Raw genomic sequence first — 72,089 nt, 5'->3', positions numbered from 1 at the left:
GAAGGGCTAGGGGAACAGGTGGAGGTGTTGGCAAGCTGGTGATTGCAAGCATGTGCACAGAGGTATTTTCATAAGTGGAATACACACAAATAAATCTGATTTACACACTTATAAATCTGATTTAGGTGTTTAAAAATTGTAAATGAGGTGTTTATTTTCTAGCTAATTAGGGGTTCGTTGTGGGTAACAAGAATCGCTGTTTATTGATGTTTTTGCATTGCAGGTATTATTAGGTTCCTTTGCCGATTGAATCAAATACATGCATTTGTACAGCTGAGAAATTGTTAGCATGGAAAAAGCACAAAAACATAGTAGAGGATCCAGGGTAGGCAAAGGGGAGGTGAGAGAGTACTAGGGGAAGTGGTGTTTTTCCGGTGTTTAACAAACACCCATTTTATTTGTTTGCATTGGGGGTGTTTTATCAGGATTTATCAGTTAAAATCTCAAATCAGAAGCCCTAGTTATAAAACATAACTCAGGGCTTTTATGCAATTATTTCGTACATAAAATATATATACATACTTTTATAAAATGGGCAGAGAACGTATACATTTCCCTGCATTTACATACATTCATACATTTGGGGCATAAATGTGTGGTAATTTATGATGAAAGTGAAAATCCTGCTGCAGCTTTAGATACAGTGACATACGTGCATATGTGCATGCAGACTATTGAAATTGCACTCAGCACATAGTCACATACTTCTAGCCGATTGAAGATGATGCATTCCCAGGGGGAAAGTAAAACAGGCCACATGTATTTGGTTTTGAAATGTGTGTGTGCTATTTTGCTCCCCCATAGCCACCTGCAGGTGCAGAGTAAGTGGATGCTTTTAACACAAAGGGAAGGAGCGTGAGTGTTTTCCGTTGCCTGCACCTATGGACTTTAGAAAGAAGGTGGGCAAATTCTCCCTGTGTGATCTGAAAAGTGAAAGGGGCATGGCGTCAGATAAAATGGGTTTCTGCACTCTCAATGTCTCTAAAACATTAATGAATTGAAATGAACAATAACCCACTCCTCTAATCACACTGAACAAAAAAAACCCAGTTTCCACAGCAGAAACCGCAGGAGGGCCAGAAATAGTCACTGCTAATTAAGATGTTCAGGATTTCCTCCTGATATTAGAGAATTACTAGACCACACCGTACAGTTTAGAAGATTTACAGAAGGCCTCTGGGATTCATGTCCTCATATTTGGTCTCATTCCTCTGCAAAAGCATGTTAATTTAGTTTCAGTAAAAGGCTCTGATTCCTTCACAAAGGCACATGTTTTTATCTGAGGATGTAAAGGGGGAATTGTAAAACAAGATAGATGGTTAGCATGAGGGAAAGTATTGAAGCAGTCAGCAGAAGGGAGAGCCAGAAAGAGGTGCTTCAGAAAGTTACACCTGAAGTCATGTGTAATAATAAACATTCTTCCCTTTGTTTCACAGAACAATCCCAGTCATAACAGCCACAGTAAGCCTAATAATTCAGGAACGTCCTTGAATTGCTCCATTACAAGGTTCTGGACTTGGTGGACTGCCAGTGAACTTGGCAGCTCTCCTTTCTCCAGGGCTACCTGTAGTTCGTGCCAGCGCTAAGCCTCATCAGTAGCAGGATGAATGAGTTAATATGATGCCGCAGACCTTTTGCCATATATCAGTGATATTGTTTCATCAATGTTCATCCTCACATAAGAACGTGGACAAAGGGTGCGATCTGGATTTTACACAAATATTTAAACAAAATGTTGCAGCTTCTCATCTATATGAGGTAGGATTTTGAAAGAGCTGCTGAGCGGCGAAGTTGAACGGCTAATTTTTACCAGTTAAAATTGTCTGGATATTCAGCCAAAGTTCACTGACTAAAGTTGCAGCTCTTGTTAAATTCTGCTTTGCATATTTTCATTGAATAGATGTGTTATAAAAATGAATAAATCAATCAACCTAACCTGACAAAACTTGTGCATTATATTTATGAAGCCATTTAGCTTTCAGATTTAACCAGTTAACCTTAAGTATTGTGCTAACCAGCTAAATTTGAGAGGTCTGCCCCGCTCTGGGCATGCTCTGACCCAGCCCCTTTTTTAACCAGGAGTGAGAGGGGGATGGCTTTTTAACAGGTTAGATTTGTGTGCGTCAAAGTTTATTTTAATTGCATAACATCTTTTGAATATCTCCCCCTTAGTAACTTAGTAGCTGATGGCAGAAAAAGAGTGACTGCCCCATCTAGTCTTCCCAGTTATTCCTGTTCATGCTACCATAAATGGCTGGTATAAGGGCTTGGAAAGATTGAGTTCCCAAAAACAATTGTCCTGATGTGGCCCACAAGCTCCAACCTGTGGTGTTGGGATTGGAGTTGGAGTGGGTGCCATTCCACCGTGACTAAGAGTTACTGCTGCTGGGAGAGTGGCTAGTGGAGCCCATCTCACTAGTTTCCAAGGAGAAGGAGAGGCAGGTAGGATGGCCAATGAAGCCTGTCTTGCAATGTCCTCCAATGAAGAGAAGCGGAAGAGAGCCAGAGCAGCCTTGGCGGAGCCCATCCCTCTAGCCACTGAGGAGAAGAAAAGTTGAGGGCTGGGTGCTGGTGAAGCTCGCCCCACAATGTGGGCTATCAAAGTGTCTGAACAGGCCAACACTGAGTGAGTATCTTTAAAACTCACAAGCTGGCTATTTTAATTTTGTGGCCCATGAATCTCATGTGTTGTGAAAACCAACATTGCCAGGCCCCTGGGTTTTAAAGATATTCGCTTAGGGCCAGCCTGCTCAGACAATCTTCAGCAACCTTTATCGGCCTTTCCTTCAGCAGCTGCACTAGGTGAGACTGACATATTGATGTGGCTCTTGATTGCTGGCTTTATCGGCCTTGTGTATAATTTAATATCTCCTAAAAGGTACATAAAGATATATGTTTGGTATTAGACATTATTAATGTCATTACATACAAGTACTTTATATGCTAATCCTTTATAAACAGCTCAGCTTGGTGACCTTCAGAATGAGAGGTGTCAGCTCTTCCACATCTCTCAAAGTTGCTTCCAACATGGTGCTGAGGACCATCTGTTCTGCTGCAGAGAAGATAATCTGGCTGCAGGCCCCCTCTACCTTAAACCAGGTATGCTTGTGCTTCACCTGGTGTTGAAAATTATGCTACTTGTGACTCAGGTTTTTCACATTCAAATTATTGTGGAAGATTGCATTGAGCCAGTGATGGATCTTATGTCAGGTCTGCTGTTTCCTGTATAAGTCCATTCTCCTGGACTCCTCATGATTATTCTGGACCTTTATCACTTCCTTCATCTGAAGGTTCGCTTTCCTTGGCTGGAAGTTAGACTTCCTAAACAGAGTTTCCCCTCTGTCTAGGCAATTAGGAAAACAGGCACTGGGAGCGAGCCTTTTATACCCATATGAGTGCATAAAATTCACTTATTTGTGAATATAAAGGGGCATTTTTTAATGTACATATAATTTACACAAAAAAAGATAGCAAATATTCGTGTGCAAGTTATATTTACTTATATTGGTTAAATATACACACATTCTATTATTAAAATGTGGTATATGTGTATATTTTCTCTATAAGTGTGTGTAGAGTTGGTCCATATTTTTTATGCATGATATGCTTCTTATTTTCCTCCCTCTTTTCAGTACACACACACATTTATTTCTTGCATGATGACTTACATCTTCTTTTGATCACTTGTTTCCTAGTAACACACATCAAAATCTGTGTTACTAGGAAACAAGAGCACAAAGACAGCTGAGAGTCCCATTGGCATAAAACAAATATTATTATGGCATTGTTTTCAAGAGGGAATCAGTCTATGGAATAAAAAAATATCTAGATTTCCTTTACTTATTTATTCAACATTTTCTCTTTCTATGATCTTGCATATGAGCCAGATAACTCGGGGAAACTATAGTTCTCCAGAATTAAAAAGAGAATTATAGACAAAGCCCCAGTTTCCTGCAGCTTTTCATCTACATTCACCTCTTAGCTCCTCAAAGTGCCTGAGATAAAAGTGCAACCAAGCCACAAGCATAGGTATATTGTATAGAGGGAATCATCTCGTATGCTTCCCCTAATACTAAAAGCACCGCACAGGGAGACAAAGAGTCCTTTCAATTATAGTATAACTTCCAGCAGAGAAGAAGTGTCATATAGATGTGCAGTTAGCAGCTGCACCTTTATGTCTCAAAAGCTGCAGATGTAAATGAAATGAAAAAATCATCTTGCTCCTAACAGGAGTAATACAGGTGTCAAATGTTACTATTGCACCAAGCTTAACCTTCTCCCTGCTCACACTGGCTATCTCCCTGGTAGGGCCCAGCTTAGCTTATCTCCACAAGGGTATCAGCTTCCATCAGCAAATCCCTTCATTGGCATACCCATATTTACTGTACATCTCTGAAAGACACACATTTCCATGAAGATCTGCCTGCCATGACTGGTTAGCCCTGTGTTCCACAAAACATGTAGGATTATTTGAGGGCTCCCACATTAAAGCTCCCAGCTGAAAGTTATCAGGAACTCCTTGATGTTTCTATGACCTCATCCCTTCATTTACCTACACCACCTGTAATAAGAATGACCCTGAAACAAGCCTTCAGAGCTGGACTATCACCTGAAGCTGAATGAGAACTATAATTTCCCTCAACTAATTTCCATCCAGACATAAGAACATAAGAAATTGCCATGCTGGGTCAGACCAAGGGTCCATCAAGCCCAGCATCCTGTTTCCAACAGAGGCCAAACCAGGCCATAAGAACCTGGCAATTACCCAAACACCAAGAAGATCCCATGCTACTGATGCAATTAATATCATTTGCTTTTCCCTAAGTAAACTTGATTAATTGCAGTTAATAGACTTCTCGTCCAAGAACTTATCCAAACCTTTTTTGAACCCAGCTACACTAACTGCACTAACCACATCCTCTGGCAACAAATTCCAGAGCTTAATTGTGCGTTGAGTGAAAAAGAATTTTCTCCGATTAGTCTTAAATGTGCCACATGCTAACTTCATGGAATGCCCCCTAGTCCTTCTATTATCCGAAAGTGTAAATAACCGAGTCACATCTACTTGTTCAAGACCTCTCATGATCTTAAAGACCTCTATCATATCCCCCCTCAGCCATCTCGCCTCCAAGCTGAACAGCCCTAACCTCTTCAGTCTTTCCTTATAGGGGAGCTGTTCCATCCCATTTATCATTTTGGTTGCCCTTCTCTGTACCTGAATTACACTATACTGAGTTTGTAGGATAGATGTAGCTCCTAAGATCTAGTAGGAACTCTTTGCCTGAAGTATTCTTCATAAATGTAATAACATAAGCAATCCAAATAAACATGATGTCAATGCAACAAATCATACATATAAAATTATAGTGGTAACCCACTTTGTTATTTTATTCCCCAAATCCCAAACAATAATTTCTATTTCCTACTTCCAAAAAACACCCATGCATACAACCATTCAACCAAGCATCTCACAAAACCCATTCACACCCACTACAATAAATCTTTCATATGCTCCCGTAATAAAAAGTAGTTTTAGGGTCTCAAAATGAATTTATAACCTTGCATGTCTCTCTGTTTCAAACATTCCATCACAGCAAAGGTTCTCATTTCACTTTTCCAAAGATTTACAGAAGGTACATCATCTGAATTCCATCATGATACCACCACTTTTTTTGAAATTGTGAAAGCTATACTTAAAAGTTACCTTCACCCTGCCGGAAGTCGTATTCCCTCAAATACAAGTAAGTAAATCATCCTTTTATTCCACTGAATCCAATTATGAAACAGGGTATTTATGTTGGATTCGTGGACCCTTGGACCGATCGGAACCGGATGGCGAGCCGCTGAGTGAGGTGGCAGCGGAGGTCCCGAGCGGAAGGCGGCAAGGACCGAGTTCTGAGTGGCTGAAGTGGGATCCCGGAAAGCCCTATGCGACCAAGGGCTGTGGCAAGGAAGGACGAAACGGTGAAGCCGGTACGATGGTGAGAAGATCTTCGCCCTGGAAGCCGAACCTCCCCCAAGAGGAGCTTGTAGGAGTTCGGCCGCTGGGACTTAGGAGATTGAACCTGGAAGCCGGCGTCCCCCCAGGAGGAGCCCGTAGGGACCCGGCCGCTGGGACTTAGGAGAGCCCGCGGGGGCGGAGTCGGATGGAGTCCAAGGTAGTCGCTCACCAGTCCAGAGTCGTGTGCCAGGGAATCGTCGCTTGCCAGTCCGAGATCTGAAGCCAAAGGATCACTGTAAGCCACACCAGGGTCCGAGAGCCGGGAGTCGTCGTAAGCCAGTCCGAGGTCCAGAGCCAGAGGGAACACCGTAAGCCGCGCCGAGTCAGAAGCCAAGAGTCGTCATAATCCAGTCCAGAGTCAGAAGCCGAGAAACACCGTAAGCCAGTCCGAGATCAGAAGCACAGGAAATCAAGAGGATCAGGAAACGCAGCAACTGGAGACAGGGTAAACTTGGGAACCTCGTTGCAAGGCAATGTCTTGGCTGGACTGCAGGGTATAAATACCCTGCAGCGTCTGACGTCACCCGGAGACTTCCCCTGCCTATTCCCGCGCTGGCCCCTTTAAATTTAGCTTAGAGACGCGCGCGTGCGTCTAGGGGGCGGGGCCAGCCGCCGAGGAACGCCGACGGAGCAGCAGAGGCTGGGACGCGGTGCCAGAGGGCCCTGCAGGCCCGAGCGAGGTCGGGACGCGCCGGGGACGCAGCACCCGCGGTCCCTGCACCCCTGGGAGACCGGACCCCGAGACGCTACCGCCGCGGGGTGAGTGCCGATCCCGGGGGCGCCCCGGGATCGCAACAGTACCCCTCCTCCTACGCCCCCTCCCAGGAGGTCGCGGCTTGTCCGGATGCGCCACATGAAACTGGTGAAGAAGATCCTTATCGAGAATGTGCGAGGAGGGCTCCCACGAGTTCTCCTCAGGACCGTACCCCTCCCAGGAAAGGAGATACTCCCAGTGATGACGATGGAACCGGATATCCAAGACCTCCTTAACCGTGTATGTGGCTCCAGGATCAGAAGCAACAGGAGTGGGCTCCGGAGGCAGAGGTCGAAAGTGGGAGTGGACCACCGGTTTGAGAAGGGAGACATGGAAGACGTCATGTATGCGCAGGGTAGATGGAAGACGTAGGCGGTAGGAAACCGCGCCAACATGTTCGGCTACCCGGAAGGGTCCAATGTAGCGAGGAGCTAGTCTCATGGAGGGAAGCCTGAGTTGGATGTTCTTGGTAGAGAGCCAAACCATGGAACCGGGCAGAAACACTGGAGCGGGACGTCGAGACTTATCTGAGTACGCCTTGAACCGGGCGGCGGTGCGGTGGAGCTTCTCTTGCGTGGAGTGCCAGAGCTGCTGAATCTGGCTAGCCGTCAGTTGCGCCGCAGGCGAGGAGGTAGGTACTGGCAAGGGTAGTGGTGGTTTGGGAACCTTCCCATAAACCAGCTGGAAGGGCGATTGAGAGGTAGCGGAGTGTCGATGGCGGTTATAAGAGAACTCAGCCCAGGGGAGAAGAGAGACCCAGTTGTTCTGCTGCTCCCCTACAAAGGCGCGGAGATACGCTTTCAAGGTGCGGTTCGTGCGTTCCACTTGGCCATTGCCCTGGGGGTGGAACGCCGTGGTTAGGTCTAATTGAATCCCAAACTTCCTGCAGAGCGCCCGCCAGTACTTTGCCGTGAACTGGGGGCCACGGTCGGAGGTGATATGCTGAGGCAGGCCGTGCAGGCGGAAGACATGGTGGACGAAAAGTTCTGCCAACTCAGGGGCCGTGGGCAGCTTGGCTAGTGGCACAAAATGAGCCATCTTAGAAAAGCGGTCTACCGTGACCCATACCACCGTCTTCCCTTGTGACGGGGGCAGCTCAACGATGAAATCCGTGGAGATGTGGGTCCACGGTTCTGTGGGTACCGGGAGTGGCTGAAGGAGCCCCCAGGGGCGACCAGGCAGAGGTTTTTGCTGCGCACATGTAGGGCAGGACTGCACGTAGAGGCAGACATCCTCCTTCATCCTTGGCCACCAATAGAACTCCGTCAGTAATTGGAGAGTCCGGGAGACCCCGGGGTGTCCTGCCGTCAAAGAATCGTGTGCCCAGGCTAGGGCCCGTCTTTGAGCACGCACTGGAACTACTGCCCTCCCTGCTGGTGCTACATCGGTGGCTGCCAGTTGAATCTTAGCCGGATCCAAAATGTATTGAGGAGGATCGGAGCTGTCCTCAATCTCAGAAACGCGTGAGAGGGCGTCTGCCCTAGTATTCTTGACTGCTGGTCGATACCGAAGAATGAAATTAAACCTGCTGAAGAAGAGGGACCAGCGTGCTTGCCGAGGATTGAGCCGCTGGGCATGGGATAAGTATTCAAGGTTCTTGTGGTCCGTATAAACCACGATTGGGTGTTGGGCCCCCTCCAGCCACTGACGCCATGCTTCAAAGGCCAACTTAATGGCCAGTAGCTCCTTATCTCCGATGCCGTAGTTCCTCTCGGCAGGCGAAAACTTCCGGGAGAAGTAGGAGCACGGCCGGGTTTTCCCCTCCTTGGAGACCTGGGACAGGACGGCCCCCACGGCTATGTTGGAGGCATCCACCTCCACAATGAATGGACGTAGGGGATCCGGGTGTCGGAGGCAGGTGTCCTGGAGGAAGGCCTCTTTAAGATCCTGGAAGGCCTGTACGGCAGTAGAGGGCCAGTTTCGTGCATCTGCACCCTTGCGCGTGAGGGCTGTTAAGGGCGCCACCAAGGAGGAGTAATGCGGGATAAAGTGGCGGTAAAAGTTGGCAAAGCCTAAAAACCGTTGGATTGCCTTTACTCCCACCGGTTGTGGCCAGTTCCGGATGGCGGCAACCTTTTCAGGGTCCATGCGGAAACCAGTAGAGGAGATGATGTATCCCAGAAAGGGCAAAGACTCCTCCTCAAACTGACACTTTTCCAGTTTTGCGTATAGTCGGTTCTCCCTCAGTTTTAGCAAAACCTGTCGCACATGTTGCCGATGTTCCTCAAGATCCTTGGAAAAAATCAAGACATCGTCGAGGTAAACAATGACTGAAGTGTACAGGAGATCACGTAGCACCTCGTTCATTAAGTTTTGGAACACCGCTGGAGCGTTGCAGAGGCCGAAGGGCATGACGAGGTACTCGTAATGGCCGTCCCTGGTATTAAAGGCGGTCTTCCACTCGTCGCCTGGTCGGATTCGTACGAGGTTGTACGCCCCTCTAAGGTCCAGCTTGGTGAAAATATGAGCTCCTTGTAGGCGATCCAGGAGCTCTGGAATCAGAGGTAATGGATAGCGGTCTCGTCGGGTGATCTGGTTCAGGCCCCGGTAATCAATACAGGGCCGAAGAGACCCATCCTTTTTGGCCACGAAGAAGAAGCCGGCTCCAGCCGGAGAGTTGGACGGTCTGATGAACCCTCGGTCCAGGTTTTCTTTAATGTAGGCGGACATAGCCTTGGTCTCTGGTAAGGACAGAGGATATACTCTCCCACGAGGGGGCGTGGTGTCCGGGAGCAAGTCGATAGCACAATCGAACGGGCGATGCTCTGGGAGTAACTCTGCCTTCTCTTTAGAAAAGACATCCTGGAAAGCCTGGTACTGGGGTGGAACTGTCAGAGGAGTAGTCAGGAGCGGAAGCATCTGTAGCGGACGAGCAGGAAGGCAATGGCGGGCGCAGCCTGGACCCCATGATGTGATCTGGAGCGAGGACCAGTTGATCACTGGAGAATGTTTTCTTAGCCAGGGCAGTCCGAGGACGAGTGGGTGAATGGACCTCTCGAGGATGAGGAAAGAGATCTCCTCCTTATGAAGAAGACCAACCTGCAGCTGAAGCGGACTCGTACGAGTAGATATGGTCCCTGGGAGGGGGGTTCCCTGGATGGACGATACTCGCAAGGGGGGTTCCTGAGGCAACACTTTGAGCTGAAGCTGTTGTGCCAGGTCCCGGAGGATAAAATTCCCCCCGGACCCAGAGTCGAGGAGCGCCAGGGTATCGAAACCCCCTCCAGGAAGACAGAGTTTCACTGGAACAGTACATGGGGAGTCCGGAGAAATACTGCCTAGAGTCAACTCCCCCGTAGACCCTAGGTTCTGGCGTTTCCCGGGCGCTCTGTGCAGCGAGCTAAGAGATGCCCCTTACCACCGCAGTAGAAACATAGTCCCTGCGAGCGTCGACGCCTTCGTTCTTCGGCCGAGAGAGGACCCCGACCCAACTGCATGGGTTCTTCAGGCGGAGGAGCAGTGGTCGTAGAAGGTGAAGTTCGAACCCGGGGTGGCATGGTTCGACGAACGGACAATCCCTGGCCGGACCTTCGCTCACGAAAACGGCGCTGGATGCGCCGGTCCACGCGTCCAGCCAGTTCTATGAGTTCCTGTAGGTCATCTGGGAGATCCCGGGCCGCAAGTTCATCCTGGAGCCGAGGAGACAGACCTTCCAGGAATATCCCGTGTAAACTGTCCTCTCCCCAGGCTAGCTCAGTAGCCAGGGTCTGGAACTCCATCGCAAATTCCTCTAAGGGGCGATTGCCCTGTCTCAGCTGGAGGAGTTCGGAGGCAGCTGTGGAGGCCCGGGATGGTTCGTCAAAGATCCTCCGGAAGGCTTTGACGAATTGCACGAGGCTATTTAATTGGGAGTCTTGGCGCTCCGAGAGGGAGGAAGCCCAAGCCAAGGGTTTCCCGTCCAGGAGAGAGATAATGTAGGTTGTTTTGGACCGGTCCGTGGTGAACTGTGCCAGCAGAAGGTCGAAACGGATATAGCAGTGGTTGAGAAAACCCCGACACGCCTTCGGATCCCCAGAGTACCTAGGGGGTACTGGCATCTGTACCGGGACAGGGGAAGCCGGGATGACCTGAGACATGGATGCTGCGGGGCGAACGGCGGAAGTCCCTTCTACCCGATCTGCCAGGCGTTGAACGGTCGACATCAAGGTGTCGAGGCACGATTGCTGTTGCTGCAGCTTCTGGGCTATGCCTGGGATAGCCTTTAGACCGGCAAGGTCCGCCGGGTCCATGGCCTTGCAATCTGTTGGATTCGTGGACCCTTGGACCGATCGGAACCGGATGGCGAGCCGCTGAGTGAGGTGGCAGCGGAGGTCCCGAGCGGAAGGCGGCAAGGACCGAGTTCTGAGTGGCTGAAGTGGGATCCCGGAAAGCCCTATGCGACCAAGGGCTGTGGCAAGGAAGGACGAAACGGTGAAGCCGGTACGATGGTGAGAAGATCTTCGCCCTGGAAGCCGAACCTCCCCCAAGAGGAGCTTGTAGGAGTTCGGCCGCTGGGACTTAGGAGATTCACCCTGGAAGCCGGCGTCCCCCCAGGAGGAGCCCGTAGGGACCCGGCCGCTGGGACTTAGGAGAGCCCGCGGGGGCGGAGTCGGATGGAGTCCAAGGTAGTCGCTCACCAGTCCAGAGTCGTGTGCCAGGGAATCGTCGCTTGCCAGTCTGAGATCTGAAGCCAAAGGATCACTGTAAGCCACACCAGGGTCCGAGAGCCGGGAGTCGTCGTAAGCCAGTTCGAGGTCCAGAGCCAGAGGGAACACCGTAAGCCGCGCCGAGTCAGAAGCCAAGAGTCGTCGTAATCCAGTCCAGAGTCAGAAGCCGAGAAACACCGTAAGCCAGTCCGAGATCAGAAGCACAGGAAATCAAGAGGATCAGGAAACGCAGCAACTGGAGACAGGGTAAACCTGGGAACCTCGTTGCAAGGCAATGTCTTGGCTGGACTGCAGGGTATAAATACCCTGCAGCGTCTGACGTCACCCGGAGACTTCCCCTGCCTATTCCCGCGCTGGCCCCTTTAAATTTAGCTTAGAGACGCGCGCGTGCGTCTAGGGGGCGGGGCCAGCCGCCGAGGAACGCCGACGGAGCAGCAGAGGCTGGGACGCGGTGCCAGAGGGCCCTGCAGGCCCGAGCGAGGTCGGGACGCGCCGGGGATGCAGCACCCGCGGTCCCTGCACCCCTGGGAGACCGGAGCCCGAGACGCTACCGCCGCGGGGTGAGTGCCGATCCTGGGGGCGCCCTGGGATCGCAACAATTTAAAATCTTCCAGATGTGCTTTCATAAGACTGCAACCTTGAACATTCAGTGAGCATATGACATAAAGTTGCACTTTGAAATTTATATTTATTGCATACCCCAGAAGTCCACAAATGCATTTTTGTACCACTTTCTTTGGTTAAATAACTTTTATACAAAATTTTAAACTGAATTTCCTAAAATTCACGGGCTGCATGTATTGTAAATCACAACAAAAGCTGTTCTCATCTCACCCTCCTCCAGGGAGACATCTAAGTTCTGTCCCCAAGTTTTAGCCAAAGTGGTTAAATAAGCGATATCAACCTGCAATTTAATGTGATACATCCAAATAGTATTCTATTGAATTTTAGCACCATTTCCAGGAAAGTTTCATCTGTTTCTGACGGAGTAATGTTTTGTAAACCACCTGTATTTCTGCTTAAGCAATAGGGTCTAACCTGAAGAAAAGCAAAGAAGTCTTTATGTGTTATTGACCATTACTCCTGCAATTGCTGAAAGGAATGTAATTGGTTTAGCTCAAAATGCACAAATTGTCCCAAGTAATAGAAACTCTTTTGTTTCCAAATCAAAAAATTACTATTCACCAGTCCCCCTGTGAAATCAGGGTTTCTGACCAATAACAGAAACGGTGAAATTGTCCCACTTTACTGATGTAAATGTCTCCACCATCTCCAGGCATGCCTAAATGCAGAGAACCAGAAACCTCCTATTGCCATCAAAGGAAGCTGTTTCCTAGGAAAATGTATTGCAATGCCAACCAAATTCATGGGGTCATATTCAATTCTAAACTGCTCTTTGATGTTGTTAAACAATTAAAGACCCAACATCTTCCATATTTGGAAACAACAACTACACAAAAGCCTCCTGCTACGAATATACAACCACACTCTTAAACAAAATCAATAAACTGAAAACGCAATTCCCCAACAATACCTCAATTAAAGCACCTGAAGAATCAAGTGGCATAATTAAGTGGTCCGCATTTAACAGAGTATCAAAGCTGGAAATTAGTCAAAAATTAAACCTGCCACTCACCTGCATGTCCCAGTCCCAGCCATCTCCCTGAAACAAATACACGGGGTTATCACTCAGCAATCACAACATTAATTAACCTGTCTCTTTCAGAAAGGAACTGTTCCAAATGGACTAAAACAAGTGGTAATAAAGCCGATCATAAAACAAGTCTGGTAGAATGGACTATTGGGACAACTACTATCCAATATGCAACCTACCTTTTCTAGCAAAATTTCTTGAGAAAGCAGTGTTATCCCAATTGGATAATCATCTGGAAGACTAAAATATTCTATTCCCAAATCAATTCAGATTTAGGAAACATCACTCAACTGAGACATTGCTCCTCTCACTAATAGGCTTGTTTCTAAGAGGACTAGACGCTGACAAATCTTACTGCATTGTACTAATTGACTTGAAAGCAGCCTTTGATACAGTGCCCATAATCTACTTTGCCATTAGTTGATGTTGTGATTCCCCGGCCAGGGCAGACCTGTGGCCAGGTTCACTCACCCCTGTTGCTGAGCTTCCAGAGCAGGCCCAACTTCATTGGTGGTGGCAGTTTGCTGTCTCAGAGCCTACGCTCCTCCCACGCTCCCTGGGACTTCCTACTCTGTGGGGAGTTCCCCTGGGCCCAACCAGGCCTCCCCTTCTGCATGCAGTGAGATGCTGCCATCACCTCTCTTTCAGCCTGTCGGCCCTAGGCGCACATATGTCTCTCCTGGATTTAAAGGGGCCGTAGCGGGAAAGCCTCCCGTGGCCCCTGCTGATGACATCAACCAGCTCCACTATTTAAGGCAGGTTCCAACGTCCAGAGCTTGCCTTGGCAACAGATCTCCATGCTGCTCAGCTGTGTGCTTCGTTGCTTGTTCCACTTCCTGTTCCAGTACCTGTTCCAGCACCTGCTTGCTCCAGTTCCTGTTCCTGCTCCAGCCCTCCTTTCCTTTCAGACTTTGTTGGATTGCCGCCTGCCTCTATCCATCCGCTTGAACCTGACAATATACCTTGCTGACTGCCTCTGACCATCTGCTTGAACCTGACTACGAACCTTGCTGCCTGCCTCTGACCATCTGCTTGAAACTGACTACGAACCTTGCTGCCTGCCTCTGACCATCTGCTTGAAACTGACTATGAACCTTGCTGCCTGCCTCTGACCATCTGCTTGAAACTGACTATGAACCTTGCTGCCTGCCTCTGACCATCTGCTTGAAACTGACTACGAATCTTGCTGCCTGCCTTTGACCATCTGCTTGAACCTGACTTCGAACTTTGCTGCCTGCCTCTGACCATCTGCTTGAACCTGACTTCGAACCTTGCTGCCTGCCTCTGACCATCTGCTTGAACCTGACTACGAACCTTGCTGCCTACCTCTGACCATCTGCTTGAAACTGACTACGAACCTTGCTGCCTGCCTCTGACCATCTGCTTGAATCTGACTACGAATCTTGCTGCCTACCTCTGACCATCTGCTTGAAACTGACTACGAACCTTGCTGCCTGCCTCTGACCATCTGCTTGAAACTGACTACGAATCTTGCTGCCTACCTCTGACCATCTGCTTGAAACTGACTACGAACCTTGCTGACTGCCTCTGACCATCTGCTTGAACCTGACTACGAACCTTGCTGCCTGCCTCTGACCATCTGCTTGAACCTGACTTCGAACCTTGCTGCCTGCCTCTGACCATCTGCTTGAAACTGACTACGAACCTTGCTGCCTGCCTCTGACCATCTGCTTGAAACTGACTATGAACCTTGCTGCCTGCCTCTGACCATCTGCTTGAAACTGACTACGAATCTTGCTGCCTGCCTTTGACCATCTGCTTGAACCTGACTTCGAACCTTGCTGCCTGCCTCTGACCATCTGCTTGAACCTGACTTCGAACCTTGCTGCCTGCCTCTGACCATCTGCTTGAACCTGACTACGAACCTTGCTGCCTACCTCTGACCATCTGCTTGAAACTGACTACGAACCTTGCTGCCTGCCTCTGACCATCTGCTTGAATCTGACTACGAATCTTGCTGCCTACCTCTGACCATCTGCTTGAAACTGACTACGAACCTTGCTGCCTGCCTCTGACCATCTGCTTGAAACTGACTACGAATCTTGCTGCCTACCTCTGACCATCTGCTTGAAACTGACTACGAACCTTGCTGCCTGCCTCTGACCATCTGCTTGAACCTGACTACGAACCTTGCTGCCTGCCTCTGACCATCTGCTTGAACCTGACTTCGAACCTTGCTGCCTGCCTCTGACCATCTGCTTGAACCTGACTACGAACCTTGCTGCCTGCCTCTGACCATCTGCTTGAAACTGACTACGAACCTTGCTGCCTACCTCTGACCATCTGCTTGAACCTGACTACGAACTTTGCTGCCTACCTCTGACCATCTGCTTGAAACTGACTATGAACCTTGCTGCCTGCCTCTGACCATCTGCTTGAAACTGACTACGAACCTTGCTGCCTGCCTCTGACCATCTGCTTGAAACTGACTACGAACCTTGCTGCCTGCCTCTGACCATCTGCTTGAAACTGACTACGAATCTTGCTGCCTGCCTCTGACCATCTGCTTGAACCTGACTTCGAACCTTGCTGCCTGCCTCTGACCATCTGCTTGAACCTGACTTCGAACCTTGCTGCCTGCCTCTGACCATCTGCTTGAACCTGACTACGAACCTTGCTGCCTACCTCTGACCATCTGCTTGAAACTGACTACGAACCTTGCTGCCTGCCTCTGACCATCTGCTTGAACCTGACTACGAATCTTACTGCCTACCTCTGACCTATCTGCTTGAAACTGACTACGAACCTTGCTGCCTGCCTCTGACCATCTGCTTGAAACTGACTACGAATCTTGCTGCCTACCTCTGACCATCTGCTTGAAACTGACTACGAACCTTGCTGACTGCCTCTGACCATCTGCTTGAACCTGACTACGCACCTTGCTGCCTGCCTCTGACCATCTGCTTGAACCTGACTTTGAACCTTGCTGCCTGCCTCTGACCATCTGCTTGAAACTGACTACGAACCTTGCTGCCTGCCTCTGACCATCTGCTTGAAACTGACTATGAACCTTGCTGCCTGCCTCTGACCATCTGCTTGAAACTGACTACGAATCTTGCTGCCTGCCTTTGACCATCTGCTTGAACCTGACTTCGAACCTTGCTGCCTGCCTCTGACCATCTGCTTGAACCTGACTACGAACCTTGCTGCCTGCCTCTGACCATCTGCTTGAACCTGACTACGAACCTTGCTGCCTACCTCTGACCATCTGCTTGAAACTGACTACGAACCTTGCTGCCTGCCTCTGACCATCTGCTTGAATCTGACTACGAATCTTGCTGCCTACCTCTGACCATCTGCTTGAAACTGACTACGAACCTTGCTGCCTGCCTCTGACCATCTGCTTGAAACTGACTACGAATCTTGCTGCCTACCTCTGACCATCTGCTTGAAACTGACTACGAACCTTGCTGCCTGCCTCTGACCATCTGCTTGAACCTGACTACGAACCTTGCTGCCTGCCTCTGACCATCTGCTTGAACCTGACTTCGAACCTTGCTGCCTGCCTCTGACCATCTGCTTGAACCTGACTACGAACCTTGCTGCCTGCCTCTGACCATCTGCTTGAAACTGACTACGAACCTTGCTGCCTACCTCTGACCATCTGCTTGAACCTGACTACGAACTTTGCTGCCTACCTCTGACCATCTGCTTGAAACTGACTATGAACCTTGCTGCCTGCCTCTGACCATCTGCTTGAAACTGACTACGAACCTTGCTGCCTGCCTCTGACCATCTGCTTGAAACTGACTACGAACCTTGCTGCCTGCCTCTGACCATCTGCTTGAAACTGACTACGAACCTTGCTGCCTGCCTCTGACCATCTGCTTGAACCTGACTTCGAACCTTGCTGCCAGCCTCTGACCATCTGCTTGAACCTGACTTCGAACCTTGCTGCCTGCCTCTGACCATCTGCTTGAACCTGACTACGAACCTTGCTGCCTACCTCTGACCATCTGCTTGAAACTGACTACGAACCTTGCTGCCTGCCTCTGACCATCTGCTTGAACCTGACTACGAATCTTACTGCCTACCTCTGACCATCTGCTTGAAACTGACTACGAACCTTGCTGCCTGCCTCTGACCATCTGCTTGAAACTGACTACGAATCTTGCTGCCTACCTCTGACCATCTGCTTGAAACTGACTACGAACCTTGCTGCCTGCCTCTGACCATCTGCTTGAACCTGACTACGCACCTTGCTGCCTGCCTCTGACCATCTGCTTGAACCTGACTTTGAACCTTGCTGCCTGCCTCTGACCATCTGCTTGAACCTGACTTTGAACCTTGCTGCCTGCCTCTGACCATCTGCTTGAACCTGACTACGAACCTTGCTGCCTGCCTCTGACCATCTGCTTGAAACTGACTACGAACCTTGCTGCCTACCTCTGACCATCTGCTTGAAACTGACTACGAACCTTGCTGCCTACCTCTGACCATCTGCTTGAAACTGACTACGAACCTTGCTGCCTGCCTCTGACCATCTGCTTGAACCTGACTTCGAACCTTGCTGCCTGCCTCTGACCATCTGCTTGAACCTGACTTCGAACCTTGCTGCCTGCCTCTGACCATCTGCTTGAACCTGACTACGAACCTTGCTGCCTACCTCTGACCATCTGCTTGAAACTGACTACGAACCTTGCTGCCTGCCTCTGACCATCTGCTTGAATCTGACTACGAATCTTGCTGCCTACCTCTGACCATCTGTTTGAAACTGACTACGAACCTTGCTGCCTGCCTCTGACCATCTGCTTGAAACTGACTACGAATCTTGCTGCCTACCTCTGACCATCTGCTTGAAACTGACTACGAACCTTGCTGCCTGCCTCTGACCATCTGCTTGAACCTGACTACGAACCTTGCTGCCTGCCTCTGACCATCTGCTTGAACCTGACTTCGAACCTTGCTGCCTGCCTCTGACCATCTGCTTGAACCTGACTACGAACCTTGCTGCCTGCCTCTGACCATCTGCTTGAAACTGACTACGAACCTTGCTGCCTACCTCTGACCATCTGCTTGAACCTGACTACGAACTTTGCTGCCTACCTCTGACCATCTGCTTGAAACTGACTACGAACCTTGCTGCCTGCCTCTGACCATCTGCTTGAAACTGACTACGAACCTTGCTGCCTGCCTCTGACCATCTGCTTGAACCTGACTACGAACCTTGCTGCCTGCCTCTGACCATCTGCTTGAAACTGACTACGAATCTTGCTGCCTGCCTCTGACCATCTGCTTGAACCTGACTTCGAACCTTGCTGCCTGCCTCTGACCATCTGCTTGAACCTGACTTCGAACCTTGCTGCCTGCCTCTGACCATCTGCTTGAAACTGACTACGAACCTTGCTGCCTGCCTCTGACCATCTGCTTGAAACTGACTACGAACCTTGCTGCCTGCCTCTGACCATCTGCTTGAACCTGACTACGAATCTTACTGCCTACCTCTGACCATCTGCTTGAAACTGACTACGAACCTTGCTGCCTGCCTCTGACCATCTGCTTGAAACTGACTACGAATCTTGCTGCCTACCTCTGACCATCTGCTTGAAACTGACTACGAACCTTGCTGACTGCCTCTGACCATCTGCTTGAACCTGACTACGCACCTTGCTGCCTGCCTCTGACCATCTGCTTGAACCTGACTTTGAACCTTGCTGCCTGCCTCTGACCATCTGCTTGAACCTGACTTTGAACCTTGCTGCCTGCCTCTGACCATCTGCTTGAACCTGACTACGAACCTTGCTGCCTGCCTCTGACCATCTGCTTGAAACTGACTACGAACCTTGCTGCCTACCTCTGACCATCTGCTTGAAACTGACTACGAACCTTGCTGCCTACCTCTGACCATCTGCTTGAAACTGACTACGAACCTTGCTGCCTGCCTCTGACCATCTGCTTGAAACTGACTACGAACCTTGCTGCCTGCCTCTGACCATCTGCTTGAAACTGACTACGAACCTTGCTGCCTGCCTCTGACCATCTGCTTGAAACTGACTACGAACCTTGCTGCCTGCCTCTGACCATCTGCTTGAACCTGACTACGAACCTTGCTGCCTGCCTCTGACCATCTGCTTGAAACTGACTACGAACCTTGCTGCCTACCTCTGACCATCTGCTTGAAACTGACTACGAACCTTGCTGCCTACCTCTGACCATCTGCTTGAAACTGACTACGAACCTTGCTGCCTACCTCTGACCATCTGCTTGAAACTGACTACGAACCTTGCTGCCTGCCTCTGACCATCTGCTTGAAACTGACTACGAACCTTGCTGCCTACCTCTGACCATCTGCTTGAAACTGACTACGAACCTTGCTGCCTACCTCTGACCATCTGCTTGAAACTGACTACGAACCTTGCTGCCTACCTCTGACCATCTGCTTGAAACTGACTACGAACCTTGCTGCCTGCCTCTGACCATCTGCTTGAAACTGACTATGAACCTTGCTGCCTGCCTCTGACCATCTGCTTGAAACTGACTACGAATCTTGCTGCCTGCCTTTGACCATCTGCTTGAACCTGACTTCGAACCTTGCTGCCTGCCTCTGACCATCTGCTTGAACCTGACTTCGAACCTTGCTGCCTGCCTCTGACCATCTGCTTGAACCTGACTACGAACCTTGCTGCCTACCTCTGACCATCTGCTTGAAACTGACTACGAACCTTGCTGCCTGCCTCTGACCATCTGCTTGAATCTGACTACGAATCTTGCTGCCTACCTCTGACCATCTGCTTGAAACTGACTACGAACCTTGCTGCCTGCCTCTGACCATCTGCTTGAAACTGACTACGAATCTTGCTGCCTACCTCTGACCATCTGCTTGAAACTGACTACGAACCTTGCTGACTGCCTCTGACCATCTGCTTGAACCTGACTACGAACCTTGCTGCCTGCCTCTGACCATCTGCTTGAACCTGACTTCGAACCTTGCTGCCTGCTTCTGACCATCTGCTTGAACCTGACTACGAACCTTGCTGCCTGCCTCTGACCATCTGCTTGAAACTGACTACGAACCTTGCTGCCTACCTCTGACCATCTGCTTGAACCTGACTACGAACTTTGCTGCCTACCTCTGACCATCTGCTTGAAACTGACTATGAACCTTGCTGCCTGCCTCTGACCATCTGCTTGAAACTGACTACGAACCTTGCTGCCTGCCTCTGACCATCTGCTTGAAACTGACTACGAACCTTGCTGCCTGCCTCTGACCATCTGCTTGAAACTGACTACGAATCTTGCTGCCTGCCTCTGACCATCTGCTTGAACCTGACTTCGAACCTTGCTGCCTGCCTCTGACCATCTGCTTGAACCTGACTTCGAACCTTGCTGCCTGCCTCTGACCATCTGCTTGAACCTGACTACGAACCTTGCTGCCTACCTCTGACCATCTGCTTGAAACTGACTACGAACCTTGCTGCCTGCCTCTGACCATCTGCTTGAACCTGACTACGAATCTTACTGCCTACCTCTGACCATCTGCTTGAAACTGACTACGAACCTTGCTGCCTGCCTCTGACCATCTGCTTGAAACTGACTACGAATCTTGCTGCCTACCTCTGACCATCTGCTTGAAACTGACTACGAACCTTGCTGACTGCCTCTGACCATCTGCTTGAACCTGACTACGCACCTTGCTGCCTGCCTCTGACCATCTGCTTGAACCTGACTTTGAACCTTGCTGCCTGCCTCTGACCATCTGCTTGAACCTGACTTTGAACCTTGCTGCCTGCCTCTGACCATCTGCTTGAACCTGACTACGAACCTTGCTGCCTGCCTCTGACCATCTGCTTGAAACTGACTACGAACCTTGCTGCCTACCTCTGACCATCTGCTTGAAACTGACTACGAACCTTGCTGCCTACCTCTGACCATCTGCTTGAAACTGACTACGAACCTTGCTGCCTGCCTCTGACCATCTGCTTGAACCTGACTTCGAACCTTGCTGCCTGCCTCTGACCATCTGCTTGAACCTGACTTCGAACCTTGCTGCCTGCCTCTGACCATCTGCTTGAACCTGACTACGAACCTTGCTGCCTACCTCTGACCATCTGCTTGAAACTGACTACGAACCTTGCTGCCTGCCTCTGACCATCTGCTTGAATCTGACTACGAATCTTGCTGCCTACCTCTGACCATCTGTTTGAAACTGACTACGAACCTTGCTGCCTGCCTCTGACCATCTGCTTGAAACTGACTACGAATCTTGCTGCCTACCTCTGACCATCTGCTTGAAACTGACTACGAACCTTGCTGCCTGCCTCTGACCATCTGCTTGAACCTGACTACGAACCTTGCTGCCTGCCTCTGACCATCTGCTTGAACCTGACTTCGAACCTTGCTGCCTGCCTCTGACCATCTGCTTGAACCTGACTACGAACCTTGCTGCCTGCCTCTGACCATCTGCTTGAAACTGACTACGAACCTTGCTGCCTACCTCTGACCATCTGCTTGAACCTGACTACGAACCTTGCTGCCTACCTCTGACCATCTGCTTGAAACTGACTACGAACCTTGCTGCCTGCCTCTGACCATCTGCTTGAAACTGACTACGAACCTTGCTGCCTGCCTCTGACCATCTGCTTGAAACTGACTACGAACCTTGCTGCCTGCCTCTGACCATCTGCTTGAAACTGACTACGAATCTTGCTGCCTGCCTCTGACCATCTGCTTGAACCTGACTTCGAACCTTGCTGCCTGCCTCTGACCATCTGCTTGAACCTGACTTCGAACCTTGCTGCCTGCCTCTGACCATCTGCTTGAACCTGACTACGAACCTTGCTGCCTACCTCTGACCATCTGCTTGAAACTGACTACGAACCTTGCTGCCTGCCTCTGACCATCTGCTTGAACCTGACTACGAATCTTACTGCCTACCTCTGACCATCTGCTTGAAACTGACTACGAACCTTGCTGCCTGCCTCTGACCATCTGCTTGAAACTGACTACGAATCTTGCTGCCTACCTCTGACCATCTGCTTGAAACTGACTACGAACCTTGCTGACTGCCTCTGACCATCTGCTTGAACCTGACTACGCACCTTGCTGCCTGCCTCTGACCATCTGCTTGAACCTGACTTTGAACCTTGCTGCCTGCCTCTGACCATCTGCTTGAACCTGACTTTGAACCTTGCTGCCTGCCTCTGACCATCTGCTTGAACCTGACTACGAACCTTGCTGCCTGCCTCTGACCATCTGCTTGAAACTGACTACGAACCTTGCTGCCTACCTCTGACCATCTGCTTGAAACTGACTACGAACCTTGCTGCCTACCTCTGACCATCTGCTTGAAACTGACTACGAACCTTGCTGCCTGCCTCTGACCATCTGCTTGAAACTGACTACGAACCTTGCTGCCTGCCTCTGACCATCTGCTTGAAACTGACTACGAACCTTGCTGCCTGCCTCTGACCATCTGCTTGAAACTGACTACGAACCTTGCTGCCTGCCTCTGACCATCTGCTTGAACCTGACTACGAACCTTGCTGCCTGCCTCTGACCATCTGCTTGAAACTGACTACGAACCTTGCTGCCTACCTCTGACCATCTGCTTGAAACTGACTACGAACCTTGCTGCCTACCTCTGACCATCTGCTTGAAACTGACTACGAACCTTGCTGCCTACCTCTGACCATCTGCTTGAAACTGACTACGAACCTTGCTGCCTGCCTCTGACCATCTGCTTGAAACTGACTACGAACCTTGCTGCCTACCTCTGACCATCTGCTTGAAACTGACTACGAACCTTGCTGCCTACCTCTGACCATCTGCTTGAAACTGACTACGAACCTTGCTGCCTACCTCTGACCATCTGCTTGAAACTGACTACGAACCTTGCTGCCTGCCTCTGACCATCTGCTTGAAACTGACTACGAACCTTGCTGCCTGCCTCTGACCATCTGCTTGAAACTGACTACGAACCTTGCTGCCTGCCTCTGACCATCTGCTTGAAACTGACTACGAATCTTGCTGCCTGCCTCTGACCATCTGCTTGAACCTGACTTCGAACCTTGCTGCCTGCCTCTGACCATCTGCTTGAACCTGATTTCGAACCTTGCTGCCTGCCTCTGACCATCTGCTTGAACCTGACTACGAACCTTGCTGCCTACCTCTGACCATCTGCTTGAAACTGACTACGAACCTTGCTGCCTGCCTCTGACCATCTGCTTGAACCTGACTACGAATCTTGCTGCCTACCTCTGACCATCTGCTTGAAACTGACTACGAACCTTGCTGCCTGCCTCTGACCATCTGCTTGAAACTGACTACGAATCTTGCTGCCTACCTCTGACCATCTGCTTGAAACTGACTACGAACCTTGCTGACTGCCTCTGACCATCTGCTTGAACCTGACTACGCACCTTGCTGCCTGCCTCTGACCATCTGCTTGAACCTGACTTCGAACCTTGCTGCCTGCCTCTGACCATCTGCTTGAACCTGACTACGAACCTTGCTGCCTGCCTCTGACCATCTGCTTGAAACTGACTACGAACCTTGCTGCCTGCCTCTGACCATCTGCTTGAAACTGACTACGAACCTTGCTGCCTGCCTCTGACCATCTGCTTGAAACTGACTACGAACCTTGTTGCCTGCCTCTGACCATCTGCTTGAAACTGACTACGAACCTTGCTGCCTGCCTCTGACCATCTGCTTGAAACTGACTACGAACCTTGCTGACTGCCTCTGACCATCTGCTTGAAACTGACTACGAACCTTGCTGCCTGCCTCTGACCATCTGCTTGAACCTGACTACGAACCTTGCTGCCTGCCTCTGACCATCTGCTTGAAACTGACTACGAACCTTGCTGCCTGCCTCTGACCATCTGCTTGAAACTGACTACGAACCTTGCTGCCTACCTCTGACCATCTGCTTGAAACTGACTACGAACCTTGCTGCCTACCTCTGACCATCTGCTTGAAACTGACTACGAACCTTGCTGCCTGCCTCTGACCATCTGCTTGAAACTGACTACGAACCTTGCTGCCTACCTCTGACCATCTGCTTGAAACTGACTACGAACCTTGCTGCCTACCTCTGACCATCTGCTTGAAACTGACTACGAACCTTGCTGACTGCCTCTGACCATCTGCTTGAAACTGACTACGAACCTTGCTGCCTACCTCTGACCATCTGCTTGAAACTGACTACGAACCTTGCTGCCTACCTCTGACCATCTGCTTGAAACTGACTACGAACCTTGCTGCCTACCTCTGACCATCTGCTTGAAACTGACTACGAACCTTGCTGCCTGCCTCTGACCATCTGCTTGAAACTGACTACGAACCTTGCTGCCTGCCTCTGACCATCTGCTTGAACCTGACTATGAACCTGTTAGGATTCCCCAGCCATCTTGGGATAATCATCTTTCCTTACCACGGAGGAATAACCATGTTCCAAATCCCTATTTGGAGGGACATTTCCACAGAATTAGAGAGCATTCAAATCCTGTCTCATGTAAATCTGGGATCACTGGAAGTATCTAGATACTTTGGGGTCAATTTTTAAAAGACCACATGCGTCTCCATGCACATGCGTCTCCATGCACGCCCATGGATGTGCCGCATGTTATGAAATGCGCACGCATGTTATGAAATTTGATGTTCACGCGCACGTGTGCCGGATTTTAACATTTGCGCGTGCATGTGCGGGCGGACTGTGACTCGCATGCACGGGGGGGAATCTTCAAATTATGTGCGGTGACGCGATCGACCTTTTTTCCAGTTCCCTTCTCCCCTTCTCCCCTGCCTAACCTTCTTTCCCTTTCCCCTTTCCCCTCTCCACCCTCATCCCTAACCCCTACCTACCTACCACAAATTTTTTTTTCTCACTACTTACTGCTCTTTTGGAGCAGAAGTAGTTTCCATGCGCCGGCAGCCGGCCAGCGTGCACTTCTCTGGGAAAGCGGCTAATGACTGCTGTCCCGGCCGGCCTCTGTCCTGCCCATCCCGCCCAGACCACATTCCCGGCCCACCCCTTTTTCAGGGCCCAGCACTTGTGTGCATATTGGTGGTTACATATGTGGCTGGGCCTTTTAGAAAATACGCACGGCGCACAGGGCCCAGCCATGCACATAACTGCCGATATTTGCATGCGTGGGACTTTGAAAATTTGGCCTTTTATGTTTTGCATCTATTGATTCTTTTACAAGGAATTACAATAAACTTTAATTTGAACACTCATGCAGTGAGTCCTGCCTGGTTTTTAAGGGTGCCTTCCCCAAAGAGCTACAGTAACATGCGCACACACATACACACACATGGGAGAACACTACTGCCTGGGCCACGAAGGTTAGCTTTCACCCCCACAAAAAGGACAAACAACTTGGGGTTACAGAAAAGGGGAATGAGGAGTGCGAAGTCAGCCCCAGTTATAAATTCTTTTATCGCCCTTCAGGATATGTGCTATCATCCAAAAAAGGATTATAGATGTAAGGAATGCTAAGAATCCATCAAAAACTGCAAGAAGAACAGGATACATAAGTGAGGCCTTCTTAACATTCTTATTGATTGGAAAGTGGTGACTTCTATAAGAAAATCTAAACAAAACGTTTTACAACCAAGGTAATAAAACTGGGAAGTTCTTAGCTTGCAAGCTTAACTCATTAATGGTAAATAGATATGTTAAAGAGGTAGAACAGGAGGAGAATTGATTGGCAACTAATTAAGCTGTACTCTCAGGCGACAACAGGTAAGGACTAAAGAATGGAGGAAATTTTGGACAGGGTGATGTTGCTTACTTTGGGTGAAGTCAAAGCAAAAGCTTTGGATGATGAAATTACACATTTTGAAATAGAAAAGTGTGAGTGCTGGAAAATCCTTTACATAGGATGGATTTACTCTGAATTATTATAAAACTTTCATTCCCTCCCTTATTCCTAGATTAGCCAAAATGTATAATAGTATATGGCATGGTGATATTCTTCCTTCCCTTATGATGTCTCCTTTTATAACCGTAATACTCAAAGACGGGAAGAATCTGAAGTACTTCTCTATTGCGATATGAAGATTTTTGCAACAAAAAAAAAAAATTGTGTTGCACTATTCCTGCCTAAGAGGGCCATTCATCAAATCGCGATAGGGTAACGCACGTGATCATTACCACATCACAATTTGAATATTTAAATTTGAAATTAAAATAAAAAAGGGAGGAGTTTGGGTGAGGTTTTGAATAATGAGGGGCCGGTAGCGCTGCGGGAAATAATGTTTCGCACGTTATCACCAGCAGTAGCGCCGGAAATAAACTACACCTTTTCTACTGGCGCTACAGGGGTGAAAATGTTCAGCGCGGCTGCAACTGTGGCATGTGATACTGCACCACCACCGCGATGCAACTGACTGCATACTTTTGTTCCCCCGCCCCTTTTTTGGCCGTGGGCGATCATTCCACTATATAGTGGAATGATGAATCTAGGGCCAAGTTAGTACATAAAGACCAAACAGGTTTTGTGATTGGGTGTCAGGAGGCCAATTCTTTTCGATATGTCATAAACTTAAACTTAATATACAAAGCAGGCTCAAGGTACCCTGACTCCCTCTTGCTCTCCCTGGATGCGGAAAAAGCATTTGTTCAAGTTGAATGGCCCTTTTTATATTTGCAACTTTAAAGAGGATTAATTTTGTCTTTAGACGTCATTTAAGAAATGTAGTCTTTATACTTACCTCAAGTGTGCTCATCAGAGTTAATGGGGCTACCTCATGGCAAGCCAGTCTTGAAAGGGACTAGGTAAGGTTGCTCCCTTTCTTTCCTACTCTTTGTGCTGTGTTTAGAACCCCTGGCTTGCGCAATCAGAGAACACACAAGCATTGGGGCATGCAGGGAGAGGAGGGAACAGAGGATAAGATTACTTTGCTCTCCTTTTTATTAGAAACTCAATGAAGTCTCTGCTGATTTGATTTTGGAGTTTAGTGGGGTATCTGGCTATAAGGCTAATCATGTAAAAATGGAATTACTGGACTTGGGTATGTCTTCAGAGACGAGTGCTGAAATCCACACTAGATTCCCCTTCAAATGAGTCCAAGGATCATATCTAGAGATATGAAGAATTTAGACAGGCTGTATTTTGTTTTTGCTTTATTAAAAACTATTAAGGAAAGATATGAGGACATAGCTGCCTATTTCCAGGATTGGTAGATTATCTGACATTAAAATGAACATCTTACCCAGAGTTCTATTTCTTTTTGAGATTTTTCTAATTAAGCTTTCATCCATGTGGGGTGGGGACTTAAACTCTTGTCTCTCAGAATTCATTTGGAGGAAAAAAGGGTACATGTTGGAAGGAGGATCTTAATGGGACACAAGTAAAAGAGGTGGTTTGGGTCTTCCTAACTTTCAGGCCGATACAGTACAGTGCGCTCCGACGGAGGCGCTAGGGACGCTCCGACGGAGCGCACTGTTAGCCTGTCGTTGGATGTGCGTTTTCCCTTACCCCTTATTCAGTAAGAGGCGGAAAACGCGTGTCCAACCTGCCGAACCTAATAGTGCCCTCAACATGCAAATGCATGTTGAGGGCCCTATTAGGTATTCGCGCGCGATTCAGAAAGTAAAATGTGCAGCCAAGCCGCACATTTTACTTTCAGAAATTAGCGCCTACCCAAAGGTAGGTGCTAGTTTCTGCCGGCACCAGGAAAGTGCACAGAAAAGCAGTAAAAACTGCTTCTCTGTGCACCCTCTGACTTAATATCATGGCGATATTAAGTCGGAGGTCCCGAAGAGTAAAAAAGTTAAAAAAAAAAATTAAAAAAAATTGGAAGTCGGCTGGCGGCTGTTGGGTCGAAAACCGGACGCTCAATTTTGCCGGCGTCTGGCTTCCGAGCCTGTGGCTGTCAGCGGGCTCGAGAACCGACGCCAGCAAAATTGAGCGTCGGCTGTCAAACCCGCTGACAGCTGACGCTCCGGGCCAAAAGGAGGCGCTAGGGACGCGCTAGTGTCCCTAATGCCTCCTTTTGCCTGTTTCTACCGCACCACCTAATTTGAATACTGAATCGTACGCACCGGCGAGTGGCCGGTGTGCGCGCCAGAGTTCGCCCGCTCTCCCGCGTACTTTACTGTATCGGCCTGTTTGTTGTATACCAACAGACTATTCCCTTAAAAGGCATTCTTCTGCAGTGGCAAGCCCCTGAGGAGAAATATTGGATAGCATTGGAGAGAGCTGTTTTCCCTACTAATAATGTTTTGGTTTTATATGTTTTGCAAATAACCATGTATAACCCCTGATGAAGGAAGTAATTGTGCCGAAACGTTACATGTTGGGTTATTATAATGCAAGCATCTTTTGGACTGGACTTCAGTTGACATTGTAAAAGATACTTTTCTTCTTTTTTTTTTTTTTTTTAGATTTTTTACTTTTTGCTGATTTTCTAAATAAAGCATATTTAGCATTTTGTATATTATAAGTTTACAGTAAAGGAGAATGGTGAATGATTTGATAATGTGTGCTTTTGTCTAAGACTGTTTGAAGTTCATTGCTACAAAAGAAATTAGATTAAACATTTACTCCCTTAACTCTCTGATACCACTCTCCTTTTAGATTGGGGTTTATTAGTTATTGTTTTTTAAAAACATGTTTTAAAAAATTATTTTTACAGAATATTGTCATTCACCTCATGCGTTGTGTTTTTCCCTACTAATAATAAATCTTTCTGGTTCCTTTTATGGGTACCATATAAATGCCAGAGTAATATGGTTAAAGATCACCCTTTTCTCGATGGAATACTATACACATGGTATTGCTTAGCCTCTAGAGGGAAAGTTTCCTAATGTTTATTGTTATTAACTCCACTATGGAATAATCCATGCTTCCCTAAACATTTTAATAGAATTAATTTTTCATGGTTATATAATCATGGTATAAAGTACGGCGGGCAACTATTCTCTGATGGAAAATTTCTCTCCCTTCATCAACTGAGAGAGAAGCTGGGAGGAGACCCTGTGCCGGTATTCCAATATTTATAATTAAAGAGTTTCCTAAATTCAGGAAAGGGGGTGTCCTACTTCATCATCAGAACTATTCACTTTGAAAATGTATTCCTTGGGAAAATAGGTAATAAAGGATTGATATTGCATATTTATCAGATATTGCTGGATGAACTGGATGATGCAATTGCCAAGTATAATGCTTTTTGGGTAAATGACTTAAGGGAAGAGCTTTCGAAGATGAGGCCTGGGATAATATAATATGGAACCTCTCCCAGGAAACTCACTCTGCAGGACTACCAAGGAGAATGGTTATAAGATATTATTCCACTGGTACCATATCCCCAGCAGGTTGCACAAGATGAAGTTAAATGACTCAGACAGATGTTGGTGAGGGTGAGGGGAGGTGGGTTCCATGTTTTATATGTGCTGCACATATCCTCTAATTTGGTTATATTGGAATGAATTAATCTCCTGGATAAACAGAGTAATAGGCATTTGCCGTCCGCGTGATACTAATAGAATTTTGTTAGGCTCCCACTCCAAGGAATTATTTCTTCATGTAAGGATGGTATTTGTCAAGTGATTCATCTTCTAGCTGCAGAGAGATGTAATGTGGCCTAGTACTGGAAATTACATGACAAACCACCCTTAGAGTTCTGGATTCAAGCAATAGGGAAGGTATTTTCTTTTCCTTTTTTGTAATTAAAATTTTTATTCTGAAACAAACAGGTACATATTACCATCACATAACTCCAGACCACAAAGCCACAGCCTGTAATAATACATCAATTCATTTCCTTCCCTAGTAGTGCAGTTATCCAATAATGATTGTACAAAACAAACAGCCATGGAATTGCTTCTCTAAAAAGGGACAGTTTTGAGACTCCCCTTACATGTATCTATGATGCTTTATTTTACTTCTGGTAAATGAGAGAGAGCCTGTCCCATCAGATATCGTAAATGCCTTGATAAAAACAGATTTCTTATGGCATACAGCAATTTGCCAGTATAAGATTTCACTGCAATTTCAAAGTTATTCAGCAGAGTTAGCAGTGAAACACTGCACTCCAGTGATCACAGCTAGAATTGCAGCTATAGATCATAGTATTTAGTATTATGGTTGTTGTTTTCACTTCAATTCGTAGAGAAAAGGATCAACATACAAATTGTTTGCGTTCCATTTTAATGAACTAACATCTGCCACTAGCTTTTAAGAGCTATGTTTCCTTTATCAAGTCACTGAAGAGAAGCATTCTTGCACTGGGTATAAACAAAGCCAGCTAGGTGTGAGTTTTTCTGCATATGCCATTACAGCTCATCAAAGGGAGTGGAAAGGGCAGAAGGGGAAGGGGACATCTTCAGAGGTGATAGCACAGTAAAATATCCCCCCCCCCTGTGTTTATTGTTCTTCTTTTCTATTTCTCTTCCTGATCTCCCTGCCTTTGATCCTCTCTTTTACCATTCTGGATTCCACAGAAAGATTTCAAAATTAGTATATTTCCCATTAGCATAGCCTGGAGCTTTCCATGTTTTACCAGATAATTTATTCAAATTACTTGGGTTATGGAGACATAGCTGATGTCTCTGGATGCCCCAATTCTGTACCCGCTCCCGCTATTCCCTGAGCTCCTCAATAGGCTCCAGGGAACGAAGATTTTCACAAAATTGGACTTACGTAACGCTTCGCCGGTGTCCCGACACCGTATGAATCAGGTGTTAAAGGATCTTCGAACCTCCTGCGTAATTGGTTACCTCGACGAAGTGTTAGTCTACTCCCAGAACCTGCCTTTACACCGTCAACTTGTGCGTCAAGTGCTCCAGATACTCAGGGAGCAAGGTTTGTACGCGAAGCTGGAAAAATGTAGCTTTGAAAAGACGTCTCTGCCGTTCCTAAGCTACATAGTCTCTGCAGCTGGACTTCAAATGGATCCTGAGAAAGTGGCGGCTATTAAGAACTGGCCCCGCCCGAGAGGTCTTAAAGCGTTGCAATGCTTTCTTGGCTTTTCCAAGTTCTACCGCCCCTTTATTCCCAATTACTCTCGTATTGTGGCCCTGTTAACTGCCCTCACTCGAAAGGGGGCTAACGTGGTGGAGTGGCCTGCTACTGCCTGCCAAGCTTTTGAGACCCTTAAAGAAGCTTTTTCGCTAGACACCTGCCTTCGTCCTCTGGACCCCAGCTGGCCCTATGTGGCAGAAGTTGATGCCTCCAATGGGATCGTGGGGGCCGTGCTGAGCCAGTACTCAGATTCCGAACAATTGCTACCTTGTTCATATTTCTCAAAGGAACTCTCTCCGGCAGAGAGCAACTATTGCGTTGAAGATATAGGATTGCTAGCCATGAGACTTGCCCTGGGGGAATGGAGACAGTGGTTGGAAGGAGCTAACCGTCCGGTTACGATTTACACTGATCACAAGACCCTAGCACTTTTGAAGCAGGTCCAGCGCCTGAACCCAAGACAAGGCCGGTGGTCGCTGTTTTTTGACCGGTTCGACCTTATCTTATGCTCCCGACCCGGCTCTAAGAATGTTCCAGCCGACGCGCCTCAGGTTACCTTGGATCCTGTGAAGGTTAGCTTAGCAACAACCTGAGCATCCTCCCAAGGGAGGGCCGTCGTTCCACGCCGTTCCCGGTGAGCAGCTCTCACTCGGGCCCATGCCCCCCAGGCAGGGGCCCATGTTGGCTATAGAGAGACTTTAAACTTGTTGAACAAATTCTATAGGTGGCCGAAGGTGAGACGGGTCGTCCAGGCCTTTGTGAACTCGTGCTCGACCTGCGCCGTGCAAAAGTCACTCTTTGGGAAACAATGTTTAGTCTGCCAGCTCCTCTCCTTATGGACGTTTATTCCGGAAAAGATTCGTAAAGCCGTCCAGTCCGCCAAGAATTGGGTGGATAGACATCGTCAGCCAGCACCAATTTACCTCCCAGGAGACCGTGTCTGGTTTAGCACCAGAGATCTACAGCTACGTAGCCCATCTCGAAGACTAGCTCCGAAATTCTGTGGGCCTTTCCGAGTCGCCGAACGAGTGGGAGCAGTCTCATACCATCTACGCCTACCCTCCTCCATGTGCATACATGATGTGTTCCATCTGTCATTGCTGAAGCCTCTTGTGTTGTCCAGATACCACTCCCAGGCTCTTGAACCCTCGGACCTTTTGGTACCGGACGAGGTTACATTTCAAGTATGTGAAGTTTTGGATGTCTGGTTCCACCAACGCCGATGGGAATACTTGCTTGCCTGGGAGGGTTGTGGACCCGAGGATAATTCTTGGGAACCGGCCCGTAACATCCTTGACAAGGACTTATTACGGCAGTTCCATCTGGACCACCCAAGTAAACCCGGACCGGCTAAGAGGGGGCGTAAGAGGGGAGGTACTGTTGCGGTCCTGGCCGCGAGCACCGTGGCCAAGTCCTTACCTCCTTGTTCCCAGACCTGATCCTGCCTCCGGAGCCCTGGCTTGCGGCTTGTTTGGCGGCGTCCCCGCTGGGGTGCACCGCCGTGAGGGTGCCTGGGGTCGCCCTGCTCCTAGGTGTGCGCTCGTGCCACTTGGGCGCCTTTCTAGCCCAGTTCCCACCAGTGGTGACTCCGCCAGTTCCTGACGTCAGATGCCGCGGCCTTGATAAGCCGGCCACGGCCATCCAGTCTTCACCTTGCAATGGGTTAGCCTCCCGGTTTCCTGTTGCACTGTGCCCCGGAGTGACTTGCTTGGCTTCATCGCTCCGTTCCTGCTACAGTACCTGCTTGGTTCCTGCCTGCCTGCTACAGCACCTGCTTGGTTCCGGTTACCTGCTACAGTGCCAGCTTGGTTCCTGCTCGCCAGCCACAGAGCCTGCTTGGTCCCTGCTTGTCAGCTACAGTGCCAGCTTGGTTCCTGCTCGCCAGCCACAGAGCCTGCTTGGTCCCTGCTCGTCAGCTACAGTGCCAGCTTGGCTCCTGCTCACCAGCCACAGAGCCTGCTTGGTCCCTGCTCGTCAACTACAGTGCCAGCTTGGTTCCTGCTTGCCACCTACAGTTCCTGCCTGATTCCAGTACCCGAGTCTTGCTACAGTTCCTGCCTGATTCCAGTACCCGAGTCTTGCTACAGTTCCTGCCTGGTTCCATTATCCGAGTCCTGCTATAGTTCCTGCCTGGTTCCAGAACCCGAACCCAGTTACAGTATTGCTACTGTCCTAGTCTGGTTCCAGTTACCTGTCCTGATCCACAACCCACCTAAGTCCCAGCGGCCGGGCCCCTACGGGCTCCTCCCGGGGGGGAGGGCTTCGGCTTCCAAGGGTGAAGCCACCTAAGTCCCAGCGGTTGGTCTCCTACGGGCCCCTCCCGGGGGAGTACCAGCTTCCAGGGTGAAGAGCGTCTACGTCCTGCCTGAACATCTGCCTCGCGGCCTGCTATTCATTAGAGACATTGACCAACTTTTCCCAGTCTCCAGCAGGTCGACCCAAGGGTCCACTAAACTGAGACTCTCACAACAACAATGATTTCCGTTTATATTGTATTTCTGTTTATGTTGTACATTGCTTTGAAGCCTAATGGGGAAAGTGGTTAACAAATAAATAAATAACAGAAATAAAAGAACTGAGCCAAACAAGGATAAAAGATCCTTGAATTCAAGACAGCTCATCTTGTTGATGAGTGATTTCATTAGAAACTAGGGATGTGAATCGTTTTTTGACGATTTAAAATATCGTCCGATATATTTTAAATCGTCAAAAATCGTTAGGGCCACGATACAATACCAATTCCCCCGATTTATCGTCAAAAAATTGTAAATCGGGGGAAGGGGTAGGGCAGGAAAACCGGCACACTAAAGCCCCCTAAAACCCACCCCTGACCCTTTAAATTAAATCCCCCACCCTCCCGAACCCCCCCCAAATGCTTTAAATTACCTGGGGATCCAGCGGTGGTCCGGAACGGCGGCGGTCCGGAACGGCCCCCTCAATTGAATCGTGTTGTCTTCAGCCGGCGCCATTTTGCAAAATGGCCACCGCAAAATGGTGGCGGCCATAGACCAAAATGATTCGACGCAGGAGGTCCTTCCGGACCCCCGCTGGACTTTTGGCAAGTCTTGTGGGGGTCAGGAGGCCCCCCCAAGCTGGCCAAAAGTTCCTGGGGGTCCAGCGGGGTTCCGGGAGTGATTTCCTGCCGCGAATCGTTTTCCGTACGGAAAATGGCGCCGGCAGGAGATCGACTGCAGGAGGTCGTTCAGCGGCGGTCCGGAACCCCTGCTGAACGACCTCCTGCAGTCGATCTCCTGCCGGCGCCATTTTCCGTACGGAAAACGATTTGCGGCAGGAAATCGCTCCCGGAACCCCGCTGGACCCCCAGGAACTTTTGGCCAGCTTGGGGGGGCCTCCTGACCCCCACAAGACTTGCCAAAAGTCCAGCGGGGGTCCGGAAGGACCTCCTGCGTCGAATCGTTTTGGTCTATGGCCGCCGCAAAATGGTGGTGGCCATTTTGCAAAATGGCGCCGGCTGAAGACAACACGATTCAATTGAGGGGGCCGTTCCGGACCGCCGCCGTTCCGGACCATCGCTGGATCCCCAGGTAATTTAAAGCATTTGGGGGGGGGGTTCGGGAGGGTGGGGGATTTAATTTAAAGGGTCGGGGGTGGGTTTTAGGGGGTTTTAGTGTGCTGGCTCACGATTTTAACGATTTTCACGATAGTTTACACACCCAAACGGCAACAATACGATTCCCTCCCCCTCCCAGCCGAAATCGATCGTTAAGATGATCGAGGACACGATTCACATCTCTATTAGAAACCCCTATTAGGAATCAAAGATCTGAAGGGTACAGAAGAACTATGGGCAGCAATTAAAGGGAATATAGAAAAGGTAAGAAATCTCTAAATGAGGTTAACAAGGGGAAAATTACACCAATATGATTCTCTAAGGAAGTAGCACAAATAGTAAGAGCAAAGAAATTTCAATTCAGAAAAATAATACAGGAAACGCAACAAAATTATCAAGAAAATCAAAGGGAGGCTAGCAAGACAGATAGACAAGCAAGGATCAAAGAGGAAAAAATTGCTTCTTCAGTAAATGGAGGCATAAAATGTTCTTCAGATATATAGAGGAACAAAGAAATACCAAAGGTCCGCCTCCGTACTGAGAGGATAACTTTCAAAGAACTCCTCTTAGACCAATATATGTATATGTATAACTGCAAGGAGATCTATGAAATAAGTATATAATCTACTCATATCAGATCTGCACATATTATAAAATATATAAGGCTTGCCATACTAGGTCAGTCCAAGGGTCCATCAAACCCAATATCCTGTTTCTAACAGTGGCCAAACCAGGTCACAAGTATTTGGCAAGATTCCTTGGGGTAGATAGATTCCAATCTGCTTATCCCAAGAATAAGCAGTGGATTTCTTCAGCTCTCCCTTAATAATTGTTTATGGATTTTTCCTTCAGGAACTTGTCCAAACCTTTTTTAAATGCAGCTATACTAACAGCTTTCACCACATCCTCTGGTAATGAATTCCAGAGCTTAATTATGTGTTGAGTAAAAAATATATTTTCTCTTATTAGTTTTAAATGTTTTAGCCAGTAACTTCATTGTGTGTCCTCTCATCTTTGTACTTTTCAAAAGAATAAACAACTGGTTAACCTTTACTTGATCCATTCCACTCATTATTTTACAGACTTCTTGGCAGAATTGTGAGTGGTGCTGCTAACCAGCAGCAATACCTGCAAGAGAAGGTTTCAGAAATTCATGTGAAGAGTTTCCTGACTGAGCCAGTTCAGAGCATGGACTCAGATCCCCTGAGATATTGGGCAGAGAAAGCTTCAATGTGGCCTGATCTTGCCATAGTAGCACTGCACTTTCTTTTCTGCCCACCAACCAGTGTGCAAAGTGAAAGAGTATTTTCAATGACAGGGAACATTGTGAGTCCACACCATGCATGTTTGTCTCCAGACTTAGTAGAGCAACTGGTTTTCATCAAAATGAACTTTCCGCTGCTTGGTAATCTGAACATTCCCTGTGACTGCGAGGAGGAGTGAGCGTCTTGTCTAGGCCATGGATGCAAGGTCGGTTGGGGACGCAGCAGGACGGAGTTCATCATGTCTTGTATCTCTTGGACTGGCTTCTTCATGAAGCTCCATCCTGCTTCCCTGGCATCCTGCATCCCCGATACCACCCGTTGGGGCGCACTACAGCCTGCCAGCAAGTCAGCCATGCTCCTGCCTACTGTTCAGGCCCGAGATGCAAGGTCGAGAGCTGGAAGAGAGGCTTTGCTCTGTGCAGCTGTGCTCCCAGCACTAGAGATGTGAATCGTGTGATCGATCGTCTTAATGATCGATTTCGGCTGGGAGGGGGAGGGAATCGGATCGTCGCAGTTTGGGTTTTTTAAATATCGTGTAAATCGTGTAAATCGAAAACCGGCACACTAAAACATCCCTAAAACCCACCCCGACCCTTTAAAATAAATCCCCCACCCTCCCGAACCCCCCCAAAATGCCTTAAATTACCTGGGGTCCAGAGGAAGGGTCCCGGTGTGATCTTTTACTCTCGGACCTCCGTGCCATTAAATGGCGCCGGCCGTACGGCAACACGATTCGACTGCAGGAGGTCGTTCCGGACCCCCGCTGGACTTTTGGCAAGTCTTGTGGGGGTCAGGAGGCCCCCCCAAGCTGGCCAAAAGTACCTGGGGGTCCAGCAGGGGTCCGGAACGACCTCCTGCAGTCGAATCGTTTTTCCGTACGGAAAAACGATTCACGGTAGGAGATCGTTCCGGACCCCCGCTGGACTTTTGGCAAGTCTTGTGGGGGTCAGGAGGCCCCCCCAAGCTGGCCAAAAGTCCCTGGGGGTCCAGCGGGGGTCCGGGAGCGATCTCCTACGCTCCTGACATCGGGGGACAAAAAAACAAAATGGCGCCGGTGCCATTTCTACAATGCACGGAGGTCCGAGAGTAAAAGATCACACCGGGACCCTTCCTCTGGACCCCAGGTAATTTAAGGCATTTTGGGGGGATTCGGGAGGGTGGGGGATTTATTTTAAAGGGTCGGGGTGGGTTTTAGGGTTGTTTTAGTGTGCCGGTTTTCCCGCCCTCCCCCTTCCCCTTCCCCTCCCCCTTCCCCCGATTTACGATTTTTTGACGATAAATCGGGGGAATTGTTATTGTATCGCGGCTCTAACGATTTTTGACGATTTAAAATATATCGGACGATATTTTAAATCGTCAAAAAATGATTCACATCCCTACCCAGCACCACTCACTGGGGGACCTGGCAGTGCCGCTACCACCACACTGCCGCTGCTGCCTCTTGGGGCCCCCAGGAGAAGCCAGTCTGGGAGTCACAAGACATGAACACTCCATCCTGCTGCGTCTCAGCCGGGTTCCTTCCTCTGCCTCCCCCAGCATCCACTTCCTTTCCCCCAGAGACTCAGAGTCTTTTCCAAAACAAAGTGCAAGTCCAGCACCAACACACTGGCACATCAGTGAGTGAGACACTAGTTAGACTGATATTTTAGTATCAATCACCAGCTGCAGCTAATTCTGATTGATTAATATAAATAAAATCTACTAAAACACTACTGCTGCACTGCACAGAAAGCACTGACTGGTGCCTACCTAGGTTTGAATAATGCTGCAGTGCTAAATGATAGCAGTAGCTCACTGGCTAGTAGCAGCCAGTGACACTAGGCTAGTAGCCTAGCTAGCTAGGAGTAGCAGCTAGCTAACCCCCTCATTTATCAAAATGCGTTAAGGCATTTTCGCATGCGTTAAGGGCTTATCACATGTGAAAATGCCTTTAACACATGCGATTGCACCATATCATATGGTGCGATGCAAATCCGAAAAAGAGGAGAAGTGGACTGGGTTTACCATTTTGCAAAGCCCTATCGCCGATGTTAGCTACAACTTTTTCAGGAGCGTTAAGCCGTGTGATAGCTAATACCCATGGAGTTCATTTGATCAGTGTTGGAGATCATTTGATCCGTGTTGGAGCAACTGCTTTTCAAAGATAAATTCCCCCCGATGCGGGCTCTACAAAACGTCAGCTGATGTCCAGGTTTTTTGTTTGTCTGATTTGAATGTGTGTAAACAATTGATAATGCCTATTTCATGATTTTTAGTTTGTTTACATTTTCTGAAAAGGTTTTTATGTACAATTTGAAAAATTCTGTTGAAAAAATTGACATTGATTATATGGTTGAATGATTGAGAGGACCGGGAAACCTCTTAGGTGTTGCACTTCTGTCCCAGCTTGCTAGAACCCTTTTTGCATTGCCAGGGCACAATACTATGTTCATGGTTTGCCTATAATTTTTTTTGGCTTATTCCATCCTTTTGGTTGTTCATTGGTTTCTTGGACATTATACAGGTACTTGATTTGTTGAATCCAACTAACAGAGCACATATCATATTGGCATTGTATTATGGAAAGATCTTTGGTACATGATGAACATTTGCCTAGCTACAAATTATTCATCAACTTCTAGCTAAAAAAAAGGCCTAGGCCAAATCCAGCTTGGTAAAAATTCTCCCTACTTGGAATGTCTCAAATTGCTACTTGATCAATAGTACAGGATACGGATGTGCCTTTAGAGTGTGACCTTTTAATTATCACAGGTGCATATATCTTGATCTGATTTTTCAACTGAAACAATGGGTACATAATATCCTGCTTGATACTTTGTTCAATCAAGCATCTTGTTTCAGCCATTAAATGACTGGAATATTATGTACTTTCATCCTAATCAGTAGCAGCAGTGAACCTTGGTATCTGTTTATTATATTGAAACTCACAACATAGGATCCAGCAATGTTCACCTTCTGTTTCTATTAGCATCATTACAAGAATGGGTATAGGTTTGCTGTAAACTGTGAGCTTTGGGTGGACCCTTGGACACTGGCAGCTGACCACGCCCACTGGAGGAAGTCTCGTGAGGGGCCACAGGTCAGGCTTAGCTCAGGACACACAAACACAGAGTTTGATCTTTTATAAGACTGTGTAAGGAAGGTCTGCGATACTTTAGAAGATGAGGGGCGGGGGGCCAAAACGGGGGGTGGGCCTGCGCTAGCCAGCAGCGATCGCACCGCGACGGTTTCGCACCCAATAGCACCACCATAGGAGGTGAAGCTATTGGGAGTGAAATAGGCAGCGAAAAGGCACTTACCTTTTCGCTGTGCGCGCCGTCGTCGCAGAGTCGGCCCCGGTGACGCCCTGATTCCTCCTCTTCCGGGGCCGACTCTGCCCCCATTTTGGTATCGCACGCGAAAAGAGGCATTTCGTGTGCAAAACGTCCCTTACTGCATGCGATACGGTTGGAAAATAAGGCCCTTAGAGTACTTAGGAGCTGCTTTCACCTTCATCTCACAAGAAAAATACTATGTCTTTCCATCTCCCATGCTTACTTTCATAGACATGTATGACTGATTTTTCTTCTAGTTTTCAATTTTTCCTTCTTTTCACATGTAGATTGAAAGGACATATGCTACCATCATTGCAGAATAGTTATCCCATAGTCCAACTTGAGCAAAGAGAGAGAGCTGCAAGATAAACAAAGGCTTAGGGGCAGATTTTAAAAAGTTGCACGAGCGCGTACTTTTGTTCGCGCAGCAGGTGCGAACAAAAGTACGCCTGATTTTATAAGATACGCGCGTACGCCGCGTCAGTAGGCCCCGCCCCGACACGCCCCCTTACAAAAGCCCCTGGACTTACGCGCGTCCCGGGGCTTTACGCGTGCCGGCGGCCTATGCAAAATAGGCCGCCGGCACGCGAGGGCCCTGCGCGTGTAAATCCGGAAGAATTTACGCGCGCGGGCCTTTGAAAATCCGCCCCTTAATGTGGAGAGATTGATGCCTGCATAGAGACAACAGCTACAAGTCCTTATGCATGAGGACAGAGAGAGAATATAGTTGTGTGGATGAGCAGACTAAATGGTAGGGATATGCATTCATTTAAAACAAATGAGTAAAACACAACAAATGAGTCTATTTTTGTTTCATTCATTGACCCCCAAAACAAATGGAAGGGTCTCACAAATGAAACACATTTTTTTGACTCATTCATTTATATTTCTCATTCAAGTCTGTGGTACATTCAAGTCTATTGTTATTCGAAAGAAAAATAACCGATTCACATTTACCCATTCTAGACGTCTCATGATTATAAAGACCTCTAACATATCCCCCCTCAGCCATCTGTTCTCCAAGCTGAACAGCCCTAACCTCTTTAGTCTTTCTTCAGAGTGGAGCAGTTCCATTCCCTTTATCTATGGCTGTGTACTGCTGAGCTAAATAACAACTATTAACTATAGCAACCAACTCTTAACAGTGTGACATCACAGTCTTATCAGAGCCAAGACAGGACAAGTTAGCAAGAAGACTAGATAGAGGAAAAATCATGGTGCAGCATCTTTTTATTTATTTATTTATTTAAGAGTTTTTATATACTGCGGCATGTTTGGAACATCAACTCGGTTTACAATAAAACATAATGCAGCAACAGGCTTTACAAGAAACACGTGAAAGATAAAAAAAGTAGCAACAGGACCTGCATAATAACGGATATATGTACAAAAATGTGCAGAACAATGAAGAGTTAATGGAATTGCTTTAAAGGATAGGGTTACAGGATGAGCTATCAGGGGAGGGTTTATTTATCCTAAAACTGCTATCTGGATCAAGTGACACGAAGATGCTCTCACTGAAAGGACTGAGCATGTGCAAGAAGCACTGTATTTCCTCTAGCAGTTGTTAGGGAAAGACCTCTGCTGAGAAGCTATCTCAGAGTTAAAAAAAAGCTAGAAAAAGTTAGATTTGTCATTGGTAAAGGTTTTTTTCTGATCCTCACTGTTGCAGTAGTCTCATTCACTGTGCCAGAAAGAAAGAGACAGTGGCACTGCTGCTTTTTTTCAACACTGGGGGAAGATCAGGGTAGGAGTGAGGAGATTGCAGCAGTGTTAGGATTTTTTTTTGCCTCTGTCTCGTCTGAGTGTCTAAGACAGGACAGCAATGAGGATAGCACACTGACAGACTGAAGAGAAGAGTTTTTCCAGGCTGCCAGTCTTTTTGGTTCTGCTTAACTAACAGTTTATTTCTGTGCACTGAGTGCACACAGAACCTCACATATTCACTGTATATGTATGTGTGACAGACAGGTCTTCACACAGTAGAGTGGCACTGCGAGTGGGGGTATAGTATCAATAAATACATTTCTTTTTGATATCCAAATCCTCAGTAGGCTGTGCACTTCAAATTCCATCAGGTCATTAAGAGGGAAAAGGAAGAGGAGGGAATGGCAGCCTTGGTAGGGAGAGAGGATGTGCTGCAGAGCCCTCCCAACCTAGAAGCAGCAATAAAAAAAGGCAGCCCCACTCCTAAATTAAAAAAAGACTTTTTAGCTATAAAATGGCAGAAGAGGAAGGCAGCTTATGGCAGAAGCAATTGAAATTTACTGCCTGTACCTTTCTCTCTTGTTTTGGAGCAGAGGAAAACATGGGAGAGCTACCTAAGGCTGACATTAAAAGGGCTGGAACAACAGAAGTTCAATGCTCAAAACCAGCAGTGAACTCCTCTGTGGTTACTGCTTTTGAGGCAGTATTTTCATCATCTAATTTTGAGGAAGAATTGAGTCTGGGATTCTCTGAATCATAAGGTGACCATATAGCTCCATGTCAAGGGGGATAAGCCAATCCAGACCATATTAGCTTGGTGAGAAATCCTACCGGAAGTTCTCAGGCCATTAAACATATTGGTTAGCGGGACCACAAGTTGTGACCCAAAAAGCTTGTAAAATTTCCCCGTGTATCCATCCAGCCCAGGGGACTTCCCGGATTTCAGCTCTTTAATAACTTGTAATGTTTCTGGGGGCGTTACTGCGCTATCTAAGATCTCTTGTTCCTTGTCAGCTAGTAATGGGAGGGTGACCTCTCCCAGATATTGAGAAATCTCTGATTCAGTTATTGTCCTGTCAGAATCATATAACTCCTGATAGAATTGATTGAACCGTTCCCCTATTTTCCCCTGCGTGTGTAGATATTGCCCATCCAGATCTCTAATTTTAGTGATTTGTGATGTGGCCTCTTTCTCCTTTAATTTCCTTGCTAATTGTTTGCTCGCCCTGTTGCCAAATTCAAAATGTTGTTGTTTAAGTAAATCTAATTGATGGGCTATCCTGCCGATCTCCAAGTCCTGCAGCTCCCTACGTAGCACCTTTAGCTGTTGGAGTATGGAGGCATCTAATGATTGTTTGTGTTGGAGTTCCAGCCACTCGATGGATTCCAACAGTTGCAATCTCTTTTTAGCTTGCTCCCTTTTAATAAATGCTGCCCGTGAAATAAATAAGCCCCTCAGCACTACTTTCAGACTTTCCCAGAGTGTGCCCGGGGTGATCTCCCCATCATCATTAATGTAAAAAAATTCGTGTATCGCCTTTTTAATTTCCTCGACAAAGCCCTTATCCTCACGTAAGCGATCGTTGAGGCGCCAGAACCTTGTCCCCTGTTCTCCTCCCGTCTGGCTGAGCGTCAACCATATCGGAGAGTGATCTGACCAGGTTATGCTTCCTATATCGGTGTCAATAACCCTGCTCACCAGTGCTTTGTCTATCAAGAAGTAATCTAGTCGTGAGTAGGACTGATGCGGGTGCGAGAAAAAAGGTTTAATTGCGGGCGGATGGGTTTAAAAGCCGGCAAATGTCTGTAAGTCCTCTATCTTCGATCAAGTGCTTGAGCGCTGTCCTCCCTTGTTTCCCTCCCCCAATGCCTGTTCCGGTGTTATCTAAATAAGGATTCCTGGTCATGTTGAAATCCCCCCCAACTATTAAATGTCCTTCGGACCACTCCCCCAACACTTTGGAGAGCTTTTGAAGGAATATCCCTTGGTCGCTCGTAGGAGCATAGATGTTAGCTAACATATAAAGGGTGTTCTGAATCTTTACCTTAACTAGGACATACCGGCCTTCTATATCTCTGAGCAACGTGACAACTTCAGCTGTAATATGTTTTGAAAATAGTATACCCACCCCACAGTAATTCCCCCCTTTGGTGGCCGCTGCATGAAAGTATTGAGAATAATCATTAGAGGTCAGGAATTTCTCAAATCTTTTTGCCAGGTGGGTCTCCTGACAGAAAACAATGTCAGCTCCTTACAGTTTCATGTCTTGGAAAAAGGTTTTCCGTTTTCTCGGTGTGTTCAGCCCTTTAGTATTGATAGATATAATTTTTAGATTCACCATCTACCTAAAGGGGTGAATATAGCATCTCGCCAGTCCTGTCTCACGCTGCACCATTAAGGTGTCTGTAAGAGAATGTATGCTGCATGTGCCCTGTGCCACCCCAGTCTGCTCCTGATCCTGTACGCTGCATATACCCAATAATTTCCCAGACCCCCCCCCCTTGAACCCCTCCCTACCCCTGGTCACTTGTGACCAACTGACCAAGCTGTGAGTCATATCCTCGGAGAGTGATGATGTCATCAGGCAAGCCCTCCTCTTACCTCCCCGCCCCTGCCTGAAATCCAGACCAGCATTAAGTTCTAACATTCACTGAGACTAGTCTCAGTACTTCATATATAACTCTTAACCAAACCTCAAACTGCAACAAGGTGATAATCCACCTGCAAGTCCTCATTACAGGCCTGTGGTCCTCCAACTATTACTAAGGCCTCTGAATTGTCCCTTCACTTCAGCCCTTGTCGTTTGAAGCAACAGATTCCTCTGATTGTCTGTGTAGTCTCTTCCCGCCTTTGGGTACTCTCTGCCACTTAGGATGTTCACGGTGTCTGGCAAGTATCGGAGTTCCCTGCCGGGCAAGGTCCTTTCATAGCTGTTAATACACCTGCTGCTCTGAGAATGTCCTCGGCTTCCTGCACTTTCTGAACTCTAGAGGTGATTCCATTGATAGTGAAGCTTAATCCAAATGGAAATAGCCATCTGTAGCGAAAATTCTGTTCGTGTAGGGCTTGCACCACTGCTTTGAACTTGCGCCTATTTTGTATAGTAGAAAAGGCTAGGTCCTGAAATATTTCTATTTTATGGTCTTTCCAGTGCACCGACCCCTGTTTTCTGGCCGCTCTCATCACTTGCTCTTTAGTAGTGAAATTGTGGAAGCAAGCTATAATGTCTCTTGCATGGTTGCTCCTCTGGGCCCCCAATGTTCTGTGGGCTCTGTCTAGCAAAATGCTCGAAGGATCTGTCTGCATGGAGCCATCACCCAGTAACTGGGCGCATATTTCTTGCACCACCCGAGAGCTGTCAGTAAAATCCGCTTCCTCAGGGATGCCTTGGAATCTGAGGTTAGACCTCCGCAATCTGTTTTCCATGTCTTCCAGGTGTCGGGACATTTCTTCCTGCTGATCTTTAATTTTCTGCTGGTCATCGCTTAGTGCCTGAATTGAGGTGTGATGCTCTTCCAGACTATCATCCACGGATTCCATGCGGTGCTGGAGCTCAGTTACCTCGGTTTTTATACCTGCCATCAGATCCTCCATTTCCTGCCTGTACTTAGCCATGTCCTCATGTAGGGCTCCAAACCAGGCTTTGAATTCCGCCCTTGTGGGGATCGAACTGTCTCCCTGCCCCGGGACCTCAGGAGCTATCTCTGCTGTCCTTCCCGATTGAGGGCCGAGTCCGTCCGCCATTTTGTCTCCTTGCTCCGTGTCTAGTTCAGCTGCCGCCGCCGCAAAGGAGAAGCGCTTAAGGTCGGGTTTTTTTCGCACCACTGCCATGGCGTTGTCGCGGGCTCCAGATTGATATATTTACAGCAAAAAACCAAAGCCCGTGGCCGCCGATGTTGCTCGATTTAGGCGCGGGGAGTGAGCAGCCCGAAGCTCAAGCTGCCGGCGTGCGCGGTGACGTCATCCGCTCTCAATAAACATTATTTTTAATCTATTATCAAGTATAATATATTTTTATCTAATAGAAGAACATATGTGCTTTGCACATACACTGCACCTGGTAGTGAGGGATGCTTTGGGGCTAAGTGGCAAGGAAGTGCAAGGTGCTGGTACTAGCCAAGCCCTGAAGCGGTTGATTGAAAAGTGTCGCAAAATAGCTAGACATTTCAATCGCAGTGTGAAAAGTGGGAAGGAACTCAGAGAAAAACAAATAGCAGTTAGGGCACCATTGCATAACCTTGTTCAAGATGTGCCTACCAGTTGGAATTCCACTTATCTTATGTTGGAGAGGTTGTCTGAACAACAGACACCTCTGCATGATTTGGCAATGGAATCAGAAATTGGATTGGAAAATCCACTTGGATGTCAGGACTGGACAAACATTGCACAGATGGTGTATGTCCTCAAGCCTTTCAAAGAATATACTGATGAACTGAGTGTAGCTAAGGCCAGTTTAGGTGATATCATCCCTGTAATATATGATCTGGACCAGTTATTAGAGGAATTTCTGCATCAGACAGATTTGACAAAGGAAGTGTTGCAGCTTGTGAAATGCTTAAACGAGCAAGTACAGAAAAGGTTGAAACCTCTAATGGAAAGGGATAGCTATATGTTAGCTGCTATGTGTGACCCACGTGTGAAAGGCAATTTTGCTCTCAAGTGCAATACTCTTGAATACTGGAAACATAAGTTGATTAAAATGGTTGAAAAGATTTCAACTCCTCCCACTCCATCCAGCTCAACTGCTTCCAGTTCCACCAGCTGCTCCCCTCTCATGATGACACCCCATTCTCCTCCCAAATTTCATCAAATTGGTGCTATTTCAAAAGCAAGAGCAAGACTTGGCAGAATTGTGACTGGTGGTGCTGCTAACCAGCAGCAATACCTGCAAGAGAAGGTTTCAGAAATTCATGTGAAGAATTTTCTCTCTGAGCCAGTTCAGAGCATGGAGTCAGATCCCCTGAGATATTGGGCAGAAAAAGCTTCAATGTGGCCTAATCTTACCATAGTAGCACAACACTTTCTTTCCTGCCCACCCACCAGTGTGCAAAGTGAAAGAGTATTTTCATTGACAGGGAACATTGTGAGTCCAAACCGTGCATGTTTGAATCCAGACTTAGTAGAGGAATTGGTTTTCATCAAAATGAACCTTCCGCTGCTTGAGAATACGAAAATTCGCTGTGACTGGGAGGAGGAGTGAGTCTCTTGTCTAGGATGGGGATGCAAGGTCATTTGGGGACGCAGCAGGATGGAGCATTCAGCAGCAGTACTGCCTCATGATAGAACTGCCCCTGCCTCTTCACCTCAGGTGTCTGCTGTTATCATCTATCTTGTCAGCTTGATGAATAAGGACTTTGTATATGCAAGAAAGAAACCTAAATTTGTGTCTATCAACTGTGTGCTAGCATTTTAGCAGCTGTTAGAAAACAGGCAGTTAAAGTACTTTTGACCATAGTCTCTAAGCAGTTAATGTGTATCATACTGTGATAGGGGCATGGTTTATTTTTCAGGCTGAGACAGTTTACATCTCAGCTTACCAAATTGGTCCTGGGGATCCCACAGCCAGTTGGATTTTCAGAATATCCACAATGAATATGCATGAGATACATTTGCATATCATGGGGACTCAGTATATGCAAATTTACATCATGCATAAAATCCAGCTGAGTGGTTATTTGGGAAGCCCTGGTTTATAGGGACCAATTTGTCTCACTCTCTAGAAATAAAGCCTGACCACCTAAGTTAGTGCCTAAATCAAAACCATCTCCACTATGTGTCATGAGTTACTTAACCTCCCTGTGATCAGTATTCAAAGGCTTTCTCTGGCTGAGATTTAAATATTTCTCCCTGCTGAGCAGATACATGTTAAGCTGAATTTTCAAGTTGCATTAATAAAAAACAGCATTTACGTGTGTAAATAGCATATACTTGTTTATATAGTACAACATGAGTAAATCTACACATGTGAAAAAAAGGGATGGTCCAGATGTTCCCAAGTGGAGGCCAACATTTATGTATGTAAGTCGCTATTTTATAAGAGATTTACTGTATGTGTGTAGATTTGGCAGCTTACTTAATATTTACTCTCGTTCTTTATCTGGAGTAAGTGATTGTATAAGTCTTAAAAGTGAAATACTGACTAGGTGGGAGTCTGGGGGAAATGGGGGAAGCTGAGGCTGATCTTGATGAGTTGCAGATGGACTGGAAACTGAAAGACTAATTGATAACACTGGTAATTTCATTGCTGTGTGCATGTTAGAAAATCTCTTGACAAGCACACATAAATCCCAATTTATAATAATTATAATAATTGAGTCCACTAATATTTCTCAAATTAAAAACATTTTATTAACTTTAAAAATATAGTGAAAATAAATAATATTGTTATAAAAATATAACTTTCAAATGACAAAATAGAAAATAATAATATAAAAAACAATTATGGGTTTAGCACCCCACTCAGGGCTAATTTTGATACTCATTACTCAAGGATGTGGAGAGGAGGATGGCAACCTGGGAGGAGGATCCTGCTCTGGAGCAGAGAGCACTGGCATCTCCTCCTCACGAGGCATCTCGTGAGGAGGAGATACCTGTGCCCTCAGCTCCTAAATGGCCTCCTCCATGGCTGACAGCTTCCTCTCCACATCCTTGGAATGAGTATCAAAATTAGCCCTGAGGCTGTTTACTCCCTGCAGGATCTCCTTCAGCATGCCAAATTGTGCATGCGCAGTGCATACGCAATTTGAAGGAGATCCTGCAGGGAGTAAAGCAGCAGTGGTGCTGCTGGTGCTGGTGCTGCTGGGCCTGGCTGTGGCTGCCTCCATTCTTTCTTCAGCACTGGCAGTGGCACTGGTGGCTGTGGCTGCCTCTTCTTGCCCTGTAAAGAAATGTAAAAAAATTCAACATAAGATATAGAACAATACATATATGTGAAATAAATAAGCAAATATTGTACATGCCAGCAAGTTTATAATATTAAAATAAATTCAACCCCTTAGTTTACTAAATTACAGGGTTTTAGAAAAATGAGTTTATATTCTACAACATCAGAGAGGGAGAGTAGAGGGAGAGTGAAGGGATATCATTCTAGATAATTAGATAATATTATATAAATATATAACATAACATACATCTATCCCACCCTATATAACTGACTGATCACAAACAATAATTTTGTTTTTCAGCCTCAGACAGATACTACACACACTACTACTACTAGTACATACGTACTGGCCCTGTGGCCCAAAATACAAGCCATTAAGCCCGTAAAAACGTGCTACATTAAAAAAAAATGTTTTTCAGTTCATTTTTGAACATGGCACTCTTCTACAGTTCTTCTTCCTCACTCATCCTCTTTCTCCCACTGCCTCCCTCCCCTCTCACTGACTGATATCCCCTTCCCTCAGTCTCACATTCCTCCCCCCCCCCCATTCACATTTGCAGCATGTTGGTCAGGGCTCAATTATCTAATAATATTACCTGGCCCACCATTGACGGTTCCCTCCGTCCTCCTCTGCTGGCAGCTACTGGGTCCAGGAAGCCCCGCCTCGTTCCTGCTGGTGTGTGGTTCTGTACGAAGACACAGATCAAATTTCAGAGAACAACAGTTAAAATTTTAAAAAGAGGAATTAGATCTGACACAAACATTATTAAACACAAATTCCATTACAATTAATTGAATAATATTTGTGTACTTGTGTAGTATTCTCAAAACAACCTACCAGGCAAAGGACAAGCTAAAGTCCTGCGGACCTCCTCAAGCCAATCACCCGCGTGAAGTCTCAGATGCCGACCTGAGAATTAGAGGTAGAAAGGAAATAGAATAACATTAATTGATTAATAAATTAATTACAAACACAACATGCCCAAGTTTTGCCTTGACCTACTAGGTTATTTTTTTATGCAATATATAAAATTCAGTAATAAAAAAATACTTAGCTATCTTTCAATGTGGCATTCCAAATTCCCAAATACAAATACCACCATTTCAAAATGATAAATATAAATAATATTAATATACCACTAGTGATAACATTATCTCTCACCTTTCTTCTTGAGATCTTCGATCTCACGTGGGTAAGAGGCTCTCCGGCAGAACTCCTCCTGGAGAGCCACCCAGGCAGCAGACTCCCTTTGCAGATTAGGCCTGCTGCCTGGGGGATGGGGTGTATAGATTCTCCTCATCCAGGAGGAGTAGCCGGGCTAGGAGGTCCACATCAGCCTGTGTGAACTGGGGCTTCCTGGACCTAGTATCAGCTGCCTTTGAGGAGGACGGTTTGGCTGACTCCCTATCACGATCCATCTACAATGAGAAAATAAAAAAGAAGATGAAAAAAAGTAAGTTCAGAAGCTCAGAATGCAAAGGGCTGAAGTATCCCACCCTTCACATCCCTCTCCCCGCCCCCCCCCCCCCCACACTGCTGGTATATGGGAGAGAGAAGGGGAAGGGGAGGGAGAGGGGGAGGTGAAGGGCCAAGCAGACCCACTCTCTGGTCTCTGAAGGACAGATCACTTCAGAAAATCAGAGATGCTGAATGCAGGGGCTGTCTCCCCTTCACCTCCCTCTCCCCCCCCTACTGCTGGTATATGGGAGGGAGAAGGGGGAGGGGGAGGTGAAGGGGAGACAGCCCCTGCATTCAGCAGCTCTGATTTTCTGAAGAGATCTGTCCTTCAGAGACCAGGGAGTGGGTCTGCTTGGCCCTTCCCCTCCCCTTCCCCTTCCTCTTCTCTCTCCCATATACCAACAGTGTGGGGGGGGGGGGGTGGGGGGAGAGGGATGTGAAGGGAAGACAGCCTCTGCATTCAGCAGCTCTGATTTTCTGAAGAGATCTGCCCTTCTGCCCTTCAGAAGGGCAGATCTCTTCAGAAAATCAGAGCTGCTGAATGCAGAGGCTGTCTTCCCTTCACATCCCTCTCCCCCCCATTCACTGTGCTCAAGTTTGCAGTTCCTGTGTTAAACTAAACTTCTTTTTTTTCATTAGAGTAGCATAAAATAAAATGAAGTACTTTGTGTATTAAACTAAAGAAATTTTAAATAAAATGAAATTAAGTACTTCTCTATTTAATATGCTACTTTAGTGAAACAGAACATTTAATAAAGAAATTTGCAACCTGAGCTTCAAAACATTAACATACTATAGAAAAACTAAACAAAAAAGTTTATTATTAATTTATTATACTTACATTGGTTAAATTTACAGAGCAGACTGTTACACAGTGGGAGCTACTGTACTACTACTGTACTACTACTGTACTTGCACTACTTCCTTGCACCTGCTGCAGCTGCTGCTAGCAGTTTCTCTTGCGGCAGTGGCTAATGGCTGGCTACTGCGTGCTTATCTGGTAGCAAAATGGCCACGGGGAACAGCACCGAGCATGCGCGGCTTAGTGCGTACAAACAAAAATTAGTTAAATATATGGTTCTACGTTCCCATTGGCTGTCTCCAAGGTAGGGGCAGCCAATGGGGACGCAGAATGATACCTCTAGCTAACGAACATGTCCTCAAATGTTATTTTTCAACCATTAAGTAACAATTTTTGATAGTGCGCACTAACTCCCGTTAGTGCGCACTAACCAGAAAAACGATATTAAAAAAAAACAAAAACATGACGATCAGATTTTTTTCTCCCACCAGCTGATCCAGATCGTTAAAACGATCGGGCACACGATTCACATCCCTACTGGGCACCCATGTGCACATGTGTGTGCCGATATAAAATTGGGCATGCATATGTGTGCAGGTATCGTATTTTATAACCTGCATGGTGACATGCATAATTCATGCATATTACATGATATATGCTGTTTAACATGTGTTAGAGAACTACTATGGCTTGATGCATCACCCAGTTGGATAGGTTTGAAAGTTATCTTATTTTAAGAAAAAATATTCAGCAGACTTGTCGTGCTGAATGACACATTATCCAACTAATCAGATAATTTGCCTGCTTGCTGCTTTTCTGAATATTGACTTCCAAGAGTCACATATAGTTATTCCAGGGTTGTCTTTTAAGACTGTAGAAAGTTACAGGCCTAGTGGGTGGAGGGGAATGGGTTTGCTTCGGGACCAAATATGTATGGGTCCAGTAGAGATGGCTGGAGCCAACCCTGACCCTAATTAGATGTAAAGGATTTTATAATAATAAAATTATAAAATTATAACTAATATAAAATTATAATATATAAAATTATAAATAATATATAAAAAATTATAAAATGATAAAATATAAAATATAAATAATATAAAATTATAAATTATAAAATTATAAATTATAAAATTTATAATTTTATAATTTACAATTTCTATCACTGGTCCAAATTTATGGAACTCACTACCACAAAATCTGAGCTCACAAAGTAACACTAAATCTTTTAAAAAAGAGCTCAAAACCTGGATATTCAGCCAAACATTCAAAGACGGTATCGGTTAAGTTCACAGATCAAGTCACTGATCACATTGAATTTATCGATTATATGTAACTCCAAGACTTACCTTTACCTCCCCTGTTGTTAATATCACCCTGATTGTTGCAATCCTGCCCGCAAGGAGCGCGGGCAGGCTCTCACCTTCGCGGCCAGTCGGGCCGCTGACGCTGCTGCTTCCTCTGAATCAGCTGGGGCCGTCCCCACAGCTGTTTCCATGCTGCCGGGAGCTCCTCCATGCAGCCGGGACCGCTGCTGCTGCTCCAGCTCTCCCCCGACGTCCTGCCTCACTGCCGGGGTCTTCAGCTGGCAGGGAGACCGTCCCTGCCGGTGCCTGCTTCAATCCGGGTCCTCGCCCGGCAGGGAGCCGTCCCTGTCGGTGCCTGCAGCCCTCACAGCTCCCTGCAGCCAGCACTTCTCTCTTCAGCCTTGCAGCGTGGAGTGGTGCCTGCAGCCTGCTACAGCTCCCTGCTTCCCCTGCAGCCAGCCTTACCTCTCTTCCAGTTTCCTGCTTCTGTCTTCACGGCTGGAAGCCGCTCCAGCACCCTGCCACCTCTCCAGCTTCAGGGCAGGGTTGCCCCGCTGCTTGCCTGGCTTCCATGGGCCCTCCATGTGGCTGAGGACGCCACCAGCTTCCAGCAGTCATCTTCCCAGCTTCCTTAGGCGTGGGCGCGTGCCTCTCGTTTGCTCTTCAAGGGCCAGCCAGGTGTGGCCCCCTGCTGGCTCCTCCCTGGGCGTTGTCCACCTCAGCTCTACAAAGGGATTCAACGTTCAGTCTGTCTTTGCCTTCGCAAGGAGTTGGTCACTCCTGAGTTCCTCGCTCCAGGAGCTGCCTTGTGTTCCAGCCTTCTGCAAGGTCCAGTGTTTCATGTTCCCGGTCGGAGTTCCTCGTCCTGTCCAGATGTCTACCCGCTGTTCCTGTCCTGATGTGTCCATCTGTTCCAGACCTGATGTCTGCCTGTTGCACCAGCCCTGATGTTCGCTTGTTCTTGTTCCTGCCCTGAGGTCTGTCTACCAATCCGGTATCCAAGTTCCAGCCCAGATGTTGCAAGCCTTATATCCTGTTCCTGAATTCGCCTGAAAGCTAAGTACCCTGTTCCTGTGTCTTCAAATGTCCTGGTACCTCGCGGCAAGCCATGCCGTGGTCCGTGACCAGCCCCATGGGCGGGCTGAGTAGGGCGCTTCGTGATGCAAGCCATGTACCTCGTTTCTGAGTCTCCAAGAAGTCCTTACCTCATTCCTGAACTTGCCTGAAAGCCAAGTACCTTGCTCTTGAATCTCCCGAAAGCTAGCACCCTGTTCCTATGTCTTCGAATGTCCTGGTACCTCGCGGCAAGCCATGTCATGGTCCGTGACCAGCCCCATGGGCGGGCTGAGTAGGGGGCTTCGTGATGCAAGCCATGTAACTCGTTTCTAAGTCTCCGAGAAGTCCTTGTTCCTGACCTTGTTGCTTTAACCTGCCTATGGCTGCCAGGAGTGCAGCAACCTGCTTCTTCCCTGATGCCTCCATGTCCGTACCTGATCCAGTCCCAGATGTTCTGCCCTTTGTCTTCGTCTGGCTCCTGAGCCTTCTGTCCTGTTGGGCCCTGGAGTGGCCAACAGGAGGGATTCGTCCCTGGGTTCTGGAGCTTCCCTTCCTGCCAGCCAACGGGGCTTCGGATGTCATTTGTCCCGGCATCGGAGTTCTTCTCGTCTGGATCTTCCCTGCACTCTCCTGTTCTCAGTGTGGTCCGCGACCCGCCTCCTAAGGCAGTGTAGGGTGCGCCTGGGACAGGGTGGTCCGCAACTCAGTCCCGCTGGTGGTCTGAGTAGGGCGCCCTGAGGGACAGTGTCCATGTCTTCCTTCGACCCTCGATCCTGAGTCCTCCTCCGTGCATCCTGCACTTCGTCCTAAGTCCACGTCTGTGCCTGAGTCCACACTAATGCATCCAGACCTTGCTTCTGAGTCTACATCTGCACCTTCAGTACCTTGCTTCTGACTCTACTTCCGCACCTTCAGCATCTTGCTCCTGAGTCTACGTCAGCACGTCCAGTACCTTGTCTCTGAGTCCACGTTTGCACTCCCAGTACCCGTGCCTGAGTCTTCGTCTGCACTTCCAGTACCTCGTTCCTGAGTCTCGTCTGAATCTATGTTCCAGTCTTCACTGTCCTGGACGCCATCCGGCCTGCCGCTTCGTGCCGTACCCTACGGCAGTTCCGAAAGGGCTGGGAACTGTCGGAGGACTGTTCACAAGACCAACATTGCGTTGTTGGGTCTTCCGAAGCGTGCAGGTCCGGAGGAGGACCTGTCTTCCAGTCTTCACTCCAGCTTGCTTCCGTCCAGCCCATGCTCAGGCATGCCACGTCTCCCGCGGCACCTCTTCAGATCTCTCTGGCATCGAGCCGCGGCCCAAGGGCACACACATCTCCCAGGAGTGGGATCGCTCTCTTAGCGCTCCACAACACTGATAACCATGTCTCCAGTCATTATAAACAAAGCCTTTCATTAATTCTTGCTTTTTACACTATTACTGTCCTTTTTTACCTCGTTGTCCCATCCGACTGACCCTGTTCAAAATGCTACGATTTATTACAACAAGTTTTCTTGTTTTAGCTGACTCGGTTACTGTTAAATGTTAAACTGTTAAATGTTAAACTGTGAAATGTTAAATGTCTACTGTCAAATGTAATTGGTTGTTGTACATGTAAACCAGGGTGAAGGCACATAGCCATACCTCTGTATATAAAATCCTTTAAATAAATAAAAATAAAAATAAATAAATAATGTACTCACATATTTCAGGATTTGGGAATGGGAATGTAGGAACTTGCTGTAGATAAGTCACTTTTTTTTTTATGGAAGCTAAAGAGATGCTGGGCTCCAATTAGATTAAGTGTTCTTCTACCAAATGTGCCCTAGATCCATTGGGTTTGCAGAGACCCATCTTCCCAAAATGCCACACATACAGAACCTGTGCCAAATGATCCCACAGCTGGCACAGAATCACATCTTTCCAACTTTGCTGGCAATGAAATTGTGCCAAAACTGTTCCACCAATGCTCTGGATGACTGATTTATAACTGTAATAACACCCAAGAAAGTGTTCAGAGAAAAAGTTTGTTATCAGAGACTTCCTTGAGCAACCCTAGAAGAAGCATCGTTATGACACTAGGTAGGAATCTGCCAGGCCTAGTCTGAAGATCATCATTCTAGAGGCCTTGAAAGAAGTCCAGAAAGACTTGTGTCATGTGCATAAAAGCATTGGCAATCTAAAAATGGTCACTGAAGGCATGATCAATGACTTAACTAAAGTCTTGGATAACCTCTATGCCTCAATGAACAGACAACAAAGAAGGGTGTTTGTCTACCCAGGACAATGGATCAATGGATGTTCCCCATCCATTGATTCTAGTCATTCTTGTTCCACCTCATCTACTCCATCCATTCCAGATGCACCAGAAATGGCAGGACTGGACAAAATTATCAGAGTTTGGGGGCCAATAGACTATCTTCTGACCATCCATCCTAGTTCCATCTGTCTGCCTTAAGTCTGTACTTATCACTCTATGGTTGCAGCCTTTTCACTGGGTACAAATGTGACCTGCTTACCTCTCTGCTGCAACACCTGTTTTGTGGGTGGTCGAAAGGAGGCATCTGAGATTAGGAGACAGGAGAAGATTAATGTGGACTTTGATGTTGAACCTTACTTCAGTATTGTGAAGAATGTAGAATGCTATCACAAACATTCCCAATTTTTTTCTGGAGATTCTGAATAAACACCCCAACTCATCTATGCAGGGCTTAAGTATCTGATGGAAACATCTGGAGAACGAGCTGAACTCTGTTCCACCAACTGTCAGGTGGTACTTGCAGATTATCTCTTTTTCAGCCAGGCCTAAGAGGATGGAGATGCTTAATTACCTTAATTACCTCCATTCCTCTGCTGATCCTGACCTCCCTCTCATGCTGGGTCTCTGTGTTGTAATCCTCTGCCTCTAACCCTGCACCTTTCCCTCCTCCTTGTGCTCATCAGTGATTCACAGAGGAGGCAGCATTGCTGAACTCCATTGTTGACTTGTTTTTGAGTAAATATTATATCCCTCAAAGCAAGCTTGTAATTGCTGAAACTTGGCTGAGTCATGATTAAGAATGCCTATTTGAAGCTAAATACTGGGATTGAGATATGTGATACTGAGATCATGGCTGAATTTGAAGCTTTCTGTTAAATGTTTTTTTTATCTGCAAAAAATATTCTCAAAAAGGGTTCTAGAAAAGTTCAGTAATTATAAAACAATATTGGCTAAAAAGCATCAGATGTGATTAGATTTTTTACAATATTGTTCATGAATAGAAATGACTGCCCAGTAATGAAATAAGCTTGGTGACTCTAAAAATCTGATGTGTTTCATGGATATCAAGCATATATCAAATGGCAGATATCAAATAGCAGATGAAATTTAATGTGGACAAATGCAAGGTGATGCATTTAGAGAAAAATAACCCTTGTTAAAGTTACACGATGTCGCGTTCCATCTTAGGATTTGCCACCCAGGAAAGAGATCTAGGCATCATAGTGGATAATACATTAAAGTCATCTGCTCAGTGTGCTGTGATGATCATAAAAGCAAACAGAATGTTAGGAATTATTAGGAAGGGAATCCCAAATAAAACGGAGGATGTCATAATGCCTCTGTATCGCTCCATGGTGAGACCGCACCTTGAATACTGTGTACAATTCTGGTCACCGCATCTCAAAAAGATATAGTTGCACTGGAGAAAATGCAGAGAAGGGCAACCAAAATGGCACCCCTATGAGGAAAGGCTAAAGAGGCTAGGGCTGTTCCGCTTGGAGAAGAGACGGCTGAGAGGGGTCTACAAAATCATGAAAGGACTTGAACAGGTTAATGTAAATCAGTTATTTACTCTCTCAGATAATAGAATGACTCGGAGGCACTCCATGAAGTTAGCAAGTAACTCATTTAAAACAAATCAGAGAAAATTCTTTTTCATTCAACGCACAATAAAGCTCTGGAGTTCATTGCCAGAGGATGTGGTACGGCAGTTAGTGTAACTGGGTTTAAAAAAGGTTTGGATAAGTTCCTTGAGGAGGTCCATAAACTGCTATTAATCAATAAGTAATAGTAGCTTGGGATTTAGATTTAGGTACTTGCCAGGCACTTGTGACTTGGATTGACCACTGTTGGAAACAGGATATTAGGCTTGATGGACCCTTGGTCTCACCCAGTATGGCAACTTCTTATGTTCTTATGTTCTTAACACTTGTATACAAATCTTTAGAAGTCATCTGCTTCAGTAATAAAATATGCTATTTATTATTGATGTTGATGTGCTGAATTAAAAAATGACAATTAAACCATCTGATTGGCTACTATTTCCTTTATATTTAAGTTTTTAGATTTTGTGTCTACTTCTATTGTGTAGATAGTGCATAGATAGTAGAATTTTAATCATAAATTGTAAATTTAAATCTTGTCATTTATTTATGGTAGCATAATATTTCACCTGTCCTGTTTATATAACACTTTAAAAATTAAATCAGCAAAAGGATTATAGAAATAAAATGTATTTTGAAACAAAAGAACCAAAAACTATTATGTATGTATTTATCTATATCTAAAATTATATCAATAGATAGATAAATAGAAATATCTATATATATGTACATAATTTAGTCCTTATTCAGTGGCTACTCGGCTCTTCTTGGCTTGTCTCTTATATTCATTAAATGGAACATCTCTTATTATTGTCCAGCAATAGTCTGCAAGCATTGGGGCCGATGCAATACAATGTGCTCAGCCGAGCGCACTGTATAACCCGCAGTCGGATGCGGATTAAATAGGCGCTAATCCACCCCCTAATGCAACAGGGGCATTAGCGCCTATTTAATGCGTGTCCCACGCAGAGTGAATGAGATAGCGCTCATCACATGCAAATGCATGTGAACGAGACTATTACTCATTCACTGTAAATGCAAAAAAATAAATGTGCTTTTCAGACTGAGCGCACTGAAAAGAAGTACAGAAAAGCAGAAAAAACTGCTTTTCTGTACTTCTTTAAAATTAAAAAACCCCCAAAAAACCAAAACCTCATCCGGCTGCATTGAAGACCGACGCCAATATGCTTGGCTTCAATTTTCATAACCGGCAGACTGCAGTTATGAAAACCACTGCTGAGTTTATCGGCATCGGTGTTCATAATCGGCACACTGCCGGTAACCGCGGGGTCGCGTTAGCAAGGATGCGCTAAGGTCGTGCAAGCGACCCTAACGCCTCCTTGCTAGTGCGACCCCCTAATTTGCTTATAGCATGACACCCCCTTGCAGGCCTCATGCTTGCATTAAGAAAGCGGGCGCTGACTTTTCAGTGTCTGCTCTCCACATTTTTTATAGCATCGGCCCCAATGATGGGAACCATTTACCCTGATACTGTTTTTCCATTACTGCAATGTCCTGGGGAAATTGCTTGCCATGCTCATCGTTCACTGCTCTGCAGTTTGGTGGAAAAAAAGTCTAGATGAGAGTGCAAAAAATGTATCTTTAGAGACATGTTGCAGCCAAGGTGTTTGTATGCCTTGAGGAGGTTTTCCAACTCCTTGTAGTTACCTGCCTTATTTCCAAGAAAATTTGTTACCACTAATTGGAAGGCTTTCCATGCTGTTTTTTTTCCTTGCCACGCAATGCACAATTAAATGCATCATCTCGAAAAAGTTCACAAGTCTGAGAACCAACAAAGACCCCTTTCTTTATCTTAGCTTCTCTTAACCTTGGAAATTTACTCGCAAGGTACTTAAATGCTGCATCATTCATTGTTGTGCCCGAAAAGCAAGTACTGTCCAGACCCAGTCATAGATTTATTCATAGATTCAGAAAAAGATGTATATCAATAATTTCTGCTTTAATTTGTAATCCTTTCCTTTCTTAATTCACTTATCCTACGCAATTCCCAAGACAAAGGCTATTAAGTATTAACCCAGTAGCATATCTTGAAAACTAAAGCCAATCAACAATTTTTAGCATCATTTTCATTCTCAGTGACTCAGATTTAGTAAAGTTAGACTACATTCATTTTGTATGTGTTTTGGCTGCAGACCAGTGTAATCCACTTTTTCTTGATGTTTTTATTTGGTTGTGCTGCTGTTTCAGTTTTTACACACTGCGCATACCCACTGTTTGTGGTTTTTGTCCTTGACGGCTGTGAATGTGTATTATGTTGTTTCTATTCAGGACTTTATGCATGCTTTATCATTGTATGCTCAGGAAAAGCAGGTGCTGTATGCACTCTGACAGATGGTTTTAAAAGCATTGCTTGCATGAAAACAGCCCCATACATGCACAAATTTTAAGAAGCCAGGAAGTTCACATGTTAAGAGTAAGGAGGCAGAGAATGGGTGTTTGGCTAAGATGTATGCACATAACCCCCAAATTTCACAAGGCTGACCATAGAAGTATGCAGCAAGTTATGCAAGTAACTTTACTTCTGGACCTGAAGGAAGGAAGGGGAGGGAGGGAGGGAGAGAGAGAGGGGGGGGAGAGAGAGAGAGAGAATGAATATGTTTTAAAGGGTAAATCTGACATTCTATATATCCCCCTGTAAGGGGGGCACTTTCAACTCAGGGTGAGTTTTTTGTTTTTTTAGGGGGGGAGTTACATTAGTCTGCCTAGAGCATAAGGGTCTGTGCCAAACCTTCAGGCACAGTGGGGGCACATTTATAGCACACACTGTATGACACAGCATTTTATCTTTCTTTACACTTCATAAGCTCTGAATTGTCTGTGGAACATCCTTTCTGATTTGCCATTTTGCTCTTTCAGCCCCACCATAACACGCTGCTTTTGTGCCCCATGGACCCGTTTAATAAGCAACTTGTCGTCAAGGAGAAGAAAGAAACACCTGACTACCCCAAAGCTATCCAGAAAGTGATCTGGTAGCTTCCAAGAGAGATCCAGACCTCTGGAGTGGGCCAATAAATGCAACAAAATATTAATTTTATTTTATAATATTTTTTACACAGACGTTTTTGTTTTGGTAAAAAAAAAATGTATTAAATATGGTGTCCTTTCTTGAAGGTATAGTTATGTGAGTGAGGGATTACGTATAACATATGTTCCAGAGAAGATGTGCATGCAAAGAAGAAAGGGAAGATGAGTTGTGGTTGAAAAGGAGAAGCATGTATGGTATGTGAACAATTGGGTTGCATGGAATAGAGGGTCTTGCAAAGTCTGCTATGATTTCCTGGGGAGAAAGAGGTGAAAACGATGAGAAAAGGCTCCCCTTGAGATCTCTGCCCTGTCACTATTTTCACATTCTATGGGAATAGAACAGAAAGGAGTGAAATAACGAGAGTGGCCTGGCCTAGCTACCATGATATTTTAAGGGAGAACTTGATACATTTTTTTCCATAGAACATAATAGGAGCCGTGTGGTATCAGCAGGCTCAGCCTTGACTTATAACTGTGTGGGTGATTAACACCCCCTGTGTGCTTGTCTGGGAACAGAATGGAAAACATTAATGAAACATGGCTCCACCTCTTGCGCTTCTTAAATTTAGTTTGAGCATCCCTCCCCATATCTCCAGTAGACCCTTTAGCTGGTGTTGCTATCTGTCCTTGAAAATGCAAAAAGACCGGGGCGTGAGGGGAAGAATTCAACTGCATTTTTCCAAATCGTACTCATCTGCTTAATAAAAAATATTCTTGGCATTTAGGAAAATGTATTGGAAATATTACAATATGAAAAATAAAAGATTCAAAAGGAAAACTGTTCCATTCTAAATGATTTATTTGCCAAACCTTCAGGCACAGCAGGGGCACATTTATAGCACACACTGCATGACACGGTAATGTGCCCAATAAACAGGAACACTCTAAGCAGGATGTGATAATGAACTGGAACGTACAGTAGGTTCCATCATGGAGTCAAATTCAAAACCAGCTGAGGGATGTCTGATGCAACAAGCAAGTGCATGAGAAGTTTCCTGATTAAGGGAAGGCTGGAGGATTTTTCTAGTGTATTACATAGTGTATTTCTGGGGCAATTTTCAAAAGTGCGTGGGTAGAAACAAATCCTGCAGGTATTTTTACCAGCGGATTTTGCATCAGTTCTCAAAGGGGAAGTATTAGCGTATGGACTGAATCAAATCACGGTGAACCTAGAAGATGTGGTAGGCCTGATTGACAAACTGAAGAGTAGTAAATCACCTGGACCGGATGGTATACACCCCAGAATTCTGAAGGAACTAAAAAATGAAATTTCAGACCTATTAGTAAAAATTTGTAACTTATCATTAAAATCATCCATTGTACCTGAAGACTGGAGGATAGCAAATGTAACCCCAATATTTAAAAAGGGCTCCAGGGGCGATCCGGGAAACTACAGACCGGTTAGCTTGACTTCAGTGCCAGGAAAAATAGTGGAAAGTGTTCTAAACATCAAAATCACAGAACATATAGAAAGACATGGTTTAATGGAACAAAGTCAGCATGGCTTTACCCAGGGCAAGTCTTGCCTCACAAATCTGCTTCACTTTTTTGAAGGAGTTAATAAACACGTGGATAAAGGTGAACCAGTAGATATAGTATACTTGGATTTTCAGAAGGCGTTTGACAAAGTTCCTCATGAGAGACTTCTAGGAAAAGTAAAAAGTCATGGGCTAGGTGGCGATGTCCTTTCGTGGATTGCAAACTGGCTAAAAGACAGGAAACAGAGAGTAGGATTAAATGGGCAATTTTCTCAGTGGAAGGGAGTGGACAGTGGAGTGCCTCAGGGATCAGTATTGGGACCCTTACTGTTCAATATATTTATAAATGATCTGGAAAGAAATACGACGAGTGAGATAATCAAATTTGCAGATGACACAAAATTGTTCAGAGTAGTTAAATCACAAGCAGATTGTGATAAATTGCAAGAAGACCTTGTGAGACTGGAAAATTGGGCATCCAAATGGCAGATGAAATTTAATGTGGATAAGTGCAAGGTGATGCATATAGGGAAAAATAACCCATGCTATAATTACACAATGGGTTCCATATTAGGTGCTACAACCCAAGAAAGAGATCTAGGTGTCATAGTGGATAACACATTGAAATCGTCGGTGCAGTGTGCTGCGGCAGTCAAAAAAGCAAACAGAATGTTGGGAATTATTAGAAAGGGAATGGTGAATAAAACGGAAAATGTCATAATGCCTCTTTATCGCTCCATGGTGAGACCGCACCTTGAATACTGTGTACAATTCTGGTCGCCGCATCTCAAAAAAGATATAATTGCGATGGAGAAGGTACAGAGAAGGGCTACCAAAATGATAAGGGGAATGGAACAACTCCCCTACGAGGAAAGACTAAAGAGGTTAGGACTTTTCAGCTTGGAGAAGAGACGACTGAGGGGGGATATGATAGAGGTGTTTAAAATCATGAGAGGTCTAGAACGGGTAGATGTGAATCGGTTATTTACTCTTTCGGATAGTAGAAAGTCTAGGGGACACTCCATGAAGTTAGCATGGGGCACATTTAAAACTAATCGGAGAAAGTTCTTTTTTACTCAACGCACAATTAAACTCTGGAATTTGTTGTCAGAGAATGTGGTTAGTGCAGTTAGTATAGCTGTGTTTAAAAAAGGATTGGATAAGTTCTTGGAGGAGAAGTCCATTACCTGCTATTAAGTTCACTTAGAGAATAGCCACTGCCATTAGCAATGGTTACATGGAATAGACTTAGTTTTTGGGTACTTGCCAGGTTCTTATGGCCTGGATTGGCCACTGTTGGAAACAGGATGCTGGGCTTGATGGACCCTTGGTCTGACCCAGTATGGCATTCTCTTATGTTCTTATGTTCTTACATTACAGCAAAATGTACGCATAGTAGAACAGCATAAGAATAGAAATCACAAGCAAGATTTCTTAATAAACCAAATTCACTGACCTCGCCTACATAGCTCCTGGGCATTGTAAAACTCTGTTAATGTGTGCCTCTGTGCTTCTGACCCCCACCAGTACTCATTCGCACATCCATACTCATTCATACATAGTACCACTTCCACTGTACCACTGTTTATAAGATTTGCAACTGTACTGCATTTAACCCAAAGCCAAACAAGCTGATCATATTAATCATACAGCCTGCTGCAGCCTGACATTCACCAACATATCATTAAGCATTCTTATTAGCTTTCTTAGATGACAGAAGTCATTCTCTTTTTTTTTACACAGTAACAGATAAGAATGCAAATTGCCAAACAGTAAGGAAGTGAATGTGTGGTAGTGCTTAGATGCAATTTGAGAACATTTTGATAAAGCAAACTAGTAGTTTGTACTATATTTAACTTCAAATGTCAACATACCAATACTTTTTTTCTTTTTGTGGCTGGGGAGGAGGGGGTAGTGGTGGTGAAAAGGAGCACATCAGTATCTTCTACATTTGGGCTTCCAGCTCAATCAGAACTGGGGATAGCAGCATGGTAATATAGTAACTGACAGTAGATAAAGGAAAAAAATGGCCTATCAGTCTGCCCAGCATGGTGTTTAAAGTTATAATTGCTGCTCTGTGCAGAATACCCTCAAATCCTTCTGTTTAAGGTTATATAGGAATCTGTTGTCATGATCCTTCATCCATGACTTCTTAGGGATTTTCTCCCTATTTTAGACCCTATCTGTGGAATATGTTGCCAGAGGATATGGTCAAGACCTCGAACATAGCTGGTTTTAATAGAGGGTTTTCTTTTTCACTCATATCTTTATTGTTTTAAAGTTAAAACATTGAAACATAACACAAAACTGTAAAGTAGGAACAGAATTGTAATTCTCCCTCCTTCCCTTTATCCTCCCCCCCCCCACACACCCCCAGGAAGAGGCCATCTCGTAGTGAATAATCAGATGATCCAGTTATGTTCAGTTTACTCAGAAATGGATTATGTAGTCTCTCATATCAGGCATAAGACTGTCCCAAAAACTTTTCCAAACTCCCAAGCAGTCCACAAGTGCACCGTCAGAGTTCTGTTTGGCCAACATATATTCAAAGTGTAGGAGTTTATAACATTTGGAGTGCCATTGGTCAATTTTCGGTAGGCGAGGATTTATTCATTGGGTTAAAATAGACTGCATGGCTATCACTAATGCTTTCCGAAGAAATAGTTGTGTAGACTCAGGTATATCAGTTGAAGGGCCTTCAAAGAGTTCAAAAAGACACAGATGGGGAGATTTGAGGAGTGACAGGTTTAACATAGAGTTTAGGGTTTTTAATAGCAAATCTCCAAATTGGGAAATCAATCTACACTCCCAGAAGCTTTGGAAGAGTGTACCTCTTTCTTCCAAACATTTTATGCATTTATCTGTATCACACATGATAAGCTAAATGTCTTATTTAAGAGAAACTGAATTGGTATCAGGACCAGCAACTCTGATCTGTTTCCCTCAGGCCCAGTGGAGCTCTTAGAACTGTGCAACCAGATTACGATGTTTAAGTAACTGCAGCAATAAATTTTTCATCTATGAGCGCTCGTGCTTGTGCTGGTGATTCAGAAATGTAAGCTTTGTCTCCCAACCAAATTTTCAGCTTAGCAGGGAATAATATCATTGCAAAGTGGATTCCTTTGTTTATAAGCTTGTTGCAGATGGCAAGTAGTAGGGATGTGAATCGTTTTCCATATCGTCTTAACGATAGAAATCATGTGGCAGGGCAAGAAAATCGTCTTAGGCACGATTTTTTAGTTAAAAAATCGTTAAAAATCGTTTTTTCCGATTAGTGCACACTAACTCGAGTTAGTGCGCACTAACGGGAGTTAGTGCGCACTAACTGGGAGTTAGTGCGCACTAACTGAAAATGATACAATTTGACACTTTTCAGGTCAGTTAAGGTCAGTTTAGGAATGAATATGTATTCCTATTGGCTGCCCTCTTATTTATTCATGTTACCAAGTTTCCTACTGACAGTATATGGGGGATGGGAAATGGAAACAGTTGGTAGCTTGACAAAACAAGTAATGTGATCAGTCAATGTGACTAGAACTTGTGCCCTAACCCTGATACCAGGGGTATTGTGATCTTCCTGCACACAGTGCCCTATCCCTATTAATACCAGGAGTGTTGTGATCTTCCTGCACACAGTGCCCTATCCCTAATACCAGGGGTGTTGTGATCTTCCTGCACACAGTGCCCTATTCCTGATACTGGGGGTGTTGTGATCTTCCTACGCACAGTGCCCTATTCCTGATACCGGGGGTGTTGTGATCTTCTTGCACACATCCCGATATCAGGGATAGGGCACTGCATGCAGGAAGATCACAACACTCCTGGTATTAATAGGGATAGGGCACTGCATGCAGGAAGATCACAACACTCCTGGTATTAATAGGGATAGGGCACTGCATGCAGGAAGATCACAACACCCCTGGTATCAGGGATAGGGCACTGTGTGCAGGAAGATCACAATACCCCGGAGGAGTGAGGGTCAGGCAGCTCCCCCCTGTCTGTGAAGCCAGCCTCTCACTAGTAATGCAGGGAGGGAGCTGTCTCAGACTTCACCATCCTCCCCCCCCCCTTACCCACACACCATTCACTAGCTGGGACATGGGGGAAGTCAGGAGTGAGGGTCAGGCAGCTCCCCCCTGTCTGTGAAGCCAGCCTCTCACTAGTAATGCAGGGAGGGAGCTGTCTCAGACTTCACCATCCACCCCCCCCCCTCACCCACACACCATTCACTAGCTGGGACATGGGGGAAGTCAGGAGTGAGGGACAGGCAGCTCCCCCCTGTCTGTGAAGCCAGCCTCTCACTAGTAATGCAGGGAGGGAGCTGTCTCAGACTTCACCATCCTCCCCCCCCCCCCCTCACCCACACACCATTCACTAGCTGGGACATGGGGGAAGTCAGGAGTGAGGGTCAGGCAGCTCCCCCCTGTCTGTGAAGCCAGCCTCTCACTAGTAATGCAGGGAGGGAGCTGTCTCAGACTTCACCATCCTCCCCCCCCCCTCACCCACACACCATTCACTAGCTGGGACATGGGGGAAGTCAGGAGTGAGGGTCAGGCAGCTCCCCCCTGTCTGCGAAGCCAGCCTCTCACTAGTAATGCAGGGCGGGAGCTGTCTCAGACTTCACCATCCTCCCCCCCCCCCCCCTCACCCACACACCATTCACTAGCTGGGACATGGGGGAAGTCAGGAGTGAGGGTCAGGCAGCTCCCCCCTGTCTGTGAAGCCAGCCTCTCACTAGTAATGCAGGGAGGGAGCTGTCTCAGACTTCACCATCCACCCCCCCCCCTCACCCACACACCATTCACTAGCTGGGACATGGGGGAAGTCAGGAGTGAGGGTCAGGCAGCTCCCCCCTGTCTGTGAAGCCAGCCTCTCACTAGTAATGCAGGGAGGGAGCTGTCTCAGACTTCACCATCCTCCCCCCCCCCCCTCACCCACACACCATTCACTAGCTGGGACATGGGGGAAGTCAGGAGTGAGGGTCAGGCAGCTCCCCCCTGTCTGTGAAGCCAGCCTCTCACTAGTAATGCAGGGAGGGAGCTGTCTCAGACTTCACCATCCTCCCCCCCCCCCCTCACCCACACACCATTCACTAGGTGGGACATGGGGGAAGTCAGGAGTGAGGGTCAGGCAGCTCCCCCCTGTCTGTGAAGCCAGCCTCTCACTAGTAATGCAGGGAGGGAGCTGTCTCAGACTTCACCATCCTCCCCCCCCCCCTCACCCACACACCATTCACTAGCTGGGACATGGGGGAAGTCAGGAGTGAGGGTCAGGCAGCTCCCCCCTGTCTGTGAAGCCAGCCTCTCACTAGTAATGCAGGGAGGGAGCTGTCTCAGACTTCACCATCCTCCCCCCCCCTCACCCACACACCATTCACTAGCTGGGACATGGGGGAAGTCAGGAGTGAGGGTCAGGCAGCTCCCCCCTGTCTGTGAAGCCAGCCTCTCACTAGTAATGCAGGGAGGGAGCTGTCTCAGACTGGTATCAGGGTTAGGGCACTGTGTGCAGGAAGATCACAACACTCCTGGTATTAATAGGGATAGGGCACTGTAAGAGATGACTGTAGTAGATTGAATAAAGATCTGATGTTTCTGCTCTCCTCACACCAAACAAAAACAACACACAAGCAGAGAAGCCCTTCTTACAAAGCTGAGCTAGTGAGTTAAGTAGGAGGAAAAGTAAACATACTGGTGCCAGTGTGGCTACTTAAAAAATACACTTACCAACAATCAATTACATATATTTGAACTGTGTACAGTTCCAGCCAGGACCACCTTTCTAAAATGCACAGTGATTGGCAAATTCAACATGCACTAGCATTTCAGGTGCCTGCTAACAAAAATAATAAACAAACAAGTTCTAGTCACGTGAGTGCTGATCATTACATTACTTTTTTTGTCAAGCTTCCAACTGTTTCCATTTCACATCCCCCCAACCATATTGGTAACATCAATAGATAAGAGCACAGCCAGCCAATAGGAATACATACATACATATTCATTCCTAAGTGACCTTTACTGACCTGGGAAGTGTGAACACTTTGTTTCATTTTCTGTTGGTGTTCGTTAGTTTCCAGTTCCATTTCCCATCCCCCCAACCATCACCTCAGTGGTAACCTTGGTAATATCAATAGATAAGAGGGCAGCCAGCCAATAGGAACACATATTCATTCCTAACTGACCTTCAGTGACCTGGAAAGTGTTTATTTGTATCATTTTCAGTTAGTGCGCACTAAATCGAGTTAGTGCGCACTAACGGGGAGTTAGTGCGCACTAACTCGAGTTAGTGCGCACTAACACGATTTAACGATTTTTAACGATAAATCGTTAGAATTTCTATTGTATCGTGTTCTATAACGATTTAAGACGATATAAACATTATCGGACGATAATTTTAATCGTTGAAAAATGATTCACATCCCTAGCAAGTAGGCCCTCCTCTGAACTGCAACCGCAGCAGAAAAGTCCTGAAAGATTAGAACCTTTTGCTCTTAGTATTTTATGCTTTGGGTGTGCTTAAATGCAGAGCAAATCATCTATTTTTGTACATAGTTTAAAAACTTTGCGATTACAAGGCGAGATCTGTCCTTTGTTTTCTGTTTGAGATCAATCCTGTGCACTCGCTCTATGATGAGCTTTCCCTCCAGTAAGGGTAGATTTAATTCCTTCGGGATCCACTGCTCAAGAACAGAGATCAAGTTACCCTCCTGTATTATTTCTGGCAGGCCCAGAAATCTAAGGTTGTTACGCCGTGACCTGTTTTCCAGGTGCTCGGTCTTCTCCTCAGCGGCTTTTAGTTTAGTTTCGAGCTGAGTGACACAGTAGTGTCACCCTCTACAACTGAGATCCGACTTTCAGCCACTTCCACCCAATGGCCAGAGATGCTGTCAAATTTATGTTTGAGGGCAGCTACGACCACCAAGGTCAGCCAGCTGATTGTATGTTCATTGGGGGAGACCGGAGAGGCAGGTTCACGTCTGTCCGCCATCTTGGTTTCTGCAGGTTTTCCTTTTCCTCTGTCCTTACGGTCTAGTCTAGTTGTCATTTCGCAGATTCTCAGCATGCTGCAACAGATTTTTCCACTTATTGCTCCTTACTGAATGTATGCTGATCTATAGAGGAGCATAAGTAGGTCAATTCTGCTCAATTCAACAATTTTGGAGGGGTGGCACCCAGATCTGACCGATGAGCCTCACTGCATCATGTGATCCCTTAAAAGAGTTTTAAACAAGTTCCAGGGGGGAAAGTCTATAAACCATTACTAGCCATGAAGGCTTGGAAAAGTCACCACTTATCCATGGGATTGAGCAATAAGTAATGGATATACCCTTTGGGATCTGCTAGGTACTTGTGGCCAGACTAGTCACTGTCAGAGACAGGATGTTGAGCTCAATGAACCTTTAGTCTGACTCAGCATAGCACTTCTTATGTTTTTATGTTTATCTAACCATGTCATTGCAAGAATAGTTCTCAGTTGGGGACAATGCATAGGATCCAGCCACTTGGAGTTACTGTTGCGCAATGACTGTGGCTCCTGAAATGAATATTTGCAAGGCAATGTGCAGCAGTACAGCACTGTCACTGAGTCAAAGGCCAGCCCCCATAAAAATAATTTTTATCTTGAAATTGGTACTAATATTGTTTCATTCTATTAATATTTATTTATGTGCTTTCATATCCCACAATTCCAAAGAGATAAATGCATGTACAGAGAAATCATATAAAATTAAATAAAATCAAAATACTCAGTATGCACAATATAACATAAATATATCCTGATACTAACTGATCTAGCAGCAGCATTCAACACAATTGACCAATCCCTGCTATGCCACCATCTGAAAGAAATTGGAATAGATGGAAAAGTTAACAAATGGTTCTCTTCCTTCTTAAAAGATAGGACATTCCAAGTCAAACTGGGTAATCAAATTTCTGACACCTTCCCAGTCAATACAGGTGTCCACCAAGGTTTAGCACTCTTGGCCACACTATTCAACATCTATTTGCTGCCTTTATGCGCACTACTAGCAAATCTAGTAATCACCTTCTTCCTATATGCAAACGGCATACAATTCTACATCCCTTTCGACAAAACATTTGAAAAAACTGTGTCAACATACAACTAAAACTTTCTCAGCTGAAACTAACTCTATACCCCCCAAAAAACTGAAATAGTGTGGGTAAGGAGAGATACCATCAACCCTAGAACTAGGAGATTTTAATATTACTCCCTCAGACCAAGTAATGGGCCTTGGAATACAGATCAATGAGGACTTCACTATGAAAAAGCATATAAGCAAATTAATCAAAACAGGATACTCCAACTGAGAATACTGCATTGGCTGAAACCTTTATTAACAATACAGGACTTCCACACTGTCTTACAAATTCTAATATTTTCAAACTTTGGCCTACCCTCAGGACTACTAAAACCCCCACAGTTTGTTAAAATGCCTCTGCTAGACTATTACCAGGGACAACAAAATTTGACCACATTACCTCCTCGCTGATAACAATGCATTGACTTCCTGTACAATCCAGAATTCATTATAAAGTATTTTTAATTTTCAATATCATCAACAATATTAACCCAGGCTTATTAGGAGTGACACCACAACATTAAACACCACAGAGAACCTTAAGATCACAAAACAAAGGACTTCTAAAGGTGCCATCTATTTGGACCACACATCAAATGCAAACAAGAGAACAAATGTTTTCCATAGTGGGACCCAAGTTATGGAACTGTCTGCTAGAGTCATTATGTCAAATAATAGAAATGAAATGTTTCAAGCATGACCTAAAGACCTGGCTCTTTAGAAATGCATATGATTTAATGTAAAATACCAATATGTTGATAACTTCAATGTCAATACCAGTAATAATGTTTTAACGCCCAAATAAATAAACAAACTGTTACGAGAGTCTCTGTTTAGTGGACCCTTAGGCCGACCTGCAGGAGACTAGGAGAAGATGGTCAATGTCTCTAATATATGGCAGGCCGGGAGGCAGATGTTCTGGCTGGACATAGAGGTGCTCTTCACCCTGGAAGCTGGAACTCCCCCGGGAGGAGCCCGTAGGAGCCCAACCGCTGGGACTTAGGTGGCTTCACCCTTGGAAGCCGAAGCCCCCCGGGAGGAGCCCGTAGGGGCCTGGCCACTGGGATTTAGGTGGTAGTGGATCAGGACTGGGAACTGGAACCAGACTAGGACAGTAGGTCAGTACTGTCCCGGGGATCAGGTTCTGGAACCAGGCAGGAACTGTAGCAAGACTCGGATACTGGAACCAGGCAGGAACTGTAGCAGGTAAACAGGAACCAGGCAGGTACTGTAGCAGGCAAGCTGAACCTCGGGTACTGGAACCAGGCAGGAACTGTAGCAGGTAAACAGGAACCAGGCAGGTACTGTAGTAGGCAAGCTGGAACCAAGCAGGTACTGTAGCAGAAAGGCAGGAACCAAGCAGGTACTGTAGCAGGCAAGCAGGAACCAAGCAGGTACTGTAGCAGGCAAACAGGAACCGATCAGGTACTGTAGCAGGCAATCAGGAACGGAGCGATAAGCAAGGCAGGTCGCTCCGGGGCACAGCGCAACAGGGATCCAGTAGGTAAGCCCGTGGCAGGGCAAAGACTGGGTGGCTGCGGCCGGCTTATCAAGGCCACGGCGTCTGACTTCAGGGATTGGGCGGAGTCACCACTGGCGGGAAATGGCCTAGAAAAGCGCCCAAGTGGCGCGCGCGCATGCCAAGAGACAGGGCATCCACAGAAGGCTTCCCGGCGTCACGGCCCTCGCAGGGACGCTGCCGAACAGGCCAGGAACTAGGCCAATGAAAGCGGGAACAGGTCCAGGAACACGGAGGTAAGGGTCTGGTCGCGGTGCTCGTGGCCAGAACCGCAACAGTACCTCCCCTCTTACGCCCCCTCTTAGCCGGTCCGGGTTTACTCGGGTGGTCCAGATGGAACTGCCGTAATAAGTCTTTGTCAAGGATGTTACAGGCCGGTTCCCAAGAATTATCCTTGGGTCCACAACCCTCCCAGGCAAGCAGGTACTCCCATCGGCGTTGGTGAAACCGGACATCCAAGACCTCACATACTTGATATGTGACCTCGTCCGGTACTGAAGGGTTGGATGGTTCAGGAGCCCGGGAGTGGTATCTGGATAAAACAAGAGGCTTCTGCAATGACACATGGAACACGTCGTGTATGCGCATGGAGGAGGGTAGACGTAGTCGGTACGAGACTGCTCCCACTCGTTCGGCGACTTGGAAAGGCCCACAGAATCTTGGAGCTAGTCTTTGAGATGGAATAAGTAGCTGTAGATTTTTGGTACTAAGCCAGATACAGTCTCCTAGGAGGAAGATAGGTGCTGGATGACGATGGCTATCCGCCCATTTCTTGGCGGACTGGGCGGCTTTACAGATCTTTCCCTGGATGGACGTCCACAAGGAAAGAAGCTGGCGGGCTGAAAGTTGCACTGCTGGGAGTGCACTAGGTTCAGATGAAGGCAAGGGCGGTCGAAGTTGCTTCCCATAGACGACCAGGAAAGGCGAACTTCCAGTAGCAGCATGTGTGTGATTATTATACGAGAACTCTGCCCACGGGAGTAGCTTGGCCCAATTATCTTGGCGTTTGTTCACGAAGAAATGGAGAAAAGTCTTCAAGGTTCGGTTAGTTCGTAATAGTGATGTACAAGGCTCCACCGGGATGGGCAGTGGTTGCAACAGGGCCCTGGGCTTCCTGATGAGTGGCTTTTCCATGATGCAGGTCGGGCATGAGCTCACAAAAGCTTGGACATCTTGTCTCACCGTCGGCCACCAGTAGAATCTGTTCAACAAGTCTAAGGTCCCATTACAGCCAGCATGGCCCCCCGTGAGGGAGTCATGGACCCAAGTGAGAACTGCTCTCCGAGAGTGACGTGGAGTGACGGTCTTCCCTTGGGAGGACACCACGGTTGTTGCTAGACTGACTTTCACAGGATCCAAAATAAACTGAGGCACATCAGGGGTCTTTTCGACCTCAGAAGAGCGAGAGAGCTCATCGGCTCGAACATTCTTAGAGCCGGGTCGATAGCGTAAGGTAAAGTCGAACCAGTCAAAAAACAGCGACCACTGGGCCTGCCTTGGGTTCAGGCGTTGGGCTTGCTTCAAGAATGCTAGGTTTTTGTGATCGGTGTAAATCGTAACCGGATGGTTGGCTCCATCCAACCACTGTCTCCATTCCTCCAGGGCAAGTTTCACGGCTAGCAACTCTTTATCTCCAACACAGTAGTTGCTCTCTGCCGGAGAGAATTTCTTCGAGAAATATAAGCAGGGTAGCAATTGTCCGGAATCTGAGAACTGGCTCAGTACGGCCCCCACGGCCACCTTGGAGGC

Source organism: Rhinatrema bivittatum, chromosome 1 (assembly GCF_901001135.1).
Source record: "Rhinatrema bivittatum chromosome 1, aRhiBiv1.1, whole genome shotgun sequence".
In the NCBI taxonomy this organism is placed as follows: domain Eukaryota; kingdom Metazoa; phylum Chordata; class Amphibia; order Gymnophiona; family Rhinatrematidae; genus Rhinatrema; species Rhinatrema bivittatum.
This window is presented reverse-complemented; position numbering follows the sequence as displayed.